The sequence below is a fragment of the Lissotriton helveticus genome, chromosome 1_2 (assembly GCF_964261635.1).
Source record: "Lissotriton helveticus chromosome 1_2, aLisHel1.1, whole genome shotgun sequence".
NCBI lineage: Eukaryota > Metazoa > Chordata > Amphibia > Caudata > Salamandridae > Lissotriton > Lissotriton helveticus.
The window spans coordinates 110,208,172-110,280,260 of NC_136058.1; positions in this window are offsets into that span (position 1 = coordinate 110,208,172).

Sequence of the window (72,089 nt, forward strand, 5' to 3'; positions counted from 1 at the left end):
CTGAATGGAATTCCACCAAATTTGGGAAAATGGTAGGGACTGGTATGTAGTATTGCCTATTCTATATTTGGTGAAAGTGTCTCCAGTGATTTTTATGTAAATAATTTTTTATTATTTTTTTGGGAGCGCTTCCCGGTGCGCGCCCCGGTACGCGTACCGGCAGCGCTACGGGAGTCCTCCATTTTGTGTTTCGGTAGATTTGAGTCAGAAAATGGCGGACAAACAACGTTGGGAATGGGTATAAGGGGGCACGGTTGGCACTCCCTGACCCTCTATGTTTTCTGAGGGGGTCTTAGGAGGCCCATATAGGACAAAAAAATATATATTTTTAAATTTTCGCGGGGGGAGCGCCCGGTACGCGCACCGGGAAGCGTACCGGGGAGCGTACTTGGTGAAAAATAGTAAAAAAAGTTAGAAAAAGATAATCATTTGGAGTGATCAGAGATAGGGTAGCCCTGAAAAGGGCTTTTGGGTTCTGTGGCTGATTTAGGTACCTACAAGTAGGTACCAATGCACAGTCTTAAATTCAGGAGGAATATTCTATTCCCTTCATCTGAGAAGTGCACACCATCTTCTCTGTAAATATCTTGCATGTTGTAACGCAAGTTGTTGTTGTATATTGAACCCATTCCATAGTCTCTCATGTAAGCAGAAACAGATTTATTCACATGTTTCCGTGCTTTTTCAAATTGTGGACAAAATTGGTTGGACCACTTCCATTTCTGCCTTTGGCATATATTGGAATATACCAAGGCAGTTTGTGGAAAAAGTGCCATCAATTGATCAAAGGTGTCCTTTAAAAGCATTTCCAGACCTACACCAGTCAAAGTGCCCAAGTCATTTCCTCCACAGTGCAGAATTAACAGGTCAGGGTGTGGCAAATGCAAAAAGGTTTTCACCAATGGAATCAATTGGTGACATTTTAATCCTCTGTGGCCAATCCATTTTATGTTCACGTTTGATAAATCAAGGTTGTGTACATTTCTGTTACTAGCTTACCTTTGAGCCCAGCGGATATAACTATGTCCAATAATCCAGACAGAATACATGGTCAGAGGAGATTCTGGTGCAGTTAGATGAAGTGTGGAAAAGAAATGGCAGTTGGAATAATAGGAGTTTGCAAAAAAAACCTGTGGAGTTTCAGTGCTCTTGAATCACAAGCAATGATTGGTAGAATGAGATAGGTGAAAACTGAAAGTTAGGGTGCATGGTTGTGTTCTGTGTAAGAAGTAATTTGAATGGTTAAAAAAAAGTTATTTAAAGAAACCTTACACCAGATAAGCTGGTGTATTTGCAGGTCAAACATCCTTGCAGAGGTGATTTGCAACATTGTAGAATAAACTTTTAACCCTGGCAGCTCAGTAAGGAGGGAGTTGCTATGGTAACAGGTAGAAAGAGCTGATGGGGGGAAGGGTGTTGGTTTGAATATAGAGAGGGAAGAGTTTTAATTGGTTAACAAAAAGGGATATCTGTGTAGAATTAGAGGTTTTCTGTGCCTTTATGGTTTGCAGTGGTTGGAGAACATACCTTTTGCTCTGCTAAAGAAATATTGGTGTGTGTATCTGACACTGTTGTGAATGTCCTAAAGCATTTGTAAAGGTGAGTTATGATTCATTTAATATACATAGAGACTTGTATACTCTATGGAGAAGATTTGGAAGAAAATGGTGGTCTTACACTGCATAGAGTAATTGTATTTTGTAAAATTGTGAATTTTTAGTTGTGACATGGAATGCTTCTACGTAGGACTTGTGCTGTGTTTTGTAAATGTGATGTAAAAAATGATTTTGGGGGGAAAAAATAGTTTTTACATTTTTTAAAAGGAATAAAAAATGTGTGCATGTTTAATAGAAATACATTTGACTCTTTACAATGATGTTACCTGTGTTAACTCAGTGTAGGAAACATATTGAGTTTGTTTGCATAGAGGAATTGTAATTTGTAAAATTGTGAAGCTTCATGTGAAAGCTTTTGCCTTAGTCTTATCATTGCTGTGAGGCAGATGGTTGTACATAGGATCTGTGCTGTGTTTCCTAAATGTGATGTTAAAAACGATTTTGGGGAAATGAATGTTTTTTACATATTTGAGTATATTGTGGCACAGAGGTTTAAAAAGTGACGCATCTAATTACATGTGTCTCTTTTTAAATATGGTGCAAAAAGGTACATGTTTGGGCTTTCTTGGGGAGCGTAGGTGGTGAGGCTTGTGTCTAAGAGTGCAGTGAACTATGCTTCATGAAGCCTATCCCTGACTGCACTGTTAGACACAGGTGTGAATTTGACTCTTTACAATGATGTTACATGTGTTAACTCAGTGTAGGAAGCATATTGAGTTTGTTTGCATAGAGGAATTGTATTTTGTAAAATTGTGAAGCTTCATGTGAAAGCTTTTGCCTTAGTCTTATCCCTGCTGGGAGGCAGATGGTTGTACATAGGATCTGTGCTGTGTTTCCTAAATGTGATTTCAATCGATTTTGAGGAAATGAATGTTTTTTACATATTTCAGTATATTGTGACGCAGAGGTTTAAAACGTGATGCATCTAATTACATGTGTCTCTTTTTAAATATGGTGCAAAAAAGTACATGTTTGGGCTTTCCTGGGGAGCGTAGGTGGTGAGGCTTGTGTCTAAGAGTGCAGTGGACTAGACTTCATGAAGCCTATCCCTGACTGCACTGTTAGACACACGTGTGAATTTGACTCTTTACAATGATGTTACATGTGTTAACTCAGTGTAGGAAGCATATAGAGTTTGTTTGCATAGAGGAATTGTAATTTGTAAAATTGTGAAGCTTCATGTGAAAGCTTTTGCCTTAGTCTTATCCCTGCTGTGAGGCAGATGGTTGTACATAGGATCTGTGCTGTGTTTCCTAAATGTGATGTCAAAAACGATTTCTCATGGAGCTTCACAATTTTACAAAATACAATTCCTCTATGTAAACAAACTCAATATGCTTCCTACACTGTTTTAAAACACAGGTAACATCATTGTAAAGAGTCAAATTGACACCTGTCTCTAAGAATGCAGACAGGGATATGCTTCATGAAGCCTAGTCCACTGCACACTTAGATACAATCCTCACCACCTAGGCTCACCAGGAAAACCCAAACATGTACCTTTTTTCCCCATATTTAAAAAGTGACGCATGTATGCGTCATTTTTTAAACCTTTGCACCACATTATACTCAAAAATGTAAAATCCATTTATTTTCCCCAAAATCCTTTTTGACATCAAATTTAGGAAACACAGCACAGATCATATTTACAATCATCTGCCTCACATCAGCGATAAGACTGAGGCAAAATCTTGCACCTGCCTCACAACAGGAATAAGACTGAGGCAAACGCTTTCACATGGAGCTTCACAATTTTACAAAATACAATTCCTCTATGCAAACAAACTCAATATGATTCCTACACTGATTTAAAACACAGCTAACATCACTGTAAAGAGTCAAATTGACACCTGCGTCTAAGAATGCAGACAGGTATATGCTTCATGAAGCCTAGTCCACTGCACTCTTAGACACAAGCTTCACCAACTACGCTCTCCAGGAAAACCCAAACAAGTACCTTTTTGCTGCATATTTAAAAATTGATGCATGTAGGTAGATGCGTCACTTTTTAAACCTCTGCGCCACATTATAATCAAAAATGTAAAAACCAATCATTTTCTCCAAAATCGTTTTTGACATCACATTTAGGAAACACAGCACAGATCCTATTTACAATCATCTGCCTCACAGCAGGGATAAGACTGAGGCAAAATCTTGCACCTGCCTCACAACAGGAATAAGACTGAGGCAAACGCTTTCTCATGGAGCTTCACAATTTTATAAAATACAATTTTATATAACTATATAACTCAATATTTTCTTGGGAAGCATAGGTGGTGAAGCCTGTGTATAAGAGTGCAGTGGAGTTAGACATAGGTCTGATCTTCTTTGTAGTTGTGGACAGAGCTGTCTTCCACTATATTTTTCAATACACTCCTCACCTTTTGTGCACCACTGGAGAATCCTCACCTGATTTGAAACCCTGTATTGATCGTTTGCTTTTTGTAATTGCTTTGTTGTTTGGTAATAGTGGTCTATAATGTGGTACTGTTTTTCTTTAACACAGATTGAAATCGTTATTTGAAGAAAAAGCAAAGATGCCCACAAAGGAAAGGACAAAGAAAGAACGCAACCGGGAAAAATCAAAAATAGCAACGGAATTACAGCATTCTTCCACAACAGATACTTCAAAAAACAGGAACAAAGCTCCTGGTAAGACAACTAAGTCTTTTTTACGCAACATATGTACATCCAGAAAAAATAATGGACACCATGTACAAAAAGAAAATGAGAGAGTAAAATTGAAAAGGAAGGAGAGAAATTCAAAGAATCCTAAAACTGGAGCAGGAGAGAATAATATGTATAGGAATAGAAGGCAGAATCAGTTTAGAGACATTCGTAGACGAATGTTTCGCAATAGGGTGGTTTTAAATTTGTTAAAAAACATTAGCAAAGGTAAACAGAGAGCTGCTTTTTATAAGAAAAAGAAAAGTGTAGAGAAGATTGTTGATCATGCTTTTGAAGTTAAGAAAAAATTATTTATTTTAATAATCAATAGAATAAGGACACTTAACAAGACAATTGATGTTTTCAAATCAAACAGTAGATGGAAAAGAGTAATTAATCAGACTAATTTTTGTAAAGTTTTTTCTGGAGAATGGATACACAGTTCAAGTTGTGAGCCATTTTTTAATGAGGAGAGTTACTTCCAGGAGAATGATTTAGTGCATGCAGTTGACACCAGTGGTCGAGCGTATGAAGTGAAAGACGGTTGTCCGATTCAAAAAGAGAAACTTGTGCCTAGAGAACCAGAAGAGGTGTTATCTGATGGAGTTTTAGGGAGACGTACTAAGGGTCCAGTGTACACTTGGAAGTGTAGTAGTATTTGTAGTGTGCGACAGGAATCAATTGATTTGTTTTGTAATTTCTTACGTACATATAGTAAGAAAAGTCTAAAGCAGAAAATGAAGTTGTTGCAAGACTTAGATCCTTGCAGAGTGAGAGGAATCACAGGTTTGCAAGGCCATTCACTGGCTTGTCTTTCTAGAAAAGTCTGTCAGAGTGTTTTTCATCATTTTAGGATGTTAGCAGTGCATCATACCAAAATGAGGAAATTAGTGAGAATGTTGTATTATGCAAAAAGTCCATCACTTAAGCTTAAACAATTAAACAGTGCTCTTTTGCATGGAACAGAATTAGATGTGAAGAAGATTTGTGAAGAAATTGAGATTTGTTATTTTCGTGAGCAAGAGGACAGTGTAGAAATTGAGACAGCAATTCAAGGTAATGTGGAAGACAATGTACAGATTTTAAATACAGAAAAGTTTGAGAAGGAAATTACCAGGTTTAAGGTGAAATCAAGTGAAAGGCCGAATTTTACTTGTGTGTGTTGTCGACGGACTCATTATAAGATTCAGACTAGGTTAGTTGATTTATATGCAAAAAGTGAAAAGATGGATAATTATGAGTGGAAAGATTTAGCAACTTATTTGTGGGTGGAGAATTCTTTTGATTTGAGTTCTGATCAGCGTATTTGTAAATATTGTTATGACAAATTAAATCAAAACAGAATGCCTGCTAGAGCTGTTCATAATAATCTAGAGTTGATAGACATTCCCCGTGAATTGATGGATTTAAATACATATGAGTCTATTTTGATTCAATGTGTCCATCCTTTTCAGGCAATTGTTCGCATTGGATCCTAAGATAGGGAAATTGCCTCCTACAGATTTGCAAAGAGGATTAAAGGGAAGAGTTGTTTATTTGCCCCTAGATTTGAAAAAAAATATTGATACAATTGGTATAGAAAAAGTAGAAGAGGAACCTTTAGTTATTCTAGTTAATGGGGTTCCAACAAAGAGTAAAAAAATCTGGCAAGATTTAGTGGATGTTAGGAAAGTCAAAAAGGCAACGTTGTATTTAGTCAAAAACAATGAGTACTACAAAGATGTATGTGTTGCAGCAGAGGAAACAGCTACAGATGAAGACAGTGATTGTTCAGGCGGCCAAATTGAAAAGGTTGATGTGTCTAGAAGTGAAGAAATATATGAACAATATACTGTTCATCCTTTACATTCCAAAGAAGTAATGGGGAATGCAATTGACTTGTTTCAAATGAAAACAGCAAAAGGAAGTCCCATTAGTGTATGGGAAGAAAGTTTGAAAGCTCGTTGTTTTCCACAGCTATTTCCAACAGGTCGAGGTGGACGATATGACGATCGACCACTTCAAATTCCTGCATCTGAATATCGAACTGTAAGATTATATGCTGAAGATGCAAGGTTTCGTCAATGCATTCCCTATTTGTTTCATCTACTGTATGAAAGTGACTTGTCTGGGCTTTCTTATGCAGTAAACCATATTCTGAAAAGTGGAGCACATCTACAAAATGTTTCGGCGAGGGACTTTATGGAGAAAGTGAATCTTCAAGATAATATTTTAGAATCTCATCTAATCAATCTCATGGCATGTCAGCGTGGTACAAATGAGTATTGGTACCGTCGCCATGGGGAATTGAAATGTATGCTAAGAAACTTAGGAACTCCTACATGGTTCCTCACTCTTAGCTGTGCCGAGTATGCATGGGAGGACTTACTTCAATTTCTACGAGAGGCCAATGCTAATATACAAAATATAGAATTCAAAACACCTGGAGAACTGTGCTCTTTGGATCCAGTGAATGTATGCAGATATTTTAATCATAGATTTGAAGCTATGATGTCTTTTATTACCAACAAAAAAAATCCTCCCCTTGGAGAGGTTTTGGATTTCTTTTGGAGAAAGGAGTACCAAGCGAGAAGTGCTCCTCACATACATATGTTGTTGTGGATTAAAGATGCACCCAAATTTGGAACAGATTCGGATGACACAGTGATGAGTTTCATTGAAGAGTATTCAACATGTGCTGTTCCGAAAACTACAGAAGAAAACAGTTTAAGGCAACAAGTTTTACGCTTTCAATCCCATCGTTGTGGAAAGTACTGTCGTCGAAAATTCAGAAACAAGGACAAGTTCTACACAAAATGTCGTTTCAGCTTTCCACGACCAGTGATTTCTAAAGGAAGAGTAAATAATTTGATGTCTTCTCTGCGACATACTGTGACGAGGAAATCACCAAACAATACATACAATTTAAAAAGAGACGAAGAGTCTAAGTACATCAACGACTACAACCCAGTGATTTTGTCCATGTGGAATGCTAACATGGATATTCAATTCGTTGCTGACAACTCTATTGCTGTGGCTCGATATGTGACGTCTTACATCACAAAAAAAGAAAAGACAGAACTAAAGGAAATGTGGGAGGACATTTCACATGAAAAGAGTCTAAGCAAGAAATTATACAGTTACAGTCTGAAGATGTTGTCGCATCGAGAAATTGGAGCGTATGAATGTTCTGATCGATTGTCGTCAGCAAGTCTCTATGCCAAATCTAGAACCATCATTTGGGTGAGTCTAGGTCTTGCTGCAACACGAAATCGAGTTTTGAAATCTGTACAAGAGATAGAGTATTTGGCGGAGAAAGAACCAGAAAGTACAGATATTTTGAAGACAAACATGTTGGATACATACTATCCAAATAGAAGTCATCACCTTGAGAACGCTTGTCTCTATGAAGTTCTGCAGAGATATATTTATAAGAGGAACATCAGAGAAGATATCAATAATGGAATATATGGAGTCATTGGATGTGAAGGATGTCTAGTGAAACAGAAAAAAGGTCATTTGATTAATCATCGCAAATTGAGTTGTGATAATCCAGATAAAAGAGAATTTTATTATTTGGCTCTTTTGCAACTGTTTAAACCATGGCGTGAAGAGAGGAACTTCTTGGAGATTTTCTCTGTTATGAAGACTCCTTTAATGCAATGAAGGATACCATAGAATGTCCTGTTTTTCCAAATTATCTACAAATGTTGAATGAAGAAATAGAGCAAGAAGCCACAATTGCTGCAGAGATTGCGAGAGACAGTTCTCAAGGCAGTCAGAGTTCTGCTTCATTGAGTCAGGATCCACTAGGAGGACCAATTATCCAAAATGAAGCTGCTACTGCCATGGATGAGGTGGAAAGAGCTATGGAACAAGGTCAAGATGATGAAGTTAACTTAGAAGATTTGGTGAAACAACTAAACCTTGAGCAGAAACAGATATATGACGAAGTCACAGAACAGATTGAACATGGATTCAGTCATGAGAAAAAAGAATGCTCATGGACATCATTTAAGCCTGTCCAACTGTACGTGAGTGGAGAAGCGGGAACTGGAAAAAGCTTTCTGATTAAAGCCATTGCAACTTATCTGCAGAAAAGGACTGAATCACCGCTGTCTTGTGTTGTTACTGCTCCAACTGGGCTGGCAGCACATAACATTAAAGGGATTACTTTACATCGTTTACTGATGCTGCCAGTGGAGCATGATAACAAATTGGAGTATCACAAGCTATCAGGAGATGCGTGTTCCGAAGTTTCGAGAGTACTGAAGGAAATGAAACTTCTTATCATTGATGAAGTAAGCATGGTGTCAAATATCATGCTTGCTTTTGTGCATTTGAGAAGGCAAGAAATTCTTAGAACAGACTATGATGTCTTATTTGGTGGAAAACATATTATTGTTTTTGGAGATCTTCTGCAGTTGACTCGAGGGAAAGGACAACTTGTGTTCAAAATGCTCACACATGAAGATACCAGGAAGTGCTTAGGGAGCATCGGAAACGTTAATATATGGTTAAACTTTAAATATGCAGAACTGCTTCAAAATATGCGGCAGGCAAATGATGAAGATTATAAAAATATTCCACAAGATGTAAGGATCAGAAAAGTAAGTCAGCAAGGGAAAGAAGCTTTACATGCACGATTAATTTCAAATTTGTACCCAAATGAAAACGTTCTTCCAGAGAACATATTTAAGAAAATTAACGAGAAGAAATCTGGCATATGTTTGTTGCCAACTCTGAAAGAATGTTCCATGTTCAACAACAAAATGTTACAGTTAGAAAATGAAGAGATAGTGAAACTGGAAGCTATTGATAAAATAGAGCATATGGGAGCAACAATTATTTTGTCTGAAAATTTGAAATCAAAATTGGATTCATTAGAGAAGACTATATCTAAAACTGCTGGTTTTGAAAAGACTCTGAATGTGTGTTTGAATTGTCGTGTCATTTTAAGAAGGAATTTAAATGTTGAAAGAGGTCTAGTAAATGGAGCAATGGGTTATGTTGTTGGTTTTAAGAATTACAAAAATAGAGATGGAATTGAAATTTTAAAAATTAAATTTGATGACTGATGAAATAGAACAAATTTGTCGTTGTTCAGCTAGATTTTTGCTCATGAAAGACTTATATGTTCGCCGAAAACAGTTTCCTATTTGTTTGGCATATGCGGTGACAATTCATAAGTCTCAAGGCTTAAGTGTAGATAGCGCTTTGGTGAACATTGGAAGTTCTGTGTTTAAAGAGGGTATGGCATATGTGGCATTATCACGAGTCAGAACTTTAGCAGGATTGTACTTGATTGAGTGTGATGAAACAAAGATTTGTGCAGATTTAGATTGTGTAAAAGAATACAATAGGTTAAGAAGAGAGTATGCTCCACATTTGCCTCAATATCCTCTGATTGAAAAACGTGTGGTAGGCCGAAAAAGAAGAAATGAGAGTAATTGCAGTGAGGTATCAGCAAAAAGGCATAAAGTAGATAAAAGTGTAATTGTAAAGAGAAACAAAAAGGATTCTGTTGAAGATGTTGTTGGATTTCAGTTTGAAAACAGTTCTGGTGTCAACTGCTATGCTAATGTAGTAGTTAATGTTGTTTTTTTTCTTCAAAATTTACAAAGAGAGATTGTTGAAAATCGGGAACAAACATTGTGCTGTTTATTGAATTCTGTGTTAGAGAAATGTAGTAGTGATAGAGCTAAAATAGAAAGTGTTTCAGAAATTAGAAATCTTCTAGATATATGTTCAGGTCAAAATCAATTTTCACAGAATATTCAGCAGGATTGTCAGGAATTTTTAATGTATATGTTTGATGTATTACAAGATGAAGGAGTAGATATAAAAAATCTATTTAGCCTTTCTTATCAATGGCAACATGACTGTGATAACTGTGCTTCATCAAGTACTACTAGAATAGACTCTGACAGATTTATATATTTAACTTTACCAGACTGCAAATCAGTGTCTTTCAATAATCTAGTTAAAGCAGCAGATCACAATATGGTGTGTACCCAATGTAAGTCTGCAATGCTGTCCACATTATTTCTACAAAATTATGGTCACTATGTTATTTTAATGTTCCAACGATGTAGACCTGATGGAACTAAATTGACAACTTCTATTAAAAATTTTGTGGCTTCTCAGTTATCGATATCAGGAAGAACCTTTGCAACTGTAGCTATTATTTTTCATGACGGTCCTTCTACAACATCAGGGCATTACACATGCTATTTAAAAACTTCTAAAGGTTGGACCCAATGTAACGACAATAATTTGACTTTCAAACAACGTTTGCCTTTTGGCTTTATAAATTCATACCTAGTGTTTTTACAGCCAAAATTTAGGTAAAGGTAATTGGCCTATGAAGACGGGAGGAGTACTCATATATACTCATACATCTGACACTATTTGGCCAAATGGAAAGGTGCAAGAATGAGTAAAGAGTCATGACTGAAAAAAAGGAGTATATTACATTTTTGAAAATATTTCAGATGTTCTTGGAGCTTTTCTTGTAGAAAGTCGTTGAAATGGATTTCTAAGTGAACAGCAAAATACTATGTAACGAGAAAAGGACCTCCATGATATACTATTTGGCCTCAAGGAAAAGTAAGTCAATCAAAGATTAGCGTACATTTGTCGTTTGTCAGTATGTAAGGTTTTTTTTAAAACACAATCTTTCAGATTGTGTTTTTTTTCCCGCTGTCATATGATAAGTAATTTGAACTCACTGCTTTAAGTGAAATTCAATATATTCTGAGAACAGCAAAAATAAACTATGTAACATGTTGTAGAAATTATTCTATAGTTTGGATTGTGTAAATTAAATTATATTCCCATTCTCTGACATCCACTCTCCCTGGCTTATCTTTGTTTGCTTCTTACTTTTGACCTCTTCTCTCTATTTTTCGTTCACTACTTCTCTGTACTCAGTGCCTCACTCTACTTGTATTATTTTCACTTGTGTTTATCTACCTTCTATCACTTCTTTTACAACAACTTCACTGCTCCTCTCTCGTCGTTCTTCATCCCATTTCTTTTACTCTGGTTCCGTTACTATCCATCATTTCCTTTTTTTCATTGTCCTTCTCTTTACTTTCATCACCAAATTATTTTTTCTCAGTAGCACTGTTTTAGTCGTGTTCTCCTCTCTTTCCTTTTTTTTGCTCACTTACTTTTTTCTTTTCTCACTCATTGTACTCCACCTCACTCTGTTTTTCTCTTAGTGTGTCTACCTTATAACTTCCTTAGTCCATTTCCTTCAATTGTTGTATATTATTCTGTCTCCCTTCATCCTTTCACTCTATGACTGTTCTTCACTTACTCTCAGTTATCTTCTATTCCTCATTCTTCTAAATGCATCATTAATTAGACTGTTTTCTGTCTCAGTCATTATCTTTTTACTTACTTGTGTTTCCTGATTTAGTTTTGCTAACTCACATTGTTTTAGTATCTTTCTTACTTTCAGTTCATTTCTCTGTACTTCTCTCTCTTTTTCTTAGTGAATCTATATGCCTTACTCATTGTAATTTGCTCTCCTTCTATTTCTTTTTCCCTTTTTTTGTCCTTCTAACTTAGCTTATTTCCCTTTCTGTGTTCTTCACTCACTATATTTCTAAATAGAGTGTTATGATGTTTTTAGCTCTTCATTGGTATATTTTAATTTAAAATACATATTTTACTAATTATAACTTATATTTTTTTTCTCTCTTTCACAGATACCAACTGTAGTAAAAAAAATTAAAGTTACATTTATTATATGGTAAGTATGACTAAAAAAATGTAGTTTGTTATCATCCTTTGCTGTAAGGTCACTAAAATTTTCTCAATCTACCTCACTCCTGTGTTTTTACAATGCTTCTCTCACTTATTTTTATTCTCCATGTTTACTCCCCTTCCATTATTTACCCTCTCATATTCAACTTCTTTTGATCCCTATTCTTTACTTCACTTACCCTCTGTTCCCTTCCTTTGCTTATTTACTCATTCTCTTTTTCTTAATTATTTACCTTACTCCTACATATATACCTCATCCCTCTCCCAACACATACACACACCTGTAACATACACCCCACACACACACCACACCTACACATCATACACACAAAAAAAACCTCCCACACACACTCCTCAAAAACACACACACATTCCATACACACACATACATTGAACACATATACACCCCACACTCATACACTTCTCACACATATTTCACACACCCTCATCTCTACCCACACCAAAACACTCTACACAACCACACCCACAGACACACCTTACACACCCACACTCCGACCTACACCCACTAACTCCCTGTAAGTCACACACACTGCATTACTTATCTTTTTTTGCTGTTGTACTCAAGCCCATTCTGGTACTGTTCCTTTTACTCTCTTTGTCCTCTCTCTTTGTCACTCACCATGTGTTATTCTAATTCAATATTTCTCCCTCTATCACCCCTCTTTACTTTTACTATGGGTAGCGCACCAGGGAGCGTAACAAGGGGAAAACAAAGAGAAACAGTAAAATAATATTTTAGATTGCTTTGAGGTAGGGTAGCTGTTGTGTTGTGTGGGTGATTTACTTACTGCACTCCTTCCACTCCTTTTCTCAGTACCTCTGTTCTCACAGTTCTTCATTCCCGTTCACTCAGTCCGTCTATCTTACTGTAATTGTCTCTGTCTCTTCACTCTTTCACTACTTGTTCATTATGCTTTCTCCCTGAAGTTCAAGCACATTACGTTATTTACATTTCTTTGCTGCTTCAATTATTCCCTTTCTGTTACTTCTTCTTTTCTTCTTTTAGTTTTTTTCTCTGTCAATCCACATGTTTTAACTTTATTCGATGTTATCCATCTTATTTCATCCCTCTTTATTTATGCACACTACGTTTTTCTCTCTCTCCTTTACCAGTGTTATTTAAATCTGGTTCCGTTATTACCTTTTATTTCTACATCATTTTTTCTCTTTCTTTTTAGTCTTTACAGACACTCACATTCTTCATGTGCCTCTGCTTTAGTATTCTTCTTCTCTCTTTCTTTGTTTCACAGCCTTATATTTTTTACATTTTCTCTCTTACACTTTGTTATATCTTTTACACTGTTTTACTATGTATTACACAGTACATCTGTGTTGCTCTCTCTTGCTGTCTGTCTCTTAACATTACTCTCTCTTTCTCTTTCTCTTATGCTCTCCTTCTCTTGTTTTTTTTTTATTTTATTTTGTGTTGCGCTAACGAGGCGCTCACCGGTGCGCGTACCGGGAAGCACTCCCATGAGAAAAATGAAGTGAAGAGTGCTAAAAATTTTAGTAATTTTTTTAAAATGGAGGTAGTTCTGAAAAGAACTTTTTTTTTAATGTTTTTGTTGTTTTATATATATATATTTTTTTTCTGAACATTTTTTTTTTTTTTTAACAATTTTATGTTTTTTTGTTTTTTTGGGGGGGGAACAACGGAAAACAGGCATTAGAAAGGGCTCAACAGGAGCAAAAAAAAAATCACTTTTTGGGGCGTTTTGAGCACTTGTGATTTTCAAATGCTCTGTTCATTAAAATCACACTCATCTCCTCGTGGCAAAGTAGTCCCCCACAATAAATACACACTAGCTTGATGTGTTGAAAATTGCTCTGGATATTGGGGACCGTCTCCCTCGCCTCTGGTCCCGAAAAACTTTCCTGTGTTGAGGTGGTGGCCACAGGAGTTCGTGGGTTTTTACGGAGGTCACGCACCTCAGCCACGCTGTAATTTATTGGATGCCACCTTTGCATGTGGCGATGCATAGTATAGTAACCGTAGCTATATTTTTTATCTGTGCCTCGGGACAGAACTTCTTTGCAGATCAGGCATGTGACATAACGGGCATTGACTTTTTTTTGGCTTTCTGGGAATGAATAAAATTGCCAAATGAAACTGTCCTTGTGGTGGGATTTCCGGGGCTGTTCAGGCAAGAATACTCTCTCATGTACCTCCTCTTCCTCTTCTTCCTCCTCTTCCTCATGGTTGGGAAGGAACTGGGTAGGTGGTCCTTCCTTCCTAGGAGGTGGTGGTGGTGGTGAGGGTGCACCAGCTGCAGCTACTATTGAAGCCATCTCTTAATAATGAAAATAGGTCTTCCTCTCACAAAGTTGAAAGTCAGAGTGAGAAAAAAAGGTGGGGGCTTTCATCATTTGGGAAAAAAAATAATTCTAAACCAATGAAAAGTTTTATTTTTAGGTCACATGACCTAGCCTTACATCATTAGGAAACCAAAAGTGAAATGAACCAATAAAAAGTTTTATTAACAAGTCACATGACCTGTTACGCTTACGTTACGCGCTCCGTGCCGCGCCCCGGATCGCTTCCAGGGAGCTGCGCTTTGCGCCTCGGTTCGCGCTCCGGAGCACTTACGCGACGCGTCACGATGTTGTTTTCTAACGCGGCAGTTGCGCTAACGGAACGTTTACCGGTTCGCGGACCGGGTCGCGGCACCAAATTGACCTAACGGGAAGCTACCCGGTGCGCGGACCGGTAGCGAAACAAAAAAAAAATATATATATATATATATACATAAAAAAATTATATTAAATACATATAAAATATATTTTTCCTTTAAAAAAAGAATACATTTAACAGCTTTTAATATTTGCTATTAAAAAACCATTGAAATTCACTGAAAAAACCATAGGTTATAGACCATATATAGTTAGGAATTAGCATTTACAAAACCTTGAAAATTCACTGAAAAAACCATAGGTTATAGACCATATATAGTTAGGAATTAGCATTTATAAAACCTTATTTTACTGACACAAAACCATTGAAATTCGCATATATAGTTAGTTGCACTAACTATATATTTCGCGCACCCGCAATCCACTGCTGACGATGTCACATATTACATCATTCATGACATGGTCAGTGACATCACTGATGACATCACTGATGACATCTCAAATGACATCACTGATGACATCACTGATGACATCATTCATGTGATAATACGATGAACTTCTTCAGACTCTAATATAACCTTATATACACTCAGTGTAAACAGACACTCACAGAGTGTCACTCATCCATGGAGTTACTCACACACCTAGTCAGTCATGCAAAGAATCAATCACACCTCCATTTCCTCAACTATACAGTTATACACACCTTACTTATTCAAACTGATACTAACACATATTTACTCTCTTATACAATCTCTGATACAATTTCAGAATGATCCATACAGCCACTCACACATTCACTGGCTCTTATGCACAGTTATTTATATATGTCAACTCTCACATATACTGTGTTTTACATATGTTCTTACTTTGACATGTAGCACTGAGATATCCATTTACTCACCAATACACTCATGCACACAGTCAACCGCCCATACAGCTGTTTCCACATGCACTTTTGAACCCATACATCTAGTGAATCAACTGGTCACACATCTATGCACAGAGTCATACACCTCCCAACCACCCACACACACACTCAGTCTCCCATACAAATACTTGGGCAACCAATCAATAACCCATATAGTTACTCATATAGCTACTGATCAACACATGCAGCAGTTTACAAAACAACAGACATAATGATGCACAAATTAAAACAGTTTAGTCACTAACCCATGCACTCAGTGAGACACATTTAATCACTCACTCATACAGTCAGTCATGCACCTACTAAATCCTTCATCCAGACACTTATACATCCACTCATTCTTCAATATGTAAGACATATTTAAACTTTACAGAAACATACAGACACTGGATGTTGATATCAGTGATGTCATCAGTGATGTCATTTGAGATGTCATCAGTGATGTCATCAGTGATGTCACTGACCATGTCATGAATGATGTAATATGTGACATCATCAGCAGTGGATTGCGGGTGCGCGAAATATATAGTTAGTGCAACTAACTATATATGCGAATTTCAATGGTTTTGTGTCAGTAAAATAAGGTTTTATAAATGCTAATTCCTAACTATATATGGTCTATAACCTATGGTTTTTTCAGTGAATATATATATATATATATATATATATATATATATATATATATATATATATATATATATATACAGCAATCTGCATTAAAGACTGAGTGTATGTATAAGTGTATGGATGGAGGATTTAGTAGCACTGTGATTGACTGTCTAAGTGACTAATTTAAAGTGTCTCTCTAAATATATGGGATAGTAATTAAACTACATGAATATCAGTATCACTTTATCTCTTGTTGTGTAAACTACTACATAAGTTGGTTATTAGCTATGTGAAAGTCTATATTAGTTATTAATTAGTTAAGTGACTATTTGAATGGGATAGTGAATGTGTGTGTGGTTGGGTGGGAGGTGTGTGACTGTCCAAAGATGTGTAAATAGTTGATGTAGTAGGTATGTGAGGTTAAGACTGTATGTGGAAACAGTTGTTTGAGTGAGTGAATCTCTTTATGGGTGTGGTGATGAGTACATATATTTCGCAATGATACATGTCCAACAAAGTAAAAACATAAATGGCAGTGTATGTGACCGTTGTTGTATATAAATAAGTATACATAAAACTAAGTGATTGTATGAGTGACTGTTTCAAAAACTGTATACTTATAATAGTCATTTTATAACACACTAGGTATGAGTTACTATCTATATGAATACATAAAGTTGTGTTTGTATAAGTGTATAGCTTCGTAAATGTAAGTATTAGTAATTGTTTGAGTCAAAACTCACCTTTTCCCCTTAAAAATAGAATACGTTCTTGCTGGAATCTGTCTTACTGGGCTCCACCGTAGTATGCTGTTCTTCTAGCTGCTGTAAGCGCCGAGACGCCCCTTTGCTGAGGCAGCTGAGCGCTATATAAGTAGTTATAACATAACATAACATAACATAACATAACATAAGTGAGTAGGATGACTGCGTAAGTGAATAGGATGTGTGCTGGTGTGTAATGTTGATGTAGGTGTATAAATATATTTGATAGTATTCTATTGATCTTTGTTAGCATGTATGAGTGAATCTATTGGTAAGTGTTTAGATATGTGTATAGATGTAGGAATCACTGAGTGGGTTTTTAGAAACTTGTGTTGGTGTGTCAATAATTTCAAACATGGTACTCCATATTTTATAATGAGCTACATGCAGGTGTTGTTAGATGGAGTTGACGGGACTCTCGCCGTTTCTCAATTGTCATCTTCAATCGGAGGCTGTCATATCGAGACGCCTACCAAATTGGATGATCTATCATTTGGTATCACTAATAAGTATTGGGAGACATACTCGGGATAATAACTTACAACTGAATACCACTTACGTCGGGGAACAACGCCCTTATATGTGAACTTGGCCCTGTTGATCAATTTCACTTCCTACCAAGAGAATCTAGGATGACTACTTTGTATACTATATTGTTCTTGATGGGGAACTACAACCAGTAAGAACTTATACACTCTACTCAAAGCATCTGGATGGGTCTGATCCCACCTCTTTCCCATGCCCTTAAGAACTCATGTATATGGACGAAACGCGTCAGCTGTCCATATTATTGATTGTACTGTTTCTCCTGGAACAATAATAAAGAAAAAAAAGAAAAAAAGAAACTAAAAGAAACATCGAAGACCTCCTGAATTTTTTTTGGTCATGGACATTTGATTTGCCTTTGTGGTAAATTACCAATAGAGTAGACAAACCCGGTTAGGTGCTGTTAGATAAGAGACTCCACAGTCAGTACTTCTTTCTTCTCAGTACAACTAACTATAACAAAGGAATTTCAATGGTTTTGTACGAATGAAATGTCCAGCTAACTATAACACCCCTAAAACCTATGTTTTTTTCAGTGAATTTCTAAGATTTTTTAAATGCCAATTCCTAACTATAATATGTCTGAAACCTATGCTTTCTTCAGTGAATATATATGTATAAAATCTCCTGTGTCTGGTGAGTTTTTCTCCCAGCTGCCAAAGTGTCAGTGGTGCAGTGTGAGACAGCGCTTTGCAGCACGCTGTTGAATATGAAGAAAGCTCGGCTCCCAAACATCCACAAAGGAACCCACTGCACTCCGGAGTAGTTAGAATGTTATTTATGGTTGCTACGGCAGTAGCGCAAATGTCAACGCGTTTCGGTGCCCTACATGCACCTTGGTCACGACACCAACCATGTCCACACTAATATTTTTTATACTTTGTGTGCATCAATTGGAACAATAAAGGTAGTACCCTTTAACGGAGGACACAAGTTACAGCAGTGTTTGTGGAGGCCATATTGTAAGGGTGTAATACTTCGTAGGTAAATGTGCAGAAGAAATTGCTACAAAGTCTCTAATGTGTTACAATGGATGAAAAAGTAAGAATCAATATTCTCTCAACATCGGACGCGCACTACATGCATTGCATAATTTCTGCAAAGTGTAAAGTGTAAATATCCTGTCTGTTGATGTCCAAATCAAATCATCTTGCATTTGCGGGACCCTCGATCCTTCGATCGTTGTAACTACTTAAGTAGAAAATAATCTCTGGTGAACATCTAGCCCCTGTGGGCAGACCCAGACCTCAAAATACCGAAACATTCATGCCCCAGTGGGCTTTTAGTCAATGAAGTAAAAGAAGAAAAAATAAGGGGTTTAAATCAAAAAAGGTCAAACTTGTCTCTGCTGGTTCTTCCAGTTTGCAAGCTGCATTTCCGTCTTCTATTACTCCCGCTGCTCTCTACTAAGGTTGAACATCTCAGGGTGCCCCAAATCTGCTTCTCTAGTTTAGAGTCCTCCTGTAAACAAACACATAACATATAACTATCAATGAAACTTATTCAAACACAGAATCACCTAAATAAACTTTCAAAATTCAGAATGCATGTTCTTGGAGCTGGCAGTTTGGTAATTTAGAGATGGGCCAAAAGCTCATCCTAAATATTCAGGCCTCGCAGCTCTTTACAGTCTAGTTCAAGAATATATCTTGATTCCAACCTTCTGAGCTCTTTCTCTCTGTCACCATTTCTCTTCTTTTTCGGCACACTATCAATCACACTGTACTTGAGCAGTTTATGGTCTCCACCATGGATTCTGTTAAAGTGATGTGCTGCGCGGGTATCAATCAATCAATCAATCATAGCATTTGTATAGCGCGCTACTCACCCTGAGGGGTCTCAAGGCACTGGGGGGGGGTCTGCTACTGCTCGAAGAGCCAGGTCTTGAGTTGCTTCCTGAAGGAAAGGTGGTCCTGGGTCAGCCGGAGGTGGATGGGGAGGGAGTTCCATGTCTTGGCTGTCAGGTAGGAGAAGGATCTTCCTCCGGTGGTAGCTCTGTGGATGCGTGGAATGGCGGCGAGGGCGAGGCTGGTGGAACGTAGCTGGCGGGTGGGAGTGTAGAAGGTCAGGAGGTTGTTGAGGTACCTGGGTCCCAGGTCGTGGAGGGCCTTGTGTGCGTGGGTGAGGAGTCTGAACGTGATCCTCTTGCTGACGGGGATCCAGTGCAGGTCTATCAGGTGTCCGAAGATGTGGCTGTGTCGGGGGATGTCCAGGATGAGTCGTGCGGAGGCGTTCTGGATGCGTTGGAGTCTTTTCCGAAGTTTGGCTGTGGTTCCGGCGTAGAGGGTGTTTCCGTAGTCCAGTCGGCTGGTGACGAGTGCCTGGGTGACCATCTTCCTGGTTTCGGTGGGGATCCACCAGAAGATCTTTCGGAGCATACGCAGGGTGTTGAAGCACGATGACGAGACGGCGTTGACTTGTCTGGTCATCGAGAGGGAGGAGTCCAGAATGAAGCCCAGGTTGCGTGCGTGGTCCGTTGGCTTGGGAGCGGTGCCCAGGGCAGGGGGCCACCAGGAGTCGTCCCAGGCGGAGGGCGATGATCCCAGGATGAGGACTTCCGTCTTGTCTGAGTTCAGTTTCAGGCGGCTGTTCTTCATCCACTCGGCGACGTCTTTCATCCCTTCGTGTAGGCTGGTACTGGCGGTGGCGGGGTCGTTTGTGAGGGAGAGGATCAGCTGGGTGTCGTCGGCGCAGGAGATGATGTTGAGGTTGTGTTGGCGTGCGATGGCTGCGAGGGGGCTCATGTAGACATTGAAGGGGGTGGGGCTGAGTGATGATCCTTGTGGTACACCGCAGATGACTTTGGAGGCCCTGGATCTGAACGGGGGGAGGCGGACTCTCTGCGTTCTTCCGGAGAGGTACAAGATGATCCATTCCAGTGCCTTCTCTTGGATTCCGATGTTGCTGAGGCGCTGTACTAGGATGCGGTGGCAGACTGTGTCAAACGCTGCGGAGAGGTCCAGGAGGATGAGGGCCGCAGTTTCCCCGTTGTCGAGCAGGGATCTGATGTCGTCTGTCGCTGCGATGAGGGCGGTCTTGGTGCTGTGGTTGGCTCGGAAGCCGGACTGCGAGTGGTCGAGGGATCCGTTCGTCTCGAGGAAGGCGGCAAACTGTCTGTTGATGGTCTTCTCGATGACCTTGGCAGGAAAAGGGAGGAGCGAGATGGGACGAAAGTTCTTGAGGTCGGTGGGGTCCGCCGTTGGTTTCTTCAGGAGGGCGCTGAGCTCGGCGTGCTTCCAGCTCTCCGGGAAGGTGGCGGTGTTGAAGAAGGTGTTGATGATGTCCCGGAGTTGGGGTGCGATGATGGAGTCGGCTTTGCTGAAGACGTGGTGGGGGCAGGGGTCGGTTGGTGATCCGGAGTGGATGGTGTTCATCACGCGGGTGGTGTCTTCGGTGCTGACCGGTGTCCAGGCGTGGAGGGTGGTGGTGGGGGGCGTTGGTTCGGTGGTTGGGTGCATGATCTGTGCGCCGAAGCTGTTGTGTATGTCGGCGATCTTGCTGTGAAAGAACGAGGCGAGTGAGTCGCAGAGGTCCTGCGAGGGGGTGATGTCGTTGTTTCCAGCGCTGGGGTTGGAGAGCTCTTTGACGATGCTGAAGAGTTCCTTGCTGTTGTGGGCGTTGTTGTCCAGTCGATTCTTGAAAGCTGTCTTCTTAGTGGTGCTGATCAGCTGGTGGTGTTTGCGGGTGGCGTGCTTGAGGGCAGTCATGTTGTCTGTGGTCTGGTTGTTGCTCCAGGCTTTCTCGAAGGTACGGCAGTTCTTCTTGGAGTTCTTGAGTTTGTCGGTAAACCAGGAGGCTTTCTTGCTGCCGGGTCTGCTAGGAGGTGTCTTCAGTGGTGCGAGGTCCTCAGCGCGGTCAGCCACTGTGTGAGGTTGCTGGCTGCTTCGTTGGGGTCCGTTGTGCTGGCGGGAGGGTTCTGGTTGAGGGAGGTGGTAAGCTGCTCGGTGGTGATCTTGCTCCGGCGAGGAACCTGTTGCGGGTGGTGGTGGGTCGTGGTTCTTCTGAAGCTGAAGTGGATGCAGCTGTGGTCCGTCCAATGAAGTCCGGTGGAGTGGCTGAAGGAGATGTGCTTGCTGGAGGTGAAGACGGGGTCAAACGTGTGGCCGGCGTAGTGGGTGGGGGTGTTCACCAGTTGCTTGAGTCCGAGGTTGGCGAGGTTGTCCAGCAGGGTGGCGGTGTTGGTGTCGTTGTTGTTCTCCAGGTGGAAGTTGAAGTCCCCTAGGAGGATGTAGTCAGCGGAGGGGAGGGCGTGCAGGCTGATGAAGTCTGTGATGTCTTCGCTGAATCGTGTGCGTGGTCCCGGGGGTCTGTAGATGAGGGTGCCTCTGAGGGTCGTCTTGGGGTCGGTGTGTATCTGGAAGTGGAGGTGTTCGGCGGCGGTGAGGGTGTCGTCGGAGTTGGTCGTGATGCGGATGGTGTTCTTGTGTACGATGGCGATGCCTCCTCCGGTCTGGTTGACGCGGTCCCTCCTGGTGATCTTGTACCCGTCCGGGATGGCGATGGCGATGTCGGTGGCTGAGGAGGCGTTCATCCAGGTTTCCGTGAGGAAGGCGACATCTGGTGAAGTAGTGTCGAGGAGGTTCCAGAGTTCCATGGTGTGTCTGTGGACGGAGCGGGTGTTGAGCAAGATGCACTTGAGGTGGTTGTTGTTGGTGTTCTGCTTTGCAGGTGCGGTGCAGGTTCGGAGGCCGGTGAACTTGCAGGCTTGGCAGGTGAAGGGTCCATGGGTGCGTTTCGGGGTGGCTCGGTAGCAGGCGTGGTTCCGGCCGGCATTGAGTGCGTTGAGGGTGGCGGCGTCGTAGGTCCGTCAGGTGGTCTTGCATCCGCGGGGGCCAGGGGTTCAGGCACTGGGCATGGACCAGGCGCAGACGGGCACAGACGGGCTTGCCTTAGGCGCGCCTTCGGTGCACAATCGGCACGCCCGCTGCGTGTACGCGTGGGCGTCATAAGTAAGGAGACGGGAGGGAGGAGCAGCTGGGTGGCCGGAGCGGGGCAGCGAATGGGCTAGAGGGGGGCGGGGCCGCAGGGAGGCAGAGGCGGGAAAGTAGGCAGCGGGAAAGTAGGCGGCTCAGCGGCGGCTGGGGCGTCCGGCGGCAAAGCGCGGCAGGAGTGGCAAAAAGTCAGACAGGAAGCAGCGGTGTGTGGGGGCGACCTCGCCTGGTTACAGGCTCAGCAGTCGCTCCCTGCACCACTACGCGGTCCCCTTAAGTAAGGAGCCGGGAGGGAGGAGCAGCTGGGTGGCGGGAGCAGGGCGGCGAATGGGCTGGAGGGGGGCGGGGCCGCACGGAGGCAGCGGCGGAAAAGTAGGCAGCGGGAAAGTAGGCCGCGGCTGGGGCGTCCGGCTGCAAAGCGAGGCAGGAGCGGCAAAAAGTCAGGCAGGAAGCAGCGGTGTGTGGGGGCGACCTCGCCTGGTTACAGGCTCAGCGGTCGCTACTATCGTTGTTCTTAATGGCCCTTAAATGTTGTAAAATAAGTCTGGGAACAGGCAAAATTGTGCTGCCCACATAGTATTTAGGGTATGGGCACTTCAGGGTATACACTACAAAGTCAGTTTTACAGGTCAATTGTTGTTTAATTCTCTTTGTTTTACCTAGTGTGGTTTTGAATTCAACTAGATTCATTCCATTCTCACAGGCTTTGCACTTGTTACATTTTTCGAAACCTTTCGGTGGTTGTAACCATATTTGCCCAGTGGTTGTTATCTCATTTCTAACTAACAGGTCGCACATGGATCTCGCCTTCCTGTATGTTATCTGTGGTTTCTTATGGAAATCTTTTCCTATGGCGGGGTCATTCTGTACAAGGTGCCAGTGTTTAGCTAGAGCTTTTCTGAGTAATATATGCTTATCATTATATGTTGTTATGAATCTAGTTTCCACCCTGGTATTTGCCTTGTTCTTTCTTGAGTTCACAGCTTCTTCATTAAAGAGGATATCCTCCCTCCTAATGCATGCTGCCTTGCTCCGTGCCTCCTCCAACAGAGATGTGGAATACCCCCTCTTTTGGAGCCTAGCTAACATGTTGTATTTGTACCTGTTTTCAGTGCTACAGATGCGCCTTGCTCTCAGTAACTCTATGTTGTGTTTGAGAGTGTAGGGGTGAAAACTGTGAGCATGCAGTATGCTATTCCCTGCTGTTGGATGTCACCCCTACACTCTCAAACACAACATACCCTTTGGAGAGTTACTAAGAGCAAGGCACATCTGTCTGTGAGTGAGTGCATGAGTGCATGAGTGAGTCTATGAGTAGGTGAGTTGAAACTCTGAGTAGGTGTGTGAGTCTCTGAGTGGGTCGGTGAGTCACGATGTAAGTCTCTGAGTAGGTCTGTCAGTGGGTGTGAGAGAGTATGAGTGTGTCTGTAAGTGGGTGCATGAGTGTCTATGTGGGTCTGTGAGTGGATATACATATCTGAGTGGGTCTGTGAGTGAGTGTATGAGTGTCTGAATGGGTCTGTGAGTGGCTATGAGAGTGTCTGAGTGGTTCTCTGAGTGAGTGCATGAGTTATGAGTACGTTATGAAACTCTGTCTTATATCCTGTTTGAATCCTAGGTTATGAAGCTCCTGTACTATATCCATACTCTTGTAAAGCGCTCTGACACACCCGGGGTCGAGCCAGCACTATATAAAACCTTTAAATAAATAAACCCTAGTCTACAGCAAACCTGGTGGCCCTCAACTAAAATATGAGTAAAATAAATGAGTGTTCCATAAATTGCATAATTAAAAATCAATTAGATAGTTAACTAACTATTAATAATTAATTTTTAATTAGTTAACACTTAATTAACATCCCATTCTAGAGCCCCACAAAACTAACAGCTATCAAATAACATCTAAAAAAAATAAATGAGTAGTACATAAGTAGCATAGCAAATATCAATCATAGAATTAAATTAAATGAACTAAAAATGTCTTAATTAATTATTGCCCTATTGATTTCCTCATACAAACCTAATTACCTGCTAGGACACTATAAATTACCTTTAGATATTGAATAAAACATTCTAACTCATTTTGTTTCACACGCTATATTAAAAAAAACACATTTATATAAACAACAGTTATAGGCAGACGATATGGCGGCGGCGGATCCTACTACGGCGGCTTCAGGGAAATCCCTCACTAAACGCCTTAAACACAATCCTCCTTCCCCGCCTAAATCTACCTCCTCTGTCTCCATGGAGATTTTATTGGAAGAGATTAGGGCTCTGCGCCCTCTGCGCCCTTTCATGGAAGAGACGAATGCAAAATTACAGGTTCTCACCGACAACTGGTCACAAATTGACAACAGGGTTACTGCGGTGGAACACTCTATTTCTTCCCTCACGGATACCTGTGCAAAGCTTTCTCCTCTTCAATCGCAAGTATTTACTCTTCAGCGTCAAGTCGAGGAACTTGAAAACCGTAATAGACGCAATAACCTCCGTATTTATGGGCTAGATGAGGGACAGGAGGGGTCTGACCCTATTACTTTTTTCAAATCGTTCATCCCCAAAGTCCTTCATATGCCTGACGGTACCAATCTTAACATTTAAAGAGCGCACAGATTGGGTCGTCCTTCCTCTACTGCTTCACCTTCACAAAAACAGAGAGGAGTAATCCTATATTTTCTAGAATATACGGACTTATTGAAAGTTCTCTCTGCAGCTAAATCATCTCAGCGAGTTACTTGGTCCGGTTCTACTTTATTTTTCGCCCAGGATTACGCCAAGGCTACTGCAAACAGAAGGAAGGCTTTCCTCAACATGAGGCCCGCTCTTCGTGCCATGGGCGCTCGATACGGACTATTTCATCCTTGCTCCTTCAGAGTCACCTTTAACAACAGGACAACGACTTATGAAGACCCCCTCCGCCTTCAAAGCTTCATCAACGCCCACCATTCAAGCGACATGGATTCTTCGTCCTCAAATGCTGGCTGATATTTATTCCTCATGTTTCTTGTTGTACTACCTTGTCAATTTGCTACCTGATTTTTTACCTTTTTGTGCCTTCACCATTTTTTCATTACCTCCTTTCATGTTGTTCCCTTTTCTTCCACAGCTCTTCCCTTCTCGTGACATGAAGCCTCCCGGTCCTCCGTCCTGTTCGTTCCCGGTTATACCGTTCATCCTGTCTGGTTCCTTCCCTCCCCTTACCTCCTTGAATCCTCCCCCTGTAGGTATGTTTTTCGGTCTGTTTTTCCCATGGTTGCTCATTTGTATTGTTTTTGTATTGTTCTCTCTCTGCTCTTTTACTTCTGCCCTCTCCTTTTCCTCTTCTTCTTTCTCTACCTTCTCTTCTTTTCCTATTATTTTTTCCTCTCATACACGATACTTCTATTCTTTTTCTTCTCCTTTATCTATTTTCTCCTTACCTGTTTTTCTCCTTTTTCAGCTTCTTTTCTCCTTTCCCTTTTCCTTTTCTTGCATTTCTAATTCCACCTTTTCTTATTTCCTTCAGAATATACCTTTATGGTTCAGTATTGCATTGTATGCTGTTTATGATTCTATGATTGCTTTTAATCTGTTACATTCAAAGTTACCTCATGGAATGTTAAAGGATTGAATAATCCCATTAAAAGACAACGTGTTTTATCCCACTTGGCCCGCTTAAAAACAGACATTGCCATGCTACAAGAGACCCATCTTTCGGACACTGAAGCTTCTAAATTGAAAAGACTTTGGGTCAGAAATGTATGTTTTTCTCCAGCCGTGGGTAAAAAGAATGGGGTTGTTATTTTAATTCACAAAAAGTTTACTGTTTCTATTACTCATCAGGATGTTGACTCTGATGGTCGCTGGGTCATTACCAGACTGTTGATTGATAATATACCCTTGGTTGTTTTTAATGTTTATGCACCAGTTTCAGTTGATAATACCTTTTGGCCACTTATTTCTGACAAATTGATTTCTCTTGACGATGAGTATATTATTTTTGGTGGCGATTGCAATCAAGTCCTTGACCCTATCCTTGATAGACATTCCCCCGTTAAACTTGTCCAGCTCAGAATGCATTCCCAATTTACCACTGCAATACGCCGCAAATCCCTTACTGATGTCTGGAGACTCTGCCATCCTACCCTCCAGGAATTTAGTTTTTTCTCTCCTCCTCACAAATCTCAATCCCGCATTGATTATCTCTTTCTCAGTAAGTCCCTCACCCAGTGTACCCTTGCCTCAGACATAGGTTCTATCCTAATATCTGATCATGCCCCAGTCAGTGTTGACCTTGACCTCGTCCCCTTCTCCTCTTCTCAAGGCAGATGGCCTTTCAATAATTCTCTCCTAGCGGACCCTAAGGTTTCAGGCCAATTCAGTTCCTTCATTGAGGACTTTTTTCACACTAACACTACTTCCGACTCTTCCCCTTCTATGATTTGGGATTCCTTCAGAGCAACTGCCAGAGGATTTATAATGAATTACGTCTCCCTCAAGAAAAAAGACTTTGAACGTCAATCTTCCCAAATCCTTTCCAAAATTAAACAACTGGAATATTCCTATTATTGCTCCCCTACCGATTCCTCTTTGAAGGAGCTTATCTCTGCCAAAATTGATTTTAATAAAAAATCTACCGACGCAGCGGCTTCTTATCTTTTGAAAAGTAGTGCTAGGTATTATGGTGGCCAAAACAAAATGGGTAAGCTCTTGGCTACTTATCTAAGAACTCATCAAGATCGTACCCGCATTTCTTCTATCACTGACTCTACTGGCACTTCTCACTTTAAAGACGCAGATATCTTACAAGAATTCGTCACATTTTATAAACAATTGTACACCCCTGAATCCCTGCCTCTTTCTTCTGAGCTGTCTTCCTACTTTCACTCCATCGCCCCTCCCTCGTCCTCCCATATTGACTTCACTCCGCTTGAGAATGATATCACTCTCAAGGAACTTTCCCATGCAGTCTCTGTCTTACGCCGTGGCAAGGCCCCTGGTCCTGATGGCTTCTCTATCGAGTTTTATGATCATTTTTCCAAACCTCTTCTTCCCCATATGCTCCTTCTATTTAATTCCTTTATTGCTCGTGGTTCCTCCCTTGGCACTTTCCAAGAAGCCATGATCTGCCTTATCCCCAAAGATAATAAAGATCCCTCTTTTTGTAAGAACTATCGCCACATTTCCCTTGTAAAAACGGATTATAAAATATTTGCTAAGTTGCTTGCTTTGCGTATTGATCCCATCCTTCCTGAACTCATTGGCCCCGAACAATCCGGTTTCGTCAAAGGTCGCCTGTCCTCTGATAACTCTAGAGTCTTCTTTAATGTGCTCAGTAACGCCTCTTCTTTATCATATCCGCTTGCAGCCATTACTCTTGACGCCAAAAAGGCTTTTGACAGGATTAGTTGGGATTTTATGTTTCGTGCCCTTACTTGGATTGGCTTCCCTCCTAAATTGATTTCCCTAATTTCCCTTTTATACTCTTGCCCTAGAGCTTCTATTTTCGCTAATGGGAAAGTCTCTGACTATTTTTCCCTCTCCAGAGGCGTTCGTCAAGGTTGCCCCCTTTCCCCCTTGTTATTTATTGTAGCGCTGGAACCCTTTCTTACAAAATTGCGACAAGATGCCCAAATTACTGGCTATAATCCGGGTCCCAACCAAGTCAAATTGTCTGTTTATGCAGACGACATTCTTTTATATTGTTCTAACCCGGAGTCCTCTCTACCTGCTTTTTTGCGTCAGGTTGACGCCTTCTCTATGGTCTCTGGCTACCGCCTTAATCGTGATAAATGCGAAGTTTTGCCCCTGAACCCCCTTTGTCTTCGACACTATTTCTCTCACACTGGGTTTTCCTGGCAACCAACCAAAGTCAAATATTTAGGGTTGTGGTTTTCCCCTTCTATCTCTGATACTTTAAAAGCTAATTTTGACTATCTCACAAAAAAATTACCGACTCTATTGCTAGATGGAATCCTCTCTTTCTTTCATGGTGTGGGACTGGACTCACTCCTTCAGAAATTTCTTTGGAAAAACAAGCCTCCACGCATTGCTTTGTCCTCTCTAAAAAAGGATAAGATGATTGGGGGTCTTAAGTTCCCGGATTTTAAATTCTATCACTGCTCTTTTACCCTTAAACAGGCTTCTCGTTGGCTTTCTTCGGACACTCCCACCCACCCTCCAGTCTGGTTGTCCTTGGAAAAATCCCTTATCTCGCCTTTTGACTTTTCTGAAGCTCTTACTTTCTCTGCTAAATCCTCGATACTCCACTCCCCAGTCATTGCTCATTCTTATCATCTCTTCTATCCACTTTTGCCCTCTTCCTATCCTTCTCTCCTATCTTTATCCCAACAACCCATTTGGCACAACAAGCTTCTTCGTATCAAAAATCGTTCTTTTTTCTGGAAATCATGGAGATCCAAGGGTTTATTCTGGATCTCTCAACTTCTTTCCGATAACACTCGTTTATCTTTTCACGATCTTCAAACTCAATTTCTTCTTCCCACTTCTTCGCGGAAACAGTATGATCTTCTACTTCCCTCTCTTCTTCAATACCTTCACTCTCTACCTGCTTCTTCTGTCTTCCCTTCCTCCTCCTCCACACTCTTTCCTCTTTTGGATACCTCTCCTCCGGCTTCTCGCATTTACAAATGTCTCATCTCCTCCTCTGATCGTCCCAAATCGAAAACTGAATTGGCCTGGGAACGGGATCTCCCAGTATCCTGGCCGGTCTCCAAAATGTGGTTAAAACTCCATAAAACGTCCAGAGCTGCCAATACTACCCAAACTCTCTATTTTCTTTACCAACGCTTACTATTTACCCCAACTAAACTAGCCTCGTTCTCCCCTGATCTCTCGCCCAAATGCTGGTCCTGTCCTTGTCACTCTGCAGACCTCCTTCACATGTTATTTTACTGTCCCCCCATTGCAACCTTCTGGAGTTCAGTTTGGTCCCGTATCAACATTATTTTTAACATGTCCCTCCCCTTCTCCCTCTCTAATGTTTTCCTAGGTTCCTTATCTCCAGATTTACCGAGGTCCCCTTCCCACTTTAAACTCCTTGACCTTTTTCTTGCGGTTGCTTTCCATTTGATCACCTCCAACTGGAAAGATCTCACAAAGGTCACTTATTCGGCCTGGTGGAACGGTATTTGTTTTCATCATCGCCTTGATACCAACTATGTCACCCCTATCTCCCTTGCCATAAAGAGAGATCTTCTATGGATTCCACTTACTACTTACCTTTCCACACTCTCCTCCCCATCTCCCATCACGATTGTTTCTCTTGCCAACTCCTCGGATGAGGTTCGGAAGCCTCCATGATTTCTTTTTAGTTGTCTTTTTTCCTTTCAATTTTCCCCATGTATGAGCACTGCCATGTATTTTGCCATTTTATGCTTTTCTTTGTTCTGCTTTTATATTGCATATGATGTTCTACTCTTCAGATGCCTTATTTAGTTTTGTTTATTTCCTTGTTTTGTTTCTTCCTTCTCCCCCCCTTTTTTCAGACTTAGATATAAGCGTTTATTGATTCCATTTCTATACACCTTCTCTTTATTTAGACTTTGTTTTGTATCATCTCATTCTGCTCTACTGCATTTCCTCCTGTTTTTTATTCTGCTTGGTTTCAATAAACTTGAACTTAAAAAAAAAAAGAAAATTGAACTATCCGCGAACACAGGCAGCAATAATCTGTAAGCATTTTTTAAATAAAGTTTACAATACTGTCAATGACATGATATGCCTTATACCATTAAAGTGAATGTTGCCTTAATTCAATAATCAATGGTGACTACAGAAATATATTTTAAAAAATTCACTTATACAGTTTATTAGGGAATAAACAAAATAAATTCACTTTGGCAATGACCTTGAAGCTAAAGCTCAGTCAAACTGATTTATATCCCTGAATTCCTCACAGATCATAGGAGTGACAGATGAACTGTCTGGGCACAGTGTCAATTTGTGGAGTTGCTTTTTTCCTTTGATGTTTCACTGAACATATCTCACCCAGATATGATGCACAGCGAAATACATACTGTTAAAATGAAAATGAAGAATGGATTTAAAAAAAGGCAATTTATTGATAAAACAGCAGTGCCTGGTGGCCCGTTTTTTGTATGGAAATACAATTGATCTTTAATCTGCAATATAGTAACAATTATCAATGAAGGCTAAGTTTTTGTTGCTGCTTTTGCTCCTACTCAATACACAATTTAGATGCAGTTGCCAATTTATCATGGGATTAGAATATTAAATGCACAGGACTCAAGGCACTGGCTGTGATATTGGCAAATCTCTGCCCGTTTTCACAGAATTGAACTGGAAAAGCAATAATGACTTTAAGAAAACAACCACAATTTGTGTGTTGACATGATGACCTACAAACAGTTGTCCTAATTTGCTTTACACAAATCTGCTTAACTCTCGGACTATGCCATAAGGGCTGTGATGGAATTACACTAGAGGCAATCTGGGATGCGTGTACGGGAATGTGCCAATATGACCCAATACTGACATATAATCCTTGATCCATCTGTACAATGTAGGATGAGGGGGGAGAAAGCACAAGCTACAACAACAGATTTTATTGCGATTCTGTCTCAGACCAAACCCTAAAATAGTATGTTTATATTTATATATGAACGTTAGAAAAACAGATTTGTGTAAAATATCACGTGTTTTGCATTGCTTATATTTTTCAATAATTATTTTCATTTAGAAGCATGAGTTTTTTTCCTCAATTACATCTATATATCTTTTGTGGTTGAGGAGGTCCCTTGCACTCTTTTCTTCCACCACTCCTGGCCCCTGTCTTTTCTCTATTTCGCTTTGCTCCGGTTAATCTTTACCTTTAGTACATTTCATCTGTTTATTTATTTTTGTCACAGAAGCAATGTCGCCTGTTGTGGTACCTTACCCACTAGACCCAACTGCTGGAGAACCATCGTTTTACATTTAAAAATAAAGCAAAATTAATTTTCTTTATTCCAGTATTTTATTGTGCTTTTCTTGGATTACTCCTGCGCATTGTGGCTTTATTTGAACCAGTCCAGTAATGTCATATGATGTAATCTACCTAAAATTAGACATATGAAGAGGTAGAAGATCGTATGCAGATCCATATGTTACAACTCCTGTGGTTATGCATGAACACTCACTGTTTTAATGTATGGTGTGTGCTGAATTGTTTTCTGAGCATTATGCAGTACAACCACTTTCAAGATAAGGCATTCAGTGGAAAAGTTGGTGTCCCCAAATCCCTGCTTCCATTCACAACAACGAGTTACAAAACAATGAGGCCAGTCCCGAGGCCGGACTGGGCTTTAATTCCATCAATCATTTTCCGTGTGGGCTGGAGCTATTGGAGATGGTTTTGGGAGCCCAGAGTCACTGCTGGTGTCACTCTCCCACCCCTGTGAGGTTAATGGAAACAAGCACAGTGCGTTTTCGAGAGAGAGGTGTAGAGAAAGATCAGAGAGGGAGAGAATGGATGGATGGATGGATGGAAAGGGATGGAGCGAGCAGTGAATGGGAGCAAGGCTGGTGTCAACATTTTTGCCAGGGCTGCTCATGGTTCCTCAGTCCATTCCTGGTCAGTCTTGTTCAGAGGGTACTGAGGGTCTAATTATGATGGCTGTAGTCAGACTACCTACCGCCATTGGAGCGGGAATGAGACCGGCCGACAAGGAGTCAGCGGTCCAATACACCATAGAATGACAGGAAAAAGGCTGCTGCATAAGCAGTAGTGGAAAAAGGCAGTTTGTGGACATCCATGCACTGTGTGCCAGGCAACATCTGATGCCTGGCACACAGTGCATGGATGTGTGAGGGGGCACACGTACAGGCCACTTAGCAGTAGCCTACGGGGGTCCTGCTTGGGGCCCACAAAGTCGCTTTCTGGCTGCCTTTTCATGGCAGTGGGACCACGATGCCTGCGCAGGCACCACCCCAATTGCAGGGTTGGGTATCGGACCGCCATCCGGCAGAAACTTTGATCCTATCAGAGGAGGCGGTCCTACCCCCTTACCTCTACGCTCCGACTGGCGTTATTGTAACCCTGTGGTCAGACCAAATCTCAGGATGGTGGATGGACCGCCACCGACGGCCTGTTGGTGGTGGTCGGCCCGATATTTTGAGGACCACCTGAGTTAGGGTATTTTCTGTGCGATGTTGTATAGACACCAGATGATGCATTTGCAAGTATGATAGGCCAGGCACATTACTCAAAATATTGTACGGTTTAAGATCCAGTTTACAGATGATATGAGAGTTTGGCATGGTAGTATTTTGAGTAATTGAGAGACTAACAGTGTTGGGTAAAGTTCACTGGGTTAGCAAGATTAATAACAACTTGACGTGACACCAATACAAGTTTCTAGGATTCTAAAAGAAGCAGTTTGGGGTTTTCTATCAAGTCAGGAATCGTTAGATTAATTAGTGACAAATGGTCAATTTGGAAGAGTATTATTTGTGTACAATCATCAAAACTCAATGAGAATTTCAATTTCTTTATGGGAAGGGATTTTCTCTCCCACTACATTTAGATGAAATGTAGTGGTACATTATACTTTGAAAAGCAGGTTTCGCACAGACACAAATTTAATTGGATATGCAGTGTAAAGTGGAGCTAAGCTTGTTACCCAATGACTTTTTAGGATAATTGATAGCAAACATTGAGCGTGTAATTAATTTTGGGTTTAAAGAACCTGCTGTTAACCCAAAGGGTGTTCTTCTGCTAATGTTGCACTATATAAAACCTACATTGCATAAACATTATTCAAACTCTGTATCACATAGAACACTACGTGGGCACCAGCAGTGTGTGTCCACTAAACTATGTCATGAGACAGACTGGTACAAACCTGAAGGGTTGGCACTCATGCTGTGAAGAACATCTGGCATACTTATAAGTGCATACATATCAGAGATCAAAGAAATGGCCAGTCACCCGGAAGGATGAATTAGGCTGTCATATAAGTCAAGGAATGTCAGTATTATGAGCAAGAAGGGTCAGCATGTTAACTTTATGCCACACTAGTGAGAATGTCTTAGCACAAGGAGGTGGTTACATATTTTTCAACTTCTGCAGGGTAAATAATTAGCATGGTAATATTTTTTGCCACAGCAGTATTGATGATCATGGTCACTTAAACGTGCTGTGCACGTACCCATACTGGAATTAGTAATTTACATGTGTTGACATGTGTTGCTAAAACGAAATTATTCCTTCACATTGCAGAGCTGTGCATCCTTGAACAGAAGAAATTCTAAGACCATGAGCTAGGATAGAAAACAAGTGCAGGTATACACTTCAGGCATTCATTGCAGAAGGATAAAGTCAGACTGTGAAGTCACATTAAATGTGATAGCTCGCTCCTACATCTTTATCATACAACTTGTAAGAAACGTGCCTTGGCATTTCAATAATAGAAGCACGCTTCCTCTATCTTTTAAATCTCACCAACTTTCTCCTACAATAATAGTTTGCCAATGGCCCATCAGCTTCACCGATGTTCTGAATTTCATGGTCTGGAGACGAGAAGACATTAAGAGCATAATAGCTCCTGCCATTCACTGGTAGATTGGGTTGTACTCTAGCAGTTAAATCTACATAGCAGACTGGCAGCTTTGCACATGCAGTCTTGCTACAGCAGAGAATAAACTGCCTGTGAGCGAGTTTTTTGAAGAACAGATCAGTATTTAACAGTTTGTGCTACTTTCCTTTATATCTACCCTGCATGTCATTTTGTGAATGAATGAAATGAAATGAAAATACCATTTGTAAAGCACTACAGTTGCCCTCAGGCGTCCAGGCGCTGTGACTAAACAAAAATGCCCTCAAATGAACAGGAAGCTTCTGGTTACTGAAACAAAAAGGTTTTGAGCTGTTTCCGGAAGCTGGTTAAATTGGGGTTACCTCTCATATGCAGAGGGAGGGTGTTCCACAATCTTGACACATTATAAGAGAAGGAACGTCCCCCTGCTCTGGTTCTAAAGATTCTGGGAATCTTGGCCAGATATGCAGACGAAGATCGAAGCACCTTGTTGGGCAGGTAAGGGGAAATCAGGGAAGTGTTGATTTCTGGGCCCATTTTCCAGAGAGCCTGGTGAGCAATGCACAGAGCTTTATACTTAACTCTGTCCCTGACAGGCAGCCAGTGCAGCGCTCTTAGGCCAGCATTTATTGAAGTTCTTCGTGGGACTCCAAGTAGCGCACGAGCAGCACAGTTTTGGGCGCGCTGAAGTTTTTGTAGGGTGTAGTCCAGTGCTCCAAGATAGAGGGCGTTATTAAAATCCAGGCGAGATTGAACGAGGCCCTGTATAATTATCTGCCTGGCCTCAAATGGAAGAAAGGAGAGAATTTTTTTGATCACCCTGAGGAGGCCAAAGCAGGTGGCCGCCACCTTGGTGGCCTGTGTATTGAAGCTTAGCGACTTATCTAGCCATACCCCCAGACTTTTGATGTTCTCACTGGGGGCAGGGGCCGCCCCCATGCTCGCTGGCCATAGCAGCTCCAAAGTAGAGGGGGCCGCCGGGCCCAGGAGCATGAGCTCGGTCTTGTCGTCGTTGAGCTTCAGACATGAGCACATCATCCAACTCCTTGCATCACCCCCGTATTAGTAATTTATACTGCAATCTTTAATAGACATCAATTGTATGTGACATTGATAACAAAAATATTGTGATAAAAAAATATTGTTTAAATAGTGGTAACTAAAATATGAACATTTTTACACAACCTAACCTAACAACCTATGAAAATATTGAGTACAATAGTATAGTCATCAAAATGCCATGAAATCAATAACACAGATTGAAAATATATACATTTATAAATATTTATATATATATATATATATATAAAATATTGTCTAACCTAAAAACTAATGAAAGTTGTCAAAATAGCGAGAACAACAATATAGAATACGAAGATATTGACAGAACATATTAAAAAGGGAAAATAATAAATATACATATTTGACCAAAAAGGTTATAAAACAACATTACAAAAATAATACCTTAGGCATGTATTAACTAAAAAGGAATTATTGAGGCATAGAAATAAAAGTGACACCAGCCAACAAAAGCTGCTGCAGAGATGCCTGAGACAGGGCACTGTTACTCTGTCCGACTGAAGAACCTTCAAATCTACCAGAAGTAGGTGAACATTTATTTAAACAAACTTTAAAGATACTTTCAACACTAACTTTAAAATAAACTACTAAAATAAAATGCAGCATTTAAATATATACCTAAAACATGAAAATTATTACGTCATTAAATTCCCAGTATTGTTACAGAAGGAGAAAACTTTCTAGTTCTGAAAGACCGTAAACATCCTTAAGAAGTAAAGGATATGCAAGTTTGAAATATATTGTTTTAACCAATTAATGCAAGATCTCATTAAAAACTATAAACAACGCTACACAACAGCACAAAAGGGAGCCACTATTAATTGATCTAGGAAACTCTGTGCAGTCCCCAAGTTTAGGTGGAGGGCAGCTCCTCTATAGAGCACCTTATAACATCAGCAACACTCTGAATCGGTTTAATTCAAATGCCAGTTTTTCTAGAAAAGTTTTGTAAGTATAGGATTAGCACAGTGTTATCCATGCTGAGCTAGAACGTGACTAATGGTCTAATTATGAGTTTGGTGGTGGACCACCAAACCTGTGGTGGAGGTGTGGTGGCTCTCAGGGAATGCTGCATGACTGCCATATTACAATGATGGCGGTCGGCTCCCATAGGACCGCCTCAAATGCCAGAGAACTGCGATCCCTGGCGCAGCAGTCTGAGGCCGCAATATACTTGGCGGTGCAGCTGTGATTACGAGTTTCCTCACTGCCAGCAGACTCATGGCGGTGCTCACGCCATGCAAATGCTGGCAGTGAGAAAACTAAGGGGGCCCTACAGGGGCCTCTGTTGCCTCAGGGACTGGGTATACATGCATGGGTTCACATGGTGTGCCCCCCTGTATGCATGCACCCTAGCTATATAACGAACTAGATGAAATTCTGTCTTGCACCTTTTGTTAACTGGTTTTAACACATTTTCATACTTTATGTACTGAATATTTATGTTTTACTTTAATGGCAATGCCGAATAAAAATTTCTTGATTGAATGAATGTTGAAAAAAAACCTAGTAATTCACTGAGAAACAAAAGAATAGCTAGGTGTGATCAAAAAAACTGTTTTTGTTTTCCTTAGATATTTACTGAAAAAAGGTTGAAATGACTTTCTAGGCAAATGAATATGTGAGTGAGAACATTAAAGTTTTGAACTAAAAAAAACACAGAAATTCACCAGGTACCCAGCTAACTATAATTTGCGCCCCCCCATGCACTGCTTATGACCTCACATATGACATCACTCATGACATGCTCTGTGACATCATTGATGGCATCAGTGATGACATTATCGAATGCGTGTGCTTGCTTGTTTTATAGCTTAGATTGTGGCGAATAATTATCATACTACTTTTCCACTTAATTTTGTACAGTTTAGCCCCCGGCAGTTAATGCAGATTGACGGGCTCTGCCCTCCCCACATGTCTCTGTATTACACCTGCCTTACTGTCATTGACTACTAACGGCTGCAAAAATTGGCGCGGATATACTTCCTGAGGGCTGAGTGTGACTGAGATCCCAGACGGTTTCAGATATGTAGGAACTGCCCCCACTATCCCGGCCTCAACCATGGATGATTTCGACTCTGAGGCGTTCGGGAATGGGGGCGGCTGTGTGCCTTTGCTGATGTTCCCCCTACGGGAGTGCCCCGCTGTTCTATTCAAGTTGTGGGAATTTCTGGGGAGTGGGAGGTGGGAGGGTAAGGATCGGATTGGCTGCTGGCATGATTGGGATGCAGTGGTGGGTGGGGGGGTGGGATCTGTTTCGGGGATGGTTGGTTTGGTGAAGTCGACATATGGCTGGCTGTTGGCGGCGTTCTGTGCTCATATACATAAGATGTTGCAATTTTGGAATCTGAGATGGCGCAGTGTCTTAGATAGGCCCTGTCTGGATAATGGCTAACTCTGGGACTACTGTACCTTTGAAATGCTTGTCGTGGAACGTCCGAGGGCTCAATGATGCTAAAAAATGTAGAAATGTTATTGCATATTTAGATCGCCAACAGGTACAGATTGCTATGTTGCAGGAAACCCACTTGGCTTCACAGGGGCGCTCTACCTTTGGCTGTAGATGGGCTGCTGCTCGATCATTCTCGTCCTACTCCTCATATGCTAGAGGGGTTGTCCTCCTGGTTAAACGCAATGTCCCCTTCCAGGTATGTGGAGAGATGGCAGACAAGGAAGGCCGCTATGTAATACTCTGGGGGCGGCTGGGCCGCGATACAGTCACTTTGGTTAACTGTTACGCCCCTAATGTTGATATGCCCTGTTTCTTTACCATGCTGTGGGGTAAGATCTTAGATGTTGGATCCCGCCACGTCATATGGGGGGGTGATTTTAACATAGCACTGACACCTCACTTGGATAGGGCTGATGGTGTGGCAATTTACAAACCCAGGTCACGGGAGGCGTTAGAGGGGGTGCTCTCGGAGGGCAGCCTACTGGATGCCTGGCGACAGCTGCACCCTGGCCGTAGGGAGGGCACGCATTTCACATCTCAGACTGGTACCTGGGCGCGCCTCGATTACTTCTTTTTGACCCGTGAAAAGATGCCTGGGGTGAACGCGGTGACACACCTCCCGCGAACCTATTCGGATCACAGCCCGGTGCTGCTGTCTATTTTACTACCGGGCTGGGACTACCCTAGGCTGCGTTGGCGACTGCAACCGACGGCCTTGCTAGATGAGGTTTTCCGAGTTGAACTGGAAGATGAGATCACTGCTTTCTTCCCTCGGAACAAGGGCTCTGTTGCATCCGTCGAGACTATCTGGGAGGCGTTCAAAGTCACAATTAGGGGCCACTGCATGTCCAAGAGCTTTGGGGTATTGCGTGACATACAGCGCACGATCCGGAAGCTTGAGGCAGAGTTGAGGGCGCTGGAGGCGCGAATGGTGGAGGGCGATCACACTGTTGCACACGCTGAGTTCAGGGATAAGCTCACACACTATGAAGAGGAAGCGAACAGGGAGACTAGGTTCAGGAACAAACATTGGCAGGCGAGGAAATATTGTGAAGGCGATAGGCCCGGCAAGGCATTGGCTATATTGACGGGCCCGCCGCGAGTTGACAATACTGTCATTGAAGTGGTCAATAGCCGAGGACACACTGTCAGAGATTCGGACGACTTGTTAGATGCCTTTGTATCCCACTATCGCACACTATATACCACAGTCACCACTCCTGAAGTCCAGTACGACGATTTTCTAAATGACATAGCCCTATGCTGGTTAAGCGATGTCGACAGGCAATTCCTTGCTGCCCCTTTCGAACTGGAGGAAATAAGGGATGCCATCTTGTCGCTGCGTAATGGGAAGGCACCCGGCCTGGACGGTCTTCCCGCTGAATTCTACAAAACTTATGTGGATGTCATGGCCCCGGTCCTCCGAGAGGTGTTCACGGAGTCCTATGAGGACGGTGTCCTCCCCTGTTCCATGCGCGAGGTCGTCATTACCTCGTTGTTGATACCTGGCAAGAATCCCACATCCTGTGACTCGTATCGCCCCTTGTCACTCTTGAACTGCGATGTTAAAATCCTGGCCAAAGTCCTAGCCACTAGGTTATCTCTCCTTATGACCCGGATAGTACTGCCCGACCAGTCTGGCTTTGTCCCTGGCCGCTCCACTTCGCATAATCTTCGCACTCTTTTTTCCTTACTCCATACGATCCACCCTGACCTCCCTGTCGCAGCGATTTTCTTGGATGCCTCGAAAGCGTTCGATTCTGTTGAGTGGCCTTATTTGTTTACTGTTCTGACCCACATGGGATTCCCCACCATCTTTATCTCCTGGGTTCGTCTATTATATACCCAGCCTACTGCCAGGGTACTAATCAACGGTCATCTCTCCACGCCGCTCGATATCTCCAGGGGCACACGGCAAGGGTGCCCTCTATCCCCTTTATTGTTTGCAATTGCTGTCGAACCCCTAGCATGTCGGCTCCGCCAGCTCCATGGTGAGGGAGCGGTTCGCTGCCTCCAGCGCCAAATTGATGTATCCTTATATGCAGACGACATGACTTTGTTTGTTAAAGACCCAGTGCATAATCTGAACCCCCTACTCAGAGAATTTGTGGTTTTTGGACGTTTGTTGGGGGTTCAGATAAACTGGACGAAATCCCAATTTTTTCCACTCACGGCTGCTTTACCAGACTTTCCCCTGGATTACCCCCTGGAGCGCTGCAGGTCTGACCTTAAATATCTGGGCATACAGATCTCACGCGATAAGGATGAGATTCTTCGCTCTAACTATGGAGTGGCTATGATGAGACTCACCGCCCTGGTTGACCGCTGGATCACCCTACCCATCTCCATGGCAGGAAGAGCTTCCCTAATCAAAATGGTGGTGCTCCCACGCTTTCTCTATCTTTTTCTCAATATCCCCTTTCACCCGGGAGCCTATTTTTTCAAGACACTGCGATCAGAGCTATGTCGCCTCTTCTGGGGAGGCAAGGGCCCGCGACTTAAATGGTCACTGTTGATCCTGCCGTACGATAAAGGGGGGTTTGACCTTCCGGATTTCGAAGCCTATTATCTTTGCGCGCAGGCACACTATGCGTACCACTGGCTTCGCCCTACTCCCTATATGCCTCAGCTGGCGGTGGAGGACTGGATTGCCAACCCCCTGCCTTTGCAGGGTCTACTGCACTGTCGGCCCTCCGCCATAACGACGCCTCATACGTCGGTCACATGTACTGTTGATGCGTGGCGACGACTGGCTAAAAGACTACACTGCGAACTTTTATACTCTCCCCTGCTGCCACTAACATATCATCCTGAGCTTGCACTCCTGCAGGAGAAAGGCTTTCAGCATCTTTGTGCGGTCCTAAGGATCACGAGCTGGGGTGACATGTTTACCGCGGGTCAATTTAAACCCGCTGATGCTTTCTTCAAAGATCATGCACGCACCCCTCTCGAGGTCTTTTATTATCTGCGACTCTGCCAGGGCATGCGGGCAATACTTCCTGACTACCCTGCGGAGCCTATCATCTCGCCTCCACTTCATTTCCTGCTGAACTCAAGTGATGGTTCGCATTTGGTCTCGGGAATGTACCGCCATATACGCGCGGATAGCCCGATGCCGGTGACCACAGCGAGAACGCGTTGGGCTACAGAACTAGCTATTGACATCACTGAGGACCAATGGATATACTGCTGTACTCTTACGGCTCGAATATCGGCGAGCAGTAGGCTCAAATTAATTCATTACAAATATTTACAGCGCGTGTACTATACCCCCGTGAAAAAATATAAGTTTCGCTTAGCTGACACAGATTGCTGCGACCGCTGCCGCGCAGAACATGCTGATTTCTTGCACCTTGCTTGGGAATGCCCCCCCTTACAGAACTATTGGCAGCAAGTACATGCTGCTCTAGAATCCATGATTGGGTCATCCATACAACCTGAACCTCTGCTCATGCTGTTGGGGCACACACCACACATTCCCTCACAACACAGAAAGTTTGTGGACATTGCGCTCCTTTTGGCAAAGAGGCGCGTGGCATGCAGATGGGGGCGAGGCAGAGCTCCCAAGTTCAAAGAATGGCTTGCTGATATGACATACAGTCAGGATCAGCACACGACATTTGCTGACCTACTCCCCCTGTCCAGTAGACCGAGAGACATCTGGCAGCCCCTGGTAACCTATCTTCTAGCCCAGACCGCTCGTGATGAAGAACTACCGGGAGACCCCGCTGGTGATAGTGTTGATAGCCTAGCGTAATGTGCCTCAGTCACCCAATCGTTTGCATTGCCTATGCTATTGTGCCTACTGAACTGTCCATCGAATATGATGCATTCCTGCCACTTACTTGATGACCTGCTGCTATTGCTCATGTATATCTCCATGTGTTTTTTTGACCCCATGATGTATTGTGTATAGCCCTTGTGATTATTCCATGTGCTTGATTGCCACTGATCTACTCCTGTTCGTGGTATACAATTTACCTGTAGCTGCATTGATGCTGCCCAGGCCGTCTAGAAGTAATTCACTGTGCTATGATTCCTTACCCCACTTTGATTTTGATTTGTGAACCACGGACCCCGGCCGCTGTAATGTCGCACTGAATGTATTGTCTTGTTCTTACGTGTTACAAAAACTCCAATAAACAAAGTTTAAAAAATAAAATAAAAAAAATAAAAATAAAAATAAATAAATTTTGTACAGTTTAGGTCAAGCTAATGGGTGTAAGTATGTGGAAAACACATGTCCTCCTAATGCGCTATTGCCTGTAGAGAATGCCCATGCATCACCCATAGGAATGCCTCCCTGGGGCAGAGTAACGCAATGCAACAATTTGCGCTGTGTTGCATTACTCCTGATTTAGCAAGTCACTTAGGGCCACTTAAAGTGGCCTTGTTTGGCTTGATAAATCGCATTTTAGGGTTTACGTCACGCATGCATGACCCTGCATGGTGCAAACATAATGCAAATCCCTGATAAACATGCCCTTAACTTTTCTAAGAAGCCTTGAGTTATTAGAGAGAATTTTGTCAGCATGATAATTTATACTTAACATGGAAGAGTGTGTGCCAGTTACAGCCTGCGGAGAGAGTTCTGTGGGGTGGAAAGGTGGGGCGGGGGAGGGGCAGGGTGAGGGGTTGATGATTGCAGGTAAGTAAACAATTAAATGAATAAAACAAATTTCGTTGTGCGCCCTGCATTGCAAAATGCGATGCAGCGCGTGCTACGAAATTCATTTTATTCATTTGATTGTTTACTTATCTGCAATCATTCATATTCTGGTGTTTACTACCCCCCACCCTGCCCCTCTCCGTCCCGCCTTTCCGCCCCACAGAACTCCTTCCACAGGCCGCAACTGGTGTATGCGCCAGGTACTAAACTATGTACGCATGCTTGTTTTCTTCAAAAGAAGGGCTATCTGTAAAGTTTTCACCACAGTATAAAGGATGCATTTACTATGATTTTTAGCACTTTGAGGTCTTGGTTATTTTCAGCAAAGAGTGTCTTTTTTGACAACAGTTGCATAGAATCTACAATATTCTTAATAGCTTCTTTTGAATTCTCTTGACAGTTTCACTGTTTGCAAATACTGTAGTATGGCATGAACTCTTTCCATAGAGTAAATACTGTTTACAGTACTTAGTTCTCTACTGATTTGAACTTTATTTCATAATGTAGGTTCGGTGAGTGTCAAGGGTTTGACACAGATAAAAGCTGTCCATAGTAAGGCCTTTGTTTTGGATTTGGATTATTGAGCACTGTACTCAATGAGGTTTTCCCATATATCTGTGGTTGATTGTTAACTATGCCACATGTCAAGACATAGCAACGTATACAGAAATATGTGGGAAAATACAGTTTGAAGGATGTAATCAATGATGTAATTTGGGATGTCATCAGTGATATCATAAATGATGCCATAGAATATGCCATAAGCAATGTCATATGTCAGGTTATAAGCAGTGCATGGTGGGGTAGCAATTATAACTGGTGAATTTCTGTTGTTTTTTTAGTTCAAAATGTTAATTTTCACCTTGAAAAATTCACCTAACTATAACACTACTTCAAGTTTGGTTTTCCAGTGAACTTCTAAGGTTTAAAAAAAATGAAAACAGATCTTTTTATCACACCTGATTGTAACATTACTTTAACCTTTGGTTTTTACAGTGAATTTCTAGTTAAAAAAAAAGTTACATATATTTTTTAACTGTATGTATGGTAGAATTACTGAATAATATTTCCTGTGTCAGACTTTATTCTGAAAGGGAAAAGCTTTTGTATTGTAACTTAACAGGAAAGGATGCCCAATTTGCAAAATGTTTCTAAAAATGATCTTTGAGTATGAAACAGAGTATTACAACAATATTTATTTTGAGATTATTTTTCTTAGTTCTTCTGACTCTCATATTGAGACATTTGCCCTGTATGTTCATTAATATTGTAATAGCATACTTTTCATAGCCGTTGTATGTGTTTTTACATTAAAGTCACAATTATAATTCAGACAGAGAGTATTAAGTTTAATTATATAAATCAGTTTTTTGTGCGTGATTACTCACTAGAACTCTATATTTTGTTTTAAATACTGTTTAGAGTTCTTTTACACGTGTTCAGTTATTATTTGATATTAATATGTGATAAGAGAGTCATTAAAATATGGTTTTAATAAAATATAAATATATATTTAGAAAAGGTGGTGACTCTTGCAAGACACTCGCTGTAGTCGAACACACTATCCTCTGCGTGGTTCAGTGGGAGATGTACTTCTTAGTTGGCTCTCGTGATCCTTTTTGAGATCGTACATTTGAGATTAATTTAGGAGCAGTGTTTTCCTATGATTCTGAACAAAGTAACAGATTACAGAAGTTGATTATGTAAGTAAATTTGATAATGAGTTGTTCCATTGAAGATATGAAGCAATAATATTTTTACGATCTTGCAAGAATCTTACGGGAGTCGAACACACAATCTCCTGCGTGGACTCTGAGGGGGATGTACTTCCTGTTCGGCTCTCGAGATCTACCTGCGAGATTTTGCATTTGGAATTAGGATAATAACAGTACTTTTTGGTAATTCTGAACAAATTAAACAATTAGCGATGTTAATTAGCTTGGAAAAATTGATTATGAACTGTTTCATGAAATATATAAAACAATAATATTTTTACAATCTCGCAAGATGCTTGCGTGAGAGCTCTGGGAACCACACCCTAAGGAATAATCGTGATTCGTTAATATGGATATCTTTTTTAGAGGAAGAAGATTTCACCCTTTTTGCGTTTTTCACTATTTAATTTTTGTGAGAGTAGGCATATTTGGCTTGCTTACCTATCCTGTTTCCCTTTGAGCAGAAATAAGTCTTCATTTGTTTCAGATGAACAGCCTGGGTCTTTTGCACCACCGCAGCCACCACAATCACCCAAGGAATCCTTGGTGTGGCAATTCTTCAAAATTAGGGCAGGCGGCATGAAGGTATCTGCAAAGTACGTGACCTGTAAACTTTGAAGCAAAGAGTCCAGCTGGGGGATCAGAAATAAACAATATAGCATGAGTACCACAAGGATTTGTGAGGGTTGTGCATCCGCAAAAGCTTGCACAGGCAGAGGTGGCTCGTGCTGCAGAGACAGACAACTCTACTGTGGCCTCAACTTCATTTGCACCAGGAGATACTGTGTCTCCACAGGTTTTTACTGCACAGATGGACAATAACCCAGTTGTTTTAAACAAAGCACTATTTTGCTGCTTATGCAAGGAAATTATTTTTTTATCTGAAGCAAGCAGGTATGCACAGGACAAGCTTGCCCAGCAGCACAAGGGCCCCCTGGGTAGTAGTTTACATTTACATTTTTAGGTTTTTCTCCTTTATGTTTTAAAGGGGAGATGACGTTCATGTTTGTTTAACACCTACATTTTTATATTTTTGTCCCACCTTTTTAAAAAAAATACCCTAAAAATATTTTTACCGTTTGAAAAGACACTTTTTTTATAGTTCAAAACTGTTTAAAATGTACTTTGCATTTACACTGAATATTACCTGATTTAGTACCAGAATAGTACCAGCATGTTTAGTTTCTAAAAAAAATGCAGTCCATTATAGAATTGAGGAGAAAAATAAATCCCTCAGATTTTTGGAAACACCCCACTTGTTCTATCTGCATGAGGCGAACAGTGGTACATAGCACATATTGATATTCATTGATTTACTTTAAGTCCATTTATTATTACTAGAAAAAGTTCAATCACTACTTTGTTATGATCCTGTGGGAGTTTCATAAGCTTGTAAACTTTTTTTAGAGGAAACATTTACACTTTACTTTATTACAGTATACATGCCTTATAGTCCCCGTTAGCAGGGTGTGGGGAGAAATTAGACTCACAAATCACCCCTTTCCCCAGGCTCAGTAGTATGTATAGTAGGGTGGAGAAGGTATTCACCTCACATATAAGACCTCACTATTCCATAGTAATTATAACAAGTACCGGCCTTTCCACTGAGACCTCTCCTCAGGGAAACAACCATATATTAGGTTGTGGGAATGGGTTTGAGTGTCCAGCCACAGCTCTCCCCAGGAGGACAGATGTATAAAGTAGTGTGTAGCGGAACACTTTTCTTTCCACTAACACCTATCTGTAGAACACAAATGTGCAGTACAGTGTCAGCATGGAGTGGCCCTTCTGCACACACCTCTCCCTAGACCAACAGGGATACTCAGTGGTGTCAGGGAAGAAAGTGATCTGTGCGCTAACACATCTTACCAGGACGAGAGGTGTCTGTAGTAGGGTTTGAGAAACGTATGCATTGTAGACTGTGTGGAGAAAGTGCCATATTTTCTGACACACCTCTCTTGCATGATAAATCTTCTGAGTATAGTGTGAGGAGAGTCTGGCTCCTCTCCTGTGACCTGTGTCATGGATGATGGGTGTGCAGACTGTGAAAATGAACTTACCTTTCTGGTCACAGCTCTCCCCAGGATGATAGATATACAAGCAAGGTGTGGAAATGAAATTCACTCTATCCTCAGAACCCTGTCTTGCATAACAACTGTAGAGACTATGATGTTTAAACATACTAACCTGTCAGCTAAGACATCTCCCCAGAGTAATACACGTGTAAAGTAGGCTGTGGGTAGTAAGGTATAGAAATGGTGCATCTTCTCTGCTCATAAATGTGCTTTTGTTGATTGGTGTGTATAGTTGATTGTGGGGATACACTCAACTCTCCATCAGACCTCTCCCCATGGGCCATTGGAACAATGAGGCATAGTAGGGTGTACACAGGTATAGGCGTCTCAGCGGAATCTTCTCTCCAGAGTCACAAACATATATGGTAACACGTGTAAAAGAACTGCCCTCTCCACTATCACATCTCCACTAGCTGATAGCAGTGAGTAGTAGAATATGAGGATGCACTGTGCCAAAACCTCTCTCTTTTATGAGAGGTCTATAAACTATAATGAGAACAAGGACTAATCTCTCTAGTGAGTCCTCTCTGTTGCTTAGGAAGTCACCATACTTGGGTATTCAAATAATTGCCTTCGCCATTATTAATTCTCTGTAGCATACAACATTTGTATATTACACTATACACATGCAGCCACACTTCTGCACTCCCTGAAGGTGGAACTGCCAGTTTTAGTCAACATTACAGTACTGTAGTAATAATCAAATCTATAACAATTATTAAGCAAACAAATCAGTAATAACATTACAAAACTAGAACTACATTAGCAAAAGCAACCATCCTTACTAATTTAAAATGTCTTCATCACATTATGATAAGCAGCCTGGTGTAGCTGCACCACCTCAGCCACCTCAACCTAGCAAAAACTCTTTGGTATGGCAGTTTGTTTGTTTTGAGGCCACCCAGAAAAAAGTCTCAGTAAAGTTTCTCATACATACAAGTTTTTTAAAGGAGGGAGGAGTCCACAAAGGTGAGGTCAGGCGTTAGCTCGTGCTGCTGAACTATAGAGGTCTTCATGTGCTTCCACATCTTTGAACCTGGATCTACTGTGCCTACTCAGCTACTCACTGGTGAACAAGATAATAAGCCTGCTTGTCTTAACAAGACAATTTTTTGCTACTTATGTAAGCAGATATATTTTCTTCAGATACAAGTTTCCATTTTCCTCCTAAAAAAGACAAAATAACCAAAAAGATAAAAGTTACATACTGATCAATAATTGATAACAGTGATACATTACTAAAGTGCCTAAGCTTTACTACATTTTCACCCACAACCACATATTTATATATGTTACACCAATAGCTTGCTATTCCCTTCTCTTGAAAAATCCCACACCCTCAACCACTCTATTCTCATTGTTTCAAAATGTAATGATAACATGCCATGAACTCTGCTTCCATAACAGTTTATAACGTAACACATTCACCTCCACAAACCTTTGCTAACGCTCACCCAGTGTTTCACACTAGAAATAGCAATATCACCATTCAAAACCTCATAAGGATAAAGTATATATGCAGTGAGGTTCGGAAAAACACTAGGTCTTGTATTAACACATTCCACATTCTTTGCTTTATAATTTGAGAAACACTGCCTACTTTATTTACAAGTACATATGGGTGGAGTAGTTCATTTTCCCAACACAATCTGCAAACATTGATCACATCTCTCTACATTATCATATGTACCTCTCAAAAGCTATATTAACATATCTACACCTCCCCAAACAGCTTTACAATTTGTAAACATGGTGTTGAATAAGAATACTAACATTAGTACAATTATTGACACTTCACAACATAGTTTATAAACTATATTATTATCGTCTGAACCATCTCAGCCTTAGAGTGCCTATTTTCTCTGCTTTTACACCCCTTACAGTTGTTCATGTGACAGACCTGTTCAACCAAATCAAATCAGGGTCACCTTTTGACCCCTGCCTTCCTAGAATCTTACACTTAGCCTCTGCTATCATCCCTAGCAATTTACTGCTGATTTTCAATCAGATGTTCCTATCAGGATATTTTCCTAAAAAATGGAAAGTAGCATCTATTCTCCCGCTTTAAAAAAAAACAAATTTAGATGCAGATAACCCCAGTAATTTCAGACCATCCAGACTATCCCGGCTTCCATTTCCTGCTAAGATGGTAGAGAAAGCCATGAACACCAAGCTTTCTCTATTCACCCGGGAACAAAAGCTGCTAGTTCCCTCCCAGTTTGGCTTTAGAAGCCAACTTAGGTGTCGATTAGGATGGCGGACGGACCTGTGTCCGTCCGCCACCCCCGATGTGGAAGGACTGTCCGCAGGGGCAGCGGCGTTCCCTCCATAGGAATTAGGATGTGACCGCCACCCTGGCGGTCACATCCTGTATATTTAACATTGCGGTGGTTGTTGTTTAAAGCAGCACCCGCCGCAAAGTTAAAAATGCATACTTTGCATGTGCATGCACAAAGCGGCAGGCACCGTGCGGTGCCTGCCGTTTTGTGCATGCACATGCAGGAGGGTACCATAGGTCCCCCCATGTGCACCCCCCACCCCCCAACACCCTGGGGGCCCGCAAGATCCCCCCAGAAGCAAAGATCCACATGCTTTTCCACGGCAGAATATCCGCCGCGGAAAAGCATGTCTCCGCACACATCATAATATGGCTGGCGGTGTCTTGCAGACACCGCCACCATATTGTGGTCCACACCACTCGGATTAGCGGCAGACGGACCTGCCATCAGCCGCTGATCCCACCGCCATCATAATCTGGCGGTGGGTGTTTTCAAGGACCGCGGCGGTGAATCCGCATCCTCCGGGCCGGCGGTGGCTTCCACCGGCCCGGAGGATGCGGAATCACCGCCATCATAATCGACCCCATAGAACGGAGTCGGCTCTGATCACAGCTTCTGAATATGTTAGAAAAACCTTGGACAAGGGAGGTAACGCTGCCTTGATTTTGTTAGATCTCTCAGCAGTGTTCAACACCATTAACCATGGACTTCTCATCAATCGTCTACATGAGTTAGGTGTTAGAGGCATTGCCCTCAAATATTTGCAATCTTTTATCACAGATAGAGTTCAATTTGTGGAATCAAATGGTAACAGCTCGTCCTCCTTTACACTACCCTGTGGTGTTCCACAAGGTTTGGCACTGAGTCCAACTATTTTTTATCTATATGTTACACCTTTAGCATTGCTTATTAAACGTTTTGGGTTCTTTGTTGTCTCATATGCTGATGACACCCAGATAGTGGTGTCATTTACCGAAGATTTAGATAGGACTGCCGACTGCTTCCATGACGGCATGTGACAGATCGGGAGCTGGATGGCAAACAACTGTCTGAAGTTTAATTCAGATGAAACCAAGGTTCTTATTTCTGGCAATCACCTATCTTTCTGGTCTCTAAATGGTGGCCACTGGAAATGGGTGTTCTCCTGAATCCTCTCCCCAAAGTGAAAAACTTGAGAGCCCAATTTGAAGAAAAACTTTCATTTGTGGGACATGCAATGCTAATGCTATCACCTCCTCCTGTTTTTCCCTGTTCAAGTCACTCAGGAAATGTTTTCCTTCACCCCTCAAGATCTGCGTAAAGCAGTGGTTACTGCTCTTGTCTTTTGCAAAAATTGATTATTGCAATGGGCTGTTTCTTACCACCCACAAGAAAGCACTGCATGAGCTCCAGATGGTCCAAAATGCTGCAGCTAGACTACTTCTTCGGATACCAAAACATCAGCCGGTTCCCAATCTCTGTCTTCCCTCCACTAGCATCCGGTGGAAAAGCAGGTGATTTTCAAATCCCTCTGCATAGCCTTTAAGAACCTTCATCTCGAGGGACCACAATCCATCAGCCAGCGTTTTCGATGGTTCACCCCAACCAGAACATTAAGATCATCGTCTCTGGCTAATCTGGTTGTTCCAAAACTCAGGAAAGTCACTTGGGGAGGCAGGAGTTTTGGAGTGGCTACAACCAAACTATGGAACTCAATGCCCCTCAAGCTAAAATGTATCAATAAATCAAACCCTATCCCAGCCTTCTACAGTCTCCATGGGGGTCCCTCAAGGGTATGCCATTTCTCACATACTCCTTAATATTTTCCTGGAACCGCTAGCGAATGCAATAAAATCCATGAATATTCTTTTTCATATATATGTGGATGACATACAACTTTACCTGAAAATCAACTCCTCTGAAGACTTCATTTCACTCAATTCCACCTTGACGATTACCCAAAACTGGCTAACTGAGAACCACCTCCTGCTCAACACCGATAAAACAGAATTCCTTCTCATATCTGCTCCTAATCACACCCCCAAGATAGACCTCTGGATGAAACACCTCACTGCTTTTAACTGTTCCCCTCCTATCATTGACTGAGCTAAATCTCTCGGAATCACCCTAGACTCGCATTTGAACGAGAAGAATAATATCCATAAGATGTGTAAAGGTGCTAACCACCAAATGAGGATTCTTAGAAATATAAAGCCATTCCTCCCTCATGAGGACTTCAAGCAGGTGGTTCAAGCGATTGTCCTTCTGAGGCTAGACTATGGTAGCGTGACACTCTGTGGCCTCCCCAAATATACCTTGGCCCCACTCAGGGCTTCTTTGAATGCTGCTGCCAGACTGATCACTGATGCAAAAAGAAATTAACACATATCCCCAGCTCTAAGCTCTCTAAATTGGTTACCCTATGATGCAAGAATACAACTAAAGATTGTTTGTTTGATGCACAAAGCCATCCATTTCAAAACCCCTGGTTACCTGGCTCAAAAACTAGAACTATCAGGAGGGGATAGACCATCAAGAAGTGCAAATTCTCTCCTATTGAAATGTCAGACCTTTTGCAAAAAGAGAACGAGGCTCAGAGCCTTCTCTGGCTCAGCACAGAAGACCTGGAACTCTCTCCCACTGAAAATCCGCAGCATACCCTATGCGGCTGCTTTCAAACATGAAGTAAAAATAATCCTAATGAACATGTTCTTGCCTTAAATGGCCATGGTTCATCTGCTTTCTAAATGTCCTTGACTATAGTTCATTATCTTATCCTCTGTTACCCCCTCTGCAATGTACCCTTTACTTTGTTCTTCCTTTCCTTTATGTGGAGTGATCTGATACCCATCGAGGTCTTGTTCGCGCTATACAAAACTTTTTAAATAAAAAATAAAGAATTAAAATAAAACCTACTTACCTTTCCCAAGGTTCTCAAAACATGGTTGTTCAACAATTAATAGTTTTTTTTCATGTTTGTTTTTACTGGCTCCTTCATTCGTATATTTGGATAAACCATTGTCTTTACTCTCTTTATCTGCCAGAGTGTCCTCGCGCCTAGACACCCAGTAGTGCACTTTATAAATTACAATTTCATTTATAAATTACAATTTCATTAAATACCTGAACTTGAAGTTTTGTAATAAATGCAGATAAAGACACCACTCTCTTTCAGCTCCACAAAAAATTCACTTCTGCCGAGCACAACTCAAACAGGCTTCTTATCCTCCAAAGCACCAAAGACAAACTGAGTTATATCTTGTTCTGTACCCATTCACATCAGAGCATTTCTTCAACCATGTAATAAGAATGATAACTATTGGTTGAGCCTTGGCCCTTTTTTTTACTTCTCCCCATATGATCGTGCGAGACTGTTGAGGGATTGTAAAACACCTTGTGGCAGGCCAGTCATTTGCGGGACTTGCGAGTGTCACTTGGGATCACACAAGCCTCGTGGCAAGCCTCACCCCTTGAAGCTTGCACTCTTCTCTCACAAGACTCTCGCAGGATCGCAACATACTTGTAGCGAAATAGCAGTATGTGGGAGGGACTAGCCTCTTCACTGAGACCCCTTTCTTTGATAATGGGTGTTCATACTATGATGTAAGAAGGGACTCGCATCACATATGAGCAGCTGTTGTCACCTGAAATTCCATTGGGATATCAAGCTTTTCCTAGAGGAGGAGAAAAAATGAAGGAAAATCGGGTAAGATGGAGTGTGTTGCTCTCCCTCTGCTTAACCTTTGGCGGTGTGATATCCAAACATAGTTGAGTAGACGCCTCACTCCCTTATCATGACATGCTTCATCATAGGTGTCAAGCCACACCCAGGTAAGATGGTACTACCCAGGTGGACTCAACCAAAGATGTAATGCGGGTTCTTATATAAAGCAATTACTGGTAATGCAGGGAACTAGAAGAGTGATAGTAAAATTGTTCAGTTGTACCCCTTTCAAAGTGCCAACACGTTTTGGCCCGCACTAGGAGACCATGTGAGTCTGGGGCCTTCGTCAGGGCTATTCATCTACTACTTAATGTCTCTGCTTCTGACAAGTGCACGTATTCCATGCAGTACAGTGCGGCCTAATGCACTCGCCTGTCTTCACTGTGTCCTCAGTAGAATTGCTAGCGATCGGAGAGAGAAAAAACCAAACAAGGGGCTAGTCAAACCTAATTAGTTTACATATAGACTGGTTAGACCGTGATTCCTCCATTCCTGTATACTGGACCGTGTTGTTATTATCTTAACAAATATACCATGTGATGTGTTCCAGTGGGCAAAATGCCGAACCACTCTATGATAAAAATGGTGATTCTGTGCAACTTAGAACTTTATATAGGTAATTATCAGTGTTGATTATATTGTTCTTCATTCCTAAATTTCTACACCTGTAATTGCTGTGCAGACTAAACTAGGTCCAGCTGTCCAACCTAGATGGAGTGATTACAAGTTTGATATATACATGAAAACAGTGTTCAAGGCTGTTTGACCTGTGTATTGGACCTCCCATGCTTACCTACTGGATGTTTATGTTAGGTAACATGCGGATCAGGCAGTTGGTGCTGCCTTATAGTCAGACACTGTGAGAAAAAAGAGTTTGTGAAAATGTGACCCGTGTGATTTTATGTCTGATACCAACCCACATTTCTTTTCATGTCTCACAGCTGGACGACCTCTTATCACACAGGGGGACATCGACAGATTCCAGGACCCACGCGCCACTTGTGAGTTCGGCCATCATAAATTGCCATAATGCATTTTCATGAATATCAGGGTCAAATGAAAGATTTTGGAGTATGTAGTATGGGTGTGTATCAATTTTATCTTACCTACAGTATGATGAGGTATTGTGGAAGTCAAAAGTGTGTACAAATATGTACGTGAAGTTAGAGCAATGCATTTGTCCTCCAGATGTATCTTTGCACATCCCCAGTCAGGGATACACATGCAAATTTGATCTATGGGTTCTGTCAAAACAGCAAATGCATGTGTATTACAGAGCGTACAGATAGGAGAGGAGACATATAAGTGGTGTTGCTGATGAGTATGAGCAGACATAAAATACATGTACATCCTTGACTGAGATGACTATTTTATTTATTTATTTTCTTTATTTTAAAAGTTTTATATAGCGCTGGCTAGACCCTGAGGTATCAGAGCGCTTTACATGAGCATCAGATCATAGTTACAGGATACATCGTTACAAAGGTTACACAGTTCTTAGAGCATGGCAACATAGTTACTTGTAAGGTCGAGATAAACAATAAGCACAAATACATAAGGGGAAAAGAAGGCAAGGTGAGAGATTCAGGGGAGGGGGGTTGGAGTAGGGGAAGTAGACAGATAATGAAGGCGGGAAAGAGATGGGGAGGGTGAGAGACACAGCATGGGGAGAGGAGGGAAAGGGTGACGGGGACACAAACTGGTAGACGAGTCAAGGCAACGTCCAAAGTCCAGTAAGCTGTGATCCCAGGGGAAGTGGTATCCCTTCCCTATCTCTATTGCGAGAGGCTCCCTTTACACAGTGGACTCTCTCAGAGGGGTCTCTGAGACTCCAACTCCTACATACTGGATCCTTCCCCAAAAAGGGGAGAGGGAGTGCTTTGGCAAGGGGTGCCATACCATACCTCAATTGTGAGTGGCTCCCTTGGCGCAGTGGACTCACTCAGCAGGTTCGCTGAGACTCCAGAGTATAAATATTGGATCTCTCCCCGACAAGGGGAGAATGAGAGCCTAGTCAAAGGGCACAAAGGACAGGGGCATAGGCAGAGTAGCAGGCAAGGGGAGAGATTCAGGGAGAGAGGATAGGAGCTAGGGAAGAGATAACAAGGAGAGACGAAAAGAAGTCTGCCTAAAGACCGACTGGGTAGGTGACGACCAATGAGGGAATCCACGGCCCATCTCCCCTATAGCTAAACCAAGTAGTTCCATCGGGCATCAGACAAAATAGTTCAGTCTCAAAACATTGAGAGAGGAGGGAGGGAGAGAGATAAATAGAGGGAGGATGCGGTAGGAGACGACAGGAAAGACGAAAGGAAGTGCAACAATGTGGTTCAACAATATGCCAGAAGAAGATCAACAAGTAAACATTAAATCAAACAATCAGCAATAAATTTAGGGGAGGAGAGAAAGGAGAGCGAAAGTAGTGTGGCGGAGGGGAGGAGGGAAAGTGAGGATAAGGGAATCGACAACCGTAGAGACGAAAGGAAGTCTGTCTAAAGACCGACTGGGTAGGTGACGAGCAAGGAGGGAATCCACAGCCCATCTCCCCTAGAGCTAAACCAGGTAGCTACATCGGGCATCAGACAAAATAGTTTGGTCTCAATACATTGGGAGAGGAGGCAATGGATTTCAGGCCGCGCGTGCTCAGACACCGGTCGGCAGGGTGATTTCGTAGGTGTGCTGCATACCAGCTTAACTGAATTAGCACTGCGAAGTTTTGATCCAAGCATATCAATGGCATGTTCCCCAAACACCTAGCAAAGATGGGCCTAGGAATCTCATAGGCATGTTTGGCCACTGCAATGGTGTTGTCAAGCTGTCTCCTTGGGGGTCATTCCCTGGTCGACTCAGGCTCAGGTGTAAAAGCCCCTCTGTCCGAATTGGTGACACTACTCTGCATGCATTTACACTGCATGTTTTAGCTCTGTATTTATTGCTTTGCCATATATTGTACAATGCAGGGGCATCCAACGGTATCTGTGCATTACCCATTACAACACAGTAACCATTATGACTTCCTGGTGCCGTTACAATGGGGAATGCATTGTAACAGTTTGTTTTGTAGAGGCCTGCTTAGTTAAATTGTCAACGGAGTGATCATAGCGGAATCAAGACATGCATGATTGACAAATTTGAGGAAACAATGTTTCCCCCTCTCGGCGGCAACGCATCACCTAGTGATGTAGTGGTGGAGAGAGGGCTAGCGCCTCATGTACAAGTAAGTGTTCAGCCACCTGGCATGTTTCCATGTGTGCTGCATGAAGCAGCACAGATGAAAGTGTGAGTGGGACTGTTCCAGGATTGCTCCAGTGCAGGTAGGGTAATCTTCCTACGCAATAACAAGCCCCCCTTCACACAGACACCTTGCACTCTTGTGCAAGAGTTCCTGTGTTTGCACAGACTTGATGAACTGCACACAGTCGGGGACATGCAGGGCTGCCAATGAGCATTGTACATATGATGCAGCACTGTGTTACAGAAGAGGATGAGGCAACACACGGAGGGCTAATGCCTCCCTCCTCCGATTCCTTGTACATGTCACCATCAGTCAGGGTATGTCATAGCACCATCATAGGACACTTACAGACCCATTTGGTTGTGACAGTACATGTCCCATTAATGTTAAAGATATAGAAGGTATGCTGTTCTTAATTACGAGACAAGGGAAAACTGGTTTGTGTGGTCATCAAGTGTAGGAGGATGAGGATTCCTCCTCTTGGAATATAGGGCCCTCACACACCTGGCAAGGTGTCATGCTTCATCATACGGGCTGCTCCTCATCTCAGAGTCTCAGAGTGAATCTGTTAGTGGGTGCATCAGTGTCTGAGTGGGTTTGTGATGGGATGTTTCTGAATGCTTATGTGAGTACACACATGGATCTCTCAGTGAGTCTGTGAATGAGTGTATGAGTGTCTAAGTAGATATGTGAGTAGGTTCATGAGTCTGTAACAGTGACCAACGAGTGACTACAAATATATATTTTTTATATTTTCACCAATATCCGCAGTGTCACCGCTATACTCGTGATGTTGTGCGAAGGTGCAAGGGGGTGCTGGCGATCTCATTGTCATAGCAAATATCGCACGTGATTAAAAAAAATCAATTTTGGACACATAACTTTTGTCACTAAGACCCCCCATTTCTTAAATATGGGGTCAGAGTTAGGCCTGGGCGTCAAATTCTGTTCCACTCACGGAATTTGCGGAATTTGGGTAATTTTGCGCTCCACAAAGAACGCAGAATTGCCAAAAAATTCGTGGTCCGTGGCTTAGCAGAATTTTTTGCTTGTTCACGCTTTCAAAATGCGTATTCGCAAGATATTTCCCCTTGAGCACGCACACAGCGTTCGCGAACAGGAAAATAGCGGCGCGAATTGGCAGAACAAGCAATTCCACGTGTTTGCAGAGATTTTGCGTGCTCACAGAGATTTTTTACTGTTTCGCTGAGCTTTGCGGAGCGGGACAATGCAAATTCCACCCTCCCCTAGTCAGAATATCTCCACCCAGACCCCTTATGTTAGCTTTGACAGGCGCAATTTTCTGTTCAGGTTGCGTCCAACCTATCGGAGCATTCATGACTGGCATGCACACTAGCGATTTACAGCGATGTCGCCACGAAATTTCCACAACCATTACGAAATCGCCACAAAATATCCAGGGCCAGAGATATCACTATATTGTTTGGATCTAATTTCACAAAAACTACTGAACGGATTTGCACCAAATAACAAAATGCACAATCTGTGTAACAACAGCTACGTTTCTCCCACATTTGGTGTAATTCCGTCTAGTGGCTCGGACTGTAGGTTCGACAACATGTTCCAATGGGAATTAACATTGCAAATGCACCCTTTGTTTGCGCTCCTATTTCACGGTCCCCACTGCAAAGACCATCCCAAAACATTCTATTAGTACAGAAACTACTTTGACACTTTTTAGGAACATTTCATGAAGATTGGTTAGACGACGCCAAAGTTATAGGCAAGTCAAACAAGCATTTACAATGCAATAGGTCTCACATTCATGCAAGTTTGAACTATTGGCATTGTAAATGACAAAGTCTTTTATTTTCGTTTTCGTTTTTAAAACATAAATAAAAGGCATTGTCCATTATAATACTAATAGTTTAAACTCTCACACATGCGAGACCTATTGCATTGGAATAAATGGCCTTCTCGACCGCTTGTTAGATTGTAAATATCAGAGGAAGAGACAGGCCTGAGACTTCTTCAAAGTAGTAATAAATAGTGCAGTGAAGAAGATGTGTAAGTGTTGTAAATTACACAGACACAAAGTGTGAAGTGAGAGTTGTATATGATCCGAGCTATAAACACTAACAAAGCGCTCCAACACCTTTCGCTCTGTGACTACACTGTCGCGGCTCAGTAGGAAGAGTGGGAGGGGGAATATTTCCTGCCCTTTCCGTGATTTGGGTGTGAAGTGTGGCATTGCGTAATGTCACTTCTATCTTTGGCCTAATAAAAAACACTCCTGGTGTATGGTGGGCTGTGCTTTATGGCAGGCATGAAGGGAGGGAGGGATGGTCTCGGCTGCAGATCTGGCCTTGTACAGTACCCCTGCTACTTCTAGTGAGCGAGAGGCGCTGAAGTGGTGGTATTGGTATTGGTGGTGGTGTATTGGTGGTATTGGTGGTGATGGTATTGTAGTGCTGGTATTGGTGGTGCTCGTATTGGTGGTATTGGTGATGGTGGTGGTGGTGGTATTGGTGGTGGTATTGGTGGTGGCGGTATTGGTAGTGATGATTTTGGTATTGGTGGTGATGGTTTTGGTATTGGTGGTGGTGGTGGCGGTATTGGTATTGGTGGTGGTATTGGTATTGGTGATGGTGGTATAAGTGGTACTGGTATTGGTGGTGGTGGTATTGGTGGTGGTATTGGTGGTGGCATTGGTGGTGGTATTGGTGGTGGTATTAGTGGTGGTGTTTTTGGTGGTGGTTGTTTTGGTGGTGGTGGCATTGGTGGTGGTGGTATTAGTATTGCTGGTGGTGGTATTGGTGGTGTTATTGGTATTGGCGGTGGTATTGGTGGTGGTGGTATTGGATTGGTATTAGTTGTGGTGATATTGGTGGTGGTGGTATTGATGGTGTATTGGTGGTGGTATTATGGTAGTATTAGTGTTGGTGGTATTGGTGGTGATGGTGGTATTCGTGGTGGTGGTATTAGTGGTGGTATTGGTGGTGTTGGTATTGGTGGTGGTATTGATGGTGGTGGTATTGGTGGTGGCATTGGTGGTGGTGGGGGTACTGGTGGCAGTGGTAGTACTGGTGGTGGTGGTATTGGTGATAGTGCGCCTTTCACGAGGCCGGGTCACCCCCCTGCTTCCCACGCCTGCCGCTGCTGCTACCTGCCTCCTGTCGGACTCCTGATTGCTGCAGAGCGACCCAGCCGCCGCTGGGCCGCCCGGATCTCCCCCGCCTCCCACGCTTGACCCAGGGACACCGCCTGCCGCCCAGAGGTTCCCGCCGCTGCCCCCCTGCCGCCCCGCCCACCACCAGCCCATTGGCCGCCCCGCTCCCGCCACCCAGCTGACCCGCCCACCCGGCTCCTTACTTAAGGGGTCCGCGGGGTCAGCCAGGGAGTGACCACTGCGCCTTTCACGAGGCCGGGTCACCCCCCTGCTTCCCACGCCTGCCGCTGCTGCTACCTGCCTCCTGCCGGACTCCTGATTGCTGCAGAGCGACCCAGCCGCCGCTGGGCCGCCCGGATCTCCCCCACCTCCCACGCTTGACCCAGGGACACCGCCTGCCGCCCAGAGGTTCCCGCCGCTGCCCCCCTGCGGCCCCGCCCACCACCAGCCCATTGGCCGCCCCGCTCCCGCCACCCAGCTGACCCGCCCACCCGGCTCCTTACTTATGACGCCCCCATAGCGACCGCGCAGCGGACGCGCGCAGCGGGAGCACCGAATGAGCGCCAAAGGTGCGCCAAAGGTAAGCCCGTCTGCGCCCGTCCGCGCCTGGACCGCGCCCAGTGCCAGGACCCCTGGCCCCCACCGACGGAAGCCGACCCGACGGACCTACGACGGCAACGAACTCAACGCACTCAACACCGGCCGAACCCCGGGCTGCTACCGAGCCACACCGAGACGCACCCACGGACCCTTCAGCTGCCACTCCTGCATGTTCACCTGCAACCAGACCCACGCCACACCAGCACCCACCAAGCCGAACTCCAGCAGCACCCACCTGAAGTGCATCCTGCTCAACACCCGCTCCGTCCACAGACACTCCATCGAGCTCTGGAACCTGCTCGACACCACAGCCCCAGACGTCGCCTTCCTCACGGAAACCTGGATGAACGCCTCCTCAGCGCCCGACATCACCATCGCCATCCCAGAGGGCTACAAGATCATCCGGAGAGACCGCGTCAACCAGACAGGAGGAGGCATCGCCATCATCCACAGGAACACCATCCGCATCATGACCGACACCGACGATACCCTCGCACCCGCCGAACACCTGCACTTCCAGATCCACGTCAACCCCAAGACCACCCTCAGAGGCACCCTCATCTACAGACCCCCGGGACCACGCACACAATTCAGCGAAGACATCGCCGACTTCATCAGCTCACACGCCCTCCCCTCCGCCGACTACATCCTCCTCGGGGACCTCAACTTCCACCTGGAGAATAACAACGACCGCAACACCACCACCCTGCTGGACAACCTCTCCAACCTCGGACTCAAGCAACTGGTGACCACCCCCACCCACTACGCCGGACACACACTCGACCCGGTCTTCTCTTCCAGCAAGGACATCGCCTTCAGCCACGCCACGGGACTCCACTGGACGGACCACAGCTGCGTCCACTTCAGCTTCAGAAGGACCACGGTCCACCATCACCAGCAACAGGTTCCCCGCAGAAGCTGGAACAAGATCACTGCAGACCAGCTCGCCGCTTCCCTGAGCAAGAACCCTCCCACCAGCACAACGAACCCGAGCCAAGCGGCCACCAACCTCACGAAATGGATCACCGTCTGCGCAGACGACCTCGCCCCTCTGAAGACCCCGCCGAGCAGACCCGGCAGCAAGAGAGCCCCATGGTTTAACGACGAACTCAAGAGCTCCAAGAAGAACTGCAGAGCACTCGAGAAAACCTGGCGCAGAGACCCAACATCGGACAACATGACTGCCCTCAAGCTCGCCACCCGAAAACACCACCAACTGATCCACGCCACCAAGAAAACTGCATTCAAGGAACGACTGGACATCAACGCACACAACGGCAAGGAACTCTTCAACATCGTGAAAGAGCTCTCCAACCCCAACGCCGGAAACAACGACATCACCCCTTCGCAAGACCTCTGCAACTCCCTCGCCTCCTACTTCCACAACAAGATCGCGGACATACACAACAGCTTCAGCACCCAACCGACGCACGCCACGACCGAACCAGTGCCCCCCACCACCACACTCCGCGCCTGGACCCAGACCAGCACCGAAGACACCATCCGCACGATGAACTCCATCCACTCCGGATCTCCGACCGACCCCTGCCCTCACCACGTCTTCAACAAGGCCGACGCTGTCATCGCACCCCACCTGCGGGACATCATCAACACCTCCTTCGACACCGCCACCTTCCCGGAGAGCTGGAAGCACGCCGAACTCAGCGCTCTACTTAAGAAACCATCAGCCGACCCCACCGACCTCAAGAACTACCGCCCCATCTCGCTGCTCCCGTTTCCGGCAAAAGTCATCGAGAAGACCGTCAACAAGCAACTGGCCACCTTCCTCGAGACGAACGGCTCCCTCGACCTCTCGCAGTCTGTCTTCCGGGCCAACCACAGCACCGAGACAGCCCTGATCGCAGCTACCGATGACATCCGAGCCCTGCTCGACAACGGAGAAACAGCGGCCCTCATCCTCCTGGACCTCTCTGCGGCCTTCGACACTGTCTGCCACCGTACCCTAGTACAGCGCCTCAGCAACGTCGGAATCCAGGAGAAGGCTCTGGAGTGGATCATCTCCTTCCTCGCCGGAAGGACACAGAGAGTCCGCCTCCCCCCGTTCAGATCGGAGGCCACCGAAGTCATCTGCGGCGTCCCTCAAGGCTCCTCGCTCAGCCCAACACTCTTCAACGTCTACATGAGCCCCCTCGCAGCCATCGCACGCCAGCACAACCTCAACATCATCTCCTACATCGACGACACCCAGCTGATCCTCTCCCTCACCACACCAACGACCCCGCCACCGCCAGAGCCAACCTGCACGAAGGGATGACAGATGTAGCCAAATGGATGTCGAGCAGCCGCCTGAAACTGAACTCGGACAAGACGGAAATCCTCATCCTGGGAGCATCACCCTCCGCCTGGGACGACTCCTGGTGGCCCCCCGCCCTGGGCAGCGCACCCAAACCCACAGACCACGCACGCAACCTGGGCTTCATCCTGGACTCCTCCCTCTCCATGACCAGACAAGTCAACGCCGTCTCCTCGTCGTGCTTCAACATCCTACGCATGCTACGTAAGATCTTCCGATGGATCCCCACCGAGACCAGGAAGACGGTCACCCAAGCCCTCGTCACCAGCCGTCTGGACTACGGCAACTCCCTCTACGCCGGAACCACCGCCAAACTCCAGAAGAGACTCCAGCGGATCCAGAACACCTCAGCACGACTCATCCTGGACATCCCCCGCCGCAGCCACATCTCCGGACACCTGAGAGACCTGCACTGGCTCCCGGTCAACAAGAGAATCACCTTCCGGCTCCTCACCCACGCACACAAAGCCCTACACAACCAAGGCCCAGGATACCTCAACAGCCGCCTCAACTTCTACGCTCCCAAACGCCAGCTTCGATCGACCAGCCACGCCCTCGCCGCCGTCCCCCGCATCCGAAGAGCCACCACGGGAGGAAGGTCCTTCTCCTTCCTGGCCGCCAAGACTTGGAACTCCCTCCCGACCCACCTCCGCCTGACCCAAGACCACCTGGCCTTCAGGAAGCAGCTCAAGTCCTGGCTGTTCGAGCAGTAGCGGACCCCCCCCCCAGCGCCTTGAGACCCCCCGGGTGAGTAGTGCGCTATACAAATGATTTGATTGATTGATTGATTGATTGTGGTATTGGTGTTGTGGTATTGGTGGTGGTGGTGCTGGTGGTGGTGGTATTGGTAGTGGTGGTATTGGTGGTGGTATTGATGGTGGTGGTATTGGTGGTGGTGGTATTGGTGGGGATATTGATGGTGGTATTGGCGGTGGTGGTGGTATTGGTGGTGTTGGTGGTGGTGGCATGGGGGGTTGGTGGTGGTGGTGGTATTAGTGGTGGTATTGGTGGTGGCATTGGTGGTGGTATTAGTGGTGGTATTGGTGGCGGTGGTGGTGTTTGTGGTGGTTGTATTGGTTGTTGTGTTGGTATTGGTGGTGGTGGTATTGGTGGTGGTGGTATTGGTGATATTGATGGTGGTGGTTGTATTGGTGGTGTTGGTGGTGTTGGTATTGGTGGTGTTGATGGTGGTGGTGTTGGTGGTCTTGGTGGTGGTGGTATTGATAGTGGTGGTGGCACTGGTGGTGGTGGTAGTGGTGTTGGTGGTGGCTGTGGTATTGGTGGTGGTGTTTGTGGTGTTGGTGTGCCTGGTGGTGGTATTGGTGGTGGCAGTGGCATTGGTGGTGGTGGTATTGGTGGTCTTGATGGTAGTGGTGGTGGCATTGGTGATGGTGGTGGTATTGGTGGTGGTGGCATTGGTGGTGGTGGTATTGGTGGTGGTGGTGGTATTGGTTGTGGTGGTGGTGTTCCTGGTTGTGGTATTGGTGGTGACAGTGGTATTGGTATTGGTATTGGTGGTGGTGGTGGTGGTATTGGTGGTCTTGATGGTGGTGGTGGTGGTGGTGATATTGGTGGTGGTATTGGTGTTGGTGGTGGTATTGGTGGTGGTGGTATTGGTGGTGATGATATTGGTGGTGGTATTGGTGGTGGTTGTATTAGTGGTGTTGGTGGTGAAAATGTACATTTAGGGGTATATTCTCAAGGAGTTATCACCGAGTTAATGGAACTATATCGCAGCCAAAGTCGCAATAAAGTGGTCACCCCATTCACAAGCTGGTGCTAACAGCCCATTGCACCAGTTTACCTGCGATAGCAGCCGTAAAAAACATTGCCACAGACGACACCGACAACCATCGCTAATGAGATGCAGAGTAGGCGTTCCTGTGCAAAAAGCTGGGACAACACTACTCCGCAGCATTCTCAACGACCAGCCAGATTGGCGATATGACCACAAAACATGCGATAAGGCGCGTTAGCAGCATGAAATTAATACCTGCTCTGACCTGGTGTAAAGTCGGATGGCAGCCCGGCACCCGAAAAGGGAGCCAAGCCCAGAGCCACACCTGAAGGCAAACAGATGCTATCAAGCTACTGATCATGCAGCTCGGAGCCCCAACAGGGCCACAACACCCGCTGTCACCATAGCTAGGCCCGCCACCAACCCCCGGCCCTCCCTGAACCACCTCCGGACTACCACAGAGGCAGTTCAGACACAGACTGCAGACCTTTAGAAAACGCACCAGCCTCACAGACTTAACACCAGAGGATTTCATTGCCCACTACAGGCTCCAAAGAACAACCATCCTCCACATCCTGACCATCATTGCCCACAAGCTGACTGTACCCACACAGCGGACAACTAACATCCCTCCGCAGACAAAAATTCTGGCTGTGCTGCACCTGTTGGCCTCTGGTAACTTCCAACCAACAACCGTCAGAGTTGGAGGAGTCTCACAGTCAGCCCTATCAAAGTTCCTCAAACCTGTACTGGATGGCATCATCAGCTTGGTGCCCCAGTACCTATACTTCCCCCACACTGTGCAGGAACAGCTGAAGACCAAGCAAGGCTTCTACGCCATAGCTGGCTTCCCGCACGTGTTGGGGCAATAGACTGCACACATGTCCTACTTGTGCCCCCTGCCAACACTGCACACAATTACCGCAACAGAAAGCACCCACATTCCATCAATGTGCAGGCAATAATGGATTACCGTGGACTCTTCACCAATGTCATCGCCAACTACCCAGGCAGTGTGCATGATTCCTTCATCTTCCAACAGTCCATTATCAACCAGCGCTTCCAGGATGGCACCTACGGAAATGCTCTGCTCATTGATAAGTACCAAATGAACACACCACACACCTCAACTTCACATCCATGCAACTCACAACTCAGGGAATTCACGTTACAAATTCACATACAAGATGCCAAACAACATGCCCACCTACCAGACACGACAGCACAACTTACCATGGTAACCTGGGCTAGCCATGTACACAAGCCATCAACGGAATGGCAACTCAGTCACACAATAGCAGATTGTGGGGAGAGGTGCGAACCAGGCATGTGTGAAGGAGGCAAGTGACCCATAAATAAGCATATACACAGTGTGACCTGGATGTGCTGGCCAGACTGCAGTATGCAGACCACACACATATCCATAGCGACACACACCGATGATGTGTGGAGTGTAGTGGACAGTGGACGCAACCATGTTACCTCAGCCAGTGGGGAAGATCACAGAAATGTAGCTTGTTAGGACCCCCCTGTAAGCACGAGCAGAGTGGGCTGGCCCTGCGTATGTCAGGCCAGCGTAGGGGTATGAATAAAAAGCATGTCGCTCTGGGCGTGGTTCTCTTCCAGAATGCCCAATGTCTCTGCCAGGGTGGGGCCCCTCAGCCTGCCACGAGGCCAACGCCGTCGCCATGAGCGGTGTTGCCTGCGATCCTGTGCACCTGCTGCACCCCAGGCCGCTGGTTCCCGAACCAGTTTGTCCGCCCATGCGCACCGAGGCCTCAATGCCCAACTGCCGACAACAGCTTGTGTCGAGGAGGACCCACCAGGTGCCAGTACAAGCTACAGGTCTGAGGCCCACAACCTTGCACCTTTGTCGGACCATCACGACCTCCGCGACACATGCCCGCTGAACTCCATTCTCGTTGATGTACTCCACCAGTCTTGATGACACCATGGCAGAGTACATTATTTAAGGTTGAGGTTATGTCACTATACTCCCTTCAATGTGGTGCCATTAAGGCTGTGCATAGGACTTGCACCAAACATGTCTGTGGGCACTTGCTGACTGCGGCCTTCAGCCTACACTGCGGTCCTGCAGGTCTCACACCAATCCAATGCAGTCCGTCACAGGCAGGACATGACATCGTCGCTGGCTAAACACTCACTGACCTCTGCTCCCTCTACCTATGTCACCCACAAATCTAATACTAATGCCATTCCAACGCTGTGTGTTGGAGATCCAGGAGGAGATGGCTGGACAGCGGTTAACCCATGCTGACCGCAGCCTCCATCCAACATTGCGGCCAACTAGGTTGCATTTTTGGAACTGAGTCTTGATTGCTTCATGGCAGTGTACATGTCACAGTACGTAAGGAGAGGAGTAAGAGGAATACACGCTTCAGTCTGGAGGAGAAAAGGCTCACCTTTATGGAGGTGATGGGACACTACCAACAACTGCACTGGTGCCACTGATCTGTGCAGCGCATGCCTACCACACATGGCTGTGGACTCCTGAAGACCGCTGGCTCCGGCGCACACTGCGGTGTAGTAGGTCACACATTTTGAACTGAGTCTTGCCCTCTACATGGCAGAGTCCATGTCATTTTACATGCCTCATCGCAGACTGCATCCTCTTCCAGCTCTGTTGCCCATGAGTGTGTGCCCTGAAATTCATGGTCGATCTCTATATGTCGGTGGCGTCTGGGCCCATGGGCTGGAAGTTGTCATCCTCTACATGTAGCTGATACTGACAAGGTGGAAAAGTGGAGTCTGTAGCATTCAACTCTGCAATTTGCCTGTTCCTGTTTGCGTCTGCCCTCTGCCTCATGTCCTGGAGGGACACCTTCCACTGTCCCCTGAAGCCCTCCACAACATTCCCCTTGGACATTGATGAGTACACGTTCAGCTCACGTGGCCCTACCTCAGTGGACCGCGAGTCACAGTCCCATGGTGGCGTGCCTGTGCTGTCTGCTGTGCATACGGGTCACAAACTCTGTGCTGCTCAAGTCAGGGACCCATGATGTCCGTACCTTATACTGCTGATTTTCTGCTCACTGTTGTGGTTTTTGCCAGCACCAACCAACGCCTGAGTGGTGGCTTACACTACCCAACACCCATCCAGCCCAGGCGTCACTGGAGATGTGACCCTGACAATAAAAGGGTCCGGGCGCATGTGCTCGTAGCCAGTCCCACAAACTCACTCAGTGTGTCGGTGTGGTCATTATGTATGCATGTGGGGCCGGATCCATTTCACATTACATTATGCTATGTACAGCGTGCGCAACCATGTCACCGCAGGCAGTTGTGTAGACCTGGGACATGTAACCGTGCCGTATCTTCATGTGGGTGCAAGCGGAGTTGACAGGCGTACGACAGTACTGCGTAGGGGTATGGCTCCTCCACACGTGGATCTGGGTGTTGTTCAGTGTGGGCCTTGCCAAGGATGTGGCTGATGCATGTGTCTCTGTTGTAGTGTCTACACCACCCATCACGCAATTGACAATGTTGCTATGTGGCAGGTCCCCGGTGTGTGTGGTTGGCCAAAGGGGTACATGGGGGAGGGCTTGCCCGCTCGGGGTCAGGGATCACAAATGCCAACTTTTGTGTATGTCGCTATTAGAGCAGCATGAGCCAAAGATGTACCCTCAACTGCATGTCGAGTTCAGCCAGGCAGGTGCTCTACACCTGGGTCAGCCCTGTCCTTGCAATGGGCCGACACACATGTGCCCGGCCACATTCTGCGCATCATCATCACTGTGTCTTACTCAGGCTTGTAAACATGCATAGACAGGCATGTCAATGGTGTGCTGTAGGGGTGCATGTTATGTTATCGCGTTGCGCACACTAGTAAATTGGGGGAGGTGCAGCAGTGAGGCTACGTAATACACAGCGATGCAGCTCATTTGCAACACACAGTACGTGTCATATAGGAATCACTAATTCACACTGATCACACACCAATGAACCAGTGAGCCTGTCAGCACATCATGCAGTACGTAGTCATGACTCATGTCTCTCTGCCCTGTCACAGGTGACCAAGGATATGCACTCTGCGCTTGGATGATGACACCCCTCTGAGCCCTGAACACACAGGCCCAGAGGCAGTACCATGTGGCCCACAAACGCACCAGGGGCATCGGGGAGCACACATTTGGTGTGTTGAAGTAACGTTTCAGGTGTCTGGACATCACAGGTGGTTAGCTCCTGTACAGTCAATACCTCATGTGCAAGATGATCGTTGTATGCTGTGTGTTGCACAACATATGTATATGCAGCAAAGCCCCATGGATACGAGTGCCATATGCACCGGACGATGATGATGATGATGAAGCAGGTAGAACACACTCCACTGCAGCCGCAGCAGGAATAGCCCATAGGGACTACGGACCCGATTCACAGAATGAACTTAAGACTCAATCCTAAACTTACTATTATTTTGGTATTCACAGAATGTACTTACTACTTTTGGCATTCACAGAATGAACTTACTACTTTTGGTATTCACAGAAGTTAGGATTTTGTCTTAAGTTTGTCTTAAGACAAACTTAAGACAGACTTAAGACAGACTTAAGACAAAATCCTAACTTCTGTGAATACCAAAAGTAGTAAGTTCATTCTGTGAATGCCAAAAGTAATAAGTGCATTCTGTGAATACCAAAATAGTAGTAAGTTTAGAATTGAGTCTTAAGTTCATTCTGTGAATCGGGCCCTACATCATTGACAATTTCTTCTCTGGTTGACGTCACATTGTGTGGGTCCTTAGCAGTAATGGCACAGTATGTTGACTGCCACAGGCACTGCATGTGCTAATAAAAACATTCTGATACACATTCCATACGTGCATGTCACTCATCTGTACAGGCAATTCACTCAGACAAGTCTGGGTGCCACATGTTTTGCTGTCAATTGAAGGATTGGTTGATCAATGGTGGGTGTGTCACCTCTGTGCAGTGAGGCTGTTTATGGGGTCACGTATTCGAACTGCCAGTTCTGTGTTTCACAGTTGTTATGGTATCCCACTCTTCGGTGTTTCACATGTGTTCCAATTCATTCCATTTTGGCTGTTATTTGTGGCCTACAAGTGACAGCGGGGATTCTTTTGTGCTCTGGTATGTGCCGCCATGATGCAGGGATGCACCCTGTGACTCAAATCCCACGACATGGACAACATGTACCTAAGGGGGAGTCACTGCCCCTACATTAGTCCATGCTTTCATTCTTGTTTGATCATGGACATGGCACGTCGGTGTGCATGGTGTGTTGTTTGTCCCTCTGCAATGTGAGGGGGAGATGCAGTTCCAGTGTGTACCATGTTTGTTTCCGCATTGGCGCAGGTTACATACTGAATGCATGTCAATGTGCATTGTGGCTGTTTGTGGGGTAATGCCTATCTAATTTGGACAATGGTCATTCGTTCTGCGTCACAGCTGTGGGGTTGTGCGCGCATGTTGTCATCTCACCGTTTATTTACCCTGCTTTTATGGAGCATTTTCCCGCACGACGTGTGAGATTTGCAGGCCGATAGCTGGTTTTCGGTGCTTTTTGTACCGGGATTGGCCTCATCGCAAGATTTATTGCGTTTGCATTTCGCATTTTTGCGGCATGGTGTTGATTTTAACGGGGTCAATTGATGCGTTATCTGGAGCTATCGCATGGTACCACAGTGTTGAGAATGCTTCATTAACACAGCGTAATTTTTCCCCCGATAGACTGCGAAGAGGGAAGTTGTGTTAAGTTACTTTTGCGATGGTTATCACACGTTCTTGAGGATATGCCCCCTAGCTGGTAATAGTGGATCTATAGTGAAATCTACTCATGTACATTTACTTTTGTGAATTCGACCTATGATTTTTTGAAAGAGTGGGATTTTAGTAATAAAGTTAGCTTAAAATACATATGGTTACTTCACTGTAGGAATAAAGTTACATATATTAAAATAATATTGAGAATTGATTGTGATATGAATTAATTTGATCAGAGTTTAAATAAAGTATATTTGTACTTTTTTTAAGGGATTTTTTTCATTTGAAATTCTATGCTTGGAATAGGAGTGTTGCTTCAAGGAATCTTCAGCTAAGAAACTTGAAGGCTGCTTTTATTGTTTAATTAAAGTTAAAAAGAGTTTTATTTTTGAATTTCTACATTTATTGTGTTGTATTTTGTATATACTGCTTCTGTGTAGTAGCATTAGACATTTCTTTGTATTCTGTAAGTTTTATTTTACACTGGCGGTGGTATTATGTTTCTAATCATTTACAATGCTTTAATTTAAATAGTTATAAAAATACAATGTTCTTTTGTGTTTAAGTAATAATATATGTTTTATCATTTAGTATATAGGGTTATTATATTTTTTTAAGTTGTAAATATAGCAACTTATGTTATAGCATTCTTGTCTTTTTTCATTTGATGTTGTTTTTTATAGTTTAAGAATGCTCGAAGCGTATAAAAATAAAACTTCTATTCCTTTATTAATATTATTTACTCCTATGGGAGGTTTGTATGGATTGGTTTGTTAGTTTGTTTAGTATTGCGTTTCTCTATGTTTATGGTGCAGTAGGTTATAGTAGTAATTAGGCAATTGTTTTTATGTAGCATAGCGCTTGGTTGTTCGGAACCAATAGGAAGTTGTTAGTTAACCTGTCATGCATTTAGTATTCTTGCTAGTGTTGGCTTGGCCCTTTTTGCAGGGTCATCCCAAAACTTTTTTCCAGTTTGTGGGTCACATGACTGGGTGTAGTTGGCAGTTATACTTTGTTTATTTCTCACATACATATAGCCAAAAACCTAGATGGACTACTAGACAAATTCGAAGAACTAGGCTGGATAAACACCACAACCAAGCGGTACCTGAGGCAAATATACCCAAGGAGACCAAGGATATATTTCTTACCGAAAGTGCACAAAGACTTGAAAGACCCCCCATTTAGACCGATAGTTTCGGGATGTGCCTCCATCTTCGAGAATCTGGGCATCTTTATCGATGCACATATGCAGTCCTTCATCAAAAAGTGGCCGACTTATCTGGAAGATACCTCAGATTTCTTACGAAGTCTTTCAACCATTGACACGACAGATACAGGAAATTGGACCCTATGCACAATCGACGTCACGGCCCTTTATACATCGATTCCTCACAAGGAAGGCTTAGAAGCAATTGAGTGGGCCTTACTCCTAGATGACAAGCCGGATGAGTTGAAATATTTAATTCTACAGTTGTTAGAATTTTGTTTGACCAACAGCTACTTCTCATGGGAAAAAGAGTATTACTTGCAGCTCACTGGAACAGCCATGGGCTTTCCAGGGGCCTGCATTTACGCGAACATTTTCATGGCGAAATTTGAGCTCGATTATATTCTGGAAGATAGCACTTGGCAAGCAGGCCTAGTGTATTATAAGAGATACATAGATGATGTCTTCATTATATGGAAACGACCAGTCTTGGATCTTATCCAAAACATCAAGAGCTTGAATCTTGCTAACCCAAGGATACAATTCACGCACAATATCAGTAAGGAAGCTTTACCGTTTTTGGATGTCTGGGTTGCACTTAGTGAAAATTCCATCAATACAACCCTCTACAAAAAGCCTACTGATAGAAACACTGCACTCCTCTATGGAAGTTTTCACCCCTCAAATCTTGTCAATAACTTACCGGTCTCACAATTCATGAGAATAAAAAGAATATCTTCTGACAAAACCAGCTGTGATAGGCACATTGAAGAACAAAAGCAACGTTATTTAGACAGAGGTTACCCGCGGAAATTACTGGATGCACATGTGGATCATATCAAGGCTATTCCAAGGGCAGATCTTTTGAAAAAAAGACTCAAAACTGAGAATAAAAGAATGGTATTTGTGTCGAAATACTCCACCGCTTCCAGAGATATAAAGCGAATCATTTTGAAAAGATGGGAGATCATTCAAGTAGAGAAAGACTTTGGCAACTTATTCAGAGAAAGACCCTTGTTTGCATACAAGAGAGCCCAGAATCTCAAAGAACTGCTCAATAAACCAAGTCACCATATGGATATCACCCAACAACCTGAAGTGTACAAAGGAACTATTCGCTGTTATAATTGCAAAAATTGCAATAATATAATACCGGGAAATATCTTGCTACATCCTCGGACAGGCGAAAAAATTCAATTAAGGCACAACACGACCTGCAATTCTGAGTTTGTTGTATATTCAATTAAATGTCCATGTGGCCTTCTATATGTCGGCAAAACTGAGCGTAAGTTGAAATTGCGACTGTCAGAACATAAGAGCCGCATCAGGAATAAGAATTACACATCACCACTCGCAAAACACTGGTGGGAAGCTGGCCATACTATTGCCCAACTAAGATTTCAGGTGATTGAATTACTCCCACAACGTTTGGGTTTGGATAACTCAAAGATCTTACTTCAAAAAGAGGCCTTCTGGATTCGTAAACTACAAACACTGACCCCCTTTGGGCTTAATGACAAAATGGACATGGCATGTTTCCTTTAAAGCACATTAACTCAGAACCCTAGGGAAACTCACACACGATGGCACACATTCATTATCAAACATTAACTTTCTGAATAACAACATTGTTATAAATTCATACGTGTATTTTTTGTACATTTCATGATGTGATTGCTATATTGATCTAAATGGTGACATTTAGTTTGTAAATAGGCAGGAATTATTTGGCATTGGCAGGGGGACGACTTTTTTTTCTCATGTTCACTATTCCATCCTTTATCATTTTCCCTCACAACTTTTTCGTATACATTTACTTTAAGCAGTCCTTGCTAAAACACCACTCTAAAATGGCCGACACTTCTTGCTCCTAGTCCTACTTTAATGTTGGAGCTATTAATGAACAGTGAAAAGGGACTTAACGAGTACCCGCGGCTCACTCGGCACGTTTAGGATTGAGTTGAATTTCACAAACATCCCGGCCGGTAATCGGTAAGGCATAGAAATTTGTTTTTCCGCATTTCGTTTTTCGTTTTTTGTCATTTTAAGCGAGCGCTCATGAAATGTAAGTAACACTCGTTCTCTTTATGTAGAACGGACGTGTGTACTTCAAATCGTAAAGCGGGACCGGTAATAC